This window comes from Cryptomeria japonica, chromosome 5, assembly GCF_030272615.1.
Source record: "Cryptomeria japonica chromosome 5, Sugi_1.0, whole genome shotgun sequence".
Taxonomy (NCBI): domain Eukaryota; kingdom Viridiplantae; phylum Streptophyta; class Pinopsida; order Cupressales; family Cupressaceae; genus Cryptomeria; species Cryptomeria japonica.
The window spans coordinates 27,753,244-27,825,332 of record NC_081409.1 but is presented as its reverse complement, the minus strand read 5'-3'; the positions used below and the strand labels follow the sequence as shown (position 1 = coordinate 27,825,332).

The 72,089-nt window shown below is 36.9% G+C and overlaps 1 protein-coding gene and 1 long non-coding RNA gene across 2 annotated transcripts; one reads left to right on the top strand and one right to left on the bottom strand.

Annotated features, from left to right (window-relative positions):
- Positions 1-43,213: 43,213 nt before the first annotated feature.
- On the bottom strand, positions 43,214-44,395 carry LOC131033686 (uncharacterized). Its single transcript, XR_009103649.2, has 3 exons — positions 44,263-44,395; positions 44,074-44,149; positions 43,214-43,365 (listed from the first exon to the last, which is right to left on the bottom strand). It is a non-coding gene; the product is annotated as an uncharacterized LOC131033686 (long non-coding RNA).
- A 20,411-nt stretch (positions 44,396-64,806) lies between these two features.
- On the top strand, positions 64,807-66,243 carry LOC131033702 (cysteine-rich receptor-like protein kinase 43). Its single transcript, XM_059220312.1, has 4 exons — positions 64,807-64,981; positions 65,358-65,491; positions 65,712-65,922; positions 66,008-66,243. The coding sequence occupies exons 1-4, from the start codon at positions 64,807-64,809 to the stop codon at positions 66,241-66,243; spliced, it is 756 nt and encodes a 251-aa protein (XP_059076295.1).
- Positions 66,244-72,089: the final 5,846 nt, after the last annotated feature.

Genomic DNA, 72,089 nt, shown 5'->3' with positions numbered 1-72,089 from the left:
GATATAGAAAGGGAGAGAGGAAGAAAGGGAGGGAGAGACCTAGAGAGTGGAAAGAGAGGTGAGAGAGAGAGAGAGAGAGGTATCAATACAAGCAATACCCTAAACCCTATGTACCCTAAATCTTGTACCATCAGTTTTGTACCCTAAACCCTATATCCTACACCCTAACACCTAAACGCTTCTAAAGGGATGGAGAGGTGATGATCTAGAGAGAGAGAGAGAGAGATGGGGGGGAAGAGGGGTAAGGAGGCATGGAGAGGTGGAGAGGGTACCTGAAAGAACTAGAGAGGGGAAACATATAGAGGTGAGAGATGTAGAGACTAGGGAGAAAGGGGTGATAGACCTAGGGGAGAGATAAAGGCAAGAGAGATAGAGGGGCAGAGAGAGGTGGGTAATGAATCGGGGAGGGAGAGGTAGAGAGAGAGAGAGGGGGGGTAAGGAGGCAAGCAGAGAGGTGGATAGGATGGAAAAGACTAGAGAGGGGATAGATATATAGGTGAGAAACCGAGAGCCTAAGGAAAGAGGGGTGAGAGGCATGTGGGAGAGATAGAAGTGAGAGAGATAGAGGGGGAGAGAGAGGTGGGTAATTGAGACAAGGAGGGAGAGGCAGCGAGGTAAAGATGGAGGGAGGGAGAGACCTAGGAACAGGGGAAACAAAGGGTGGGAGGAAGAGCTAGTGATCAAGAGAATCAAGATAGAGGGGAGAAAAACAATAAGGGAAGGAGAGAGAAGAAGAGAGATGGAATGAGGTAGGGATAGAGATGGGGTGGGGAGGGAAAGCATGGTAGAGAAGGAGAGAAGGTGCGAGAGACCTAGAGATATAGAGGTAGCAAAAGATTGAGGGGGAGGTGTGTAAAGAGAGAGAGGAGACATATAGTAGAGAGAGAGAGAGAGAGAGAGAGAGAAGGATATAGTTCGGGGGAGATAATGAGAGTGAGATAGAGAGAGCAAGAGAATGTTGATAGAAGTTTGTTGATTACTGAAATTTGATTGTTTGAAAAATCATAAGATTCTCTAAAACCTAGAATCTACATTATAACTCCTAGAGATCTGAAACCACTCTCATACATCCTACCAATATACACATGAAATATAACTTAAAGTATTTAAGAATTCTCCTTTCTTATACTTAAATTGTATATTTCATGTATATGTTCTTGTTGGGAGATTGAGATTGACTTGAGTTCAAAACATTTAATCAAAGTTGGAGAGAGAGAGAGAGAGAGAGAGAGAGAGAGAGAGAGAGAGAGAGAGAGAGAGAGAAAAATTTCTAATGGAAAAAATTTGTTGAGCACCAAATGTAATATATGCATTTTCATTTGGTGAATGCTGATTTGGTGCTTGCCAAATGTGTTGAATGGACAAGCCTAAGGTTTGGTCATTCTGAGCCACTTGGCAAGCGCCACATTTGGTGTGTACCAAATGCTCATTTCAAGACAAAAATAAAAAATGGCATTCTAATTGTGTTGCATCTTTGTGCACTTACCCTAAATAAAAGATCAATTTGCTTCTCTAAACAAGAAGATAAAATATTTTGGACTGCATCCAAATCTAGTAAATACTCAATAAAAGAAGGATATTTATCTTTAGTAAAGGAAAGCAACTAGTGTTGTTGACCATAAAAAAAATTTAGAGTGTCTTCTTAAGGTCAAATTTTTGTACGGCTGACCCTAAATGATATAATCTTAACATGAGATTAGACAAACATAGCATCAATCATGTCTTCTCTTGAGTCCTTTGTGTTATGGCTTATAACCTGATCTATAACTCAGTCAAAGATGTTGGAAATGGCTCCAAGATAAATTGGACTAGTATGGCTCCTTTCACAGCTCTCTTCTTCAATGTTTTGAAAATAGGCCCTCTTTGTGCATGTATTTGTGAAATGAGCCCCTCTATTTTAATCTAGCAAATAGGATTGAAGTAAAACAAAACATTTTTTAGAAAGGAAATTTCTAGGGTTAGGTTGGTGATATTGAACATTGAGATATCCATTTTGAAAACTACAATCGCTCACTTGTTTAAGAAAAAAATTCTCCTTCTCAGACAAATTAATAAAGAAAATGACAATTTACAAACCCCCTCCTAATGGCTATGCTTCTAAGGAAAGAATTAAAGTGAATAGAAACATAGTCAAATAGCTTGTCCCTCCAAATTTGATAAAAATTAATTTTCATGGGACTTCAAAAATGAATCTTGATAAGTTTCAAGCTGTACTTTTGAGGGATCATAATGGTCAGATTCTGCTACTTGTAAAAAGGTTCTAAATAGATCAAACAATGTGGCTGAAGCTAATGGTCTGCTATTAGGTCTAGAAATAGCTCTTCAAAGGAACATTCATAAACTACAAATGGTAGGAGGTTCTATGATAGTAATAAATGATCTATCCCACAACTTCTCTACAAGTTGGAGATTAAGTTATATTTTTTATCAAATCTGGCAAATTCTTCAGAATTTCAAATATTATGAAGCTTTCCAATGTTACAGAGAAGCAAAACATTTAATAGATGCTCTAGCCAATTCGGCAGGTGAAAGGAACATTTAATCATCTGGAGTATGATAGTCTGAATATTGTGCAACTGCAAGAGATTTTGAATTGGGATTGTGAAAAAGCAAATTGATTTATCTTTATTACAAAATTCTTTCAGACCCACATTTGGATCACCTTTAGAAGGCGTTATTTTGGAAGGGATTTAAATCAGATCTTTGACATTAGATTTTTCTCCCCTTTAAATCACTGTCATTTATTAGTCACCCCTCCTTCCTCCACCAACGGTCCTCTTCATTCATGGCTTTTTAGTGCTGAAATCATTTGTGTGATCTTCGAAGTAAATCTATGATGTGTTTCCAGATTGGAAGCCTCTATCCAGTACTTCTTCTATCTCTCTCCTCATGAGCGTAGTACTAGTGGTGTAGATGCACCAGCTCATCAAGCTAAACTCTCGTATTTCCATTCACATCAATGCATGGGTTCCATTCACATGATATTTTACATTTCAAGAAGGTTTTTAAATTTGATTCTGATACTGTTTGAGAATGCCATTTGTGTAGTCTCTGGTGTAGATGCTCTTGTCGATCCCCTCTGCTGCTTCTCTTTCTTAGATGTGGTGTCAAATTTTCTCTCAAATGTGATGGACCTGGTTCAATCTCAAAATCTTTTCAGATTGGTATGTAGGGAATATAGTCATGAGCATGTTATTTATGCTTCAATAAGAGCTCGTTGAGTATATCCCATTCGATGGTAAACCTTTGTTTGGAGGTGTTTTCTCAAGGTTTCTTATTGAAACTTCATCAGAAACCAACTTAATCTTCAATGCCATATTTGCTAGTCTACAAAATGACTATCGTTCAAGAACGCTCTCTTCTCTCATGGTGAGTTGCTTGATCAAGATCATCTTCACACGGTTAAAAATGTGTTCAAAATAGATCCATCATTAGTTCCAATAAATCTCATACATTAAGTTTTGATTTCTAAATTTAAAAATGTTAATTAAAGATGTTCTTACTTGTGACAAAAACAACAATTCAATTTTTATGTTCCTATGTTCCTGATGGTTGGCTTTTGTTCCTCAGATGTTGATAATTTTAAGACCCCAGATGTTTTTGTCTTGCTGCTATATCTACCGTAGCCTTTCCATGTTTTGGATTCTGTCTCGTTGCCTCGCTGTTGTGCTCTACAACTTCTATCTACTCTCTCATCCTGCTACTTTTCCTATCATTTAAAGAATTGTAGGTTTTACACTTTCTATTAAGAAAAAGTTTATCCCTTCTAACTCCCAACTCTAAGATAAACTTAGCTAACCCTAAATCTTTTATATCAAACCATAAATATATCCTCTACTCTTTCTATCATCCTTTCTAGATCAAACTATAAATAAATCTTATATTTTGTTACTGACCCTTATTTTTGTTCACGTATTAGTTAGTTCTTTGGATGAGTATGTTTTGTAAGTTATTCAGGAAAAAATATACATAAGAAACTTGGTTTTATCTTTAGCAAGACTTTATATTGTAATAACTTTCTAAGTGGAAGGTATCTTCGATTTTATCTTTAGCAAGACTTTATATTGTAATAACTTTCTAAGTGGAAGGTATCTTGGATGCTTGTAATTGATATCAATGTTTAGTGTGATGTTCACTTGCAACCCTATGTATAATGTCATTGTTGTCTTCAAACATCTTGGAATAAGGTACTTGGATGTTCATGAGGCTTGAGAAGGTATTAATATAATTATATAATTCTCCAAGATAGTTAGGATGATATTTTAATGGCATTGAATAACAATGTAATGGAAAAGGTCAATAGTGGGAGTTATAGTAATCTTCTTGAATGTTACTCTCTTTCCCTCTCCTTTGGGCATTGGGAAGTTCTATTACTAAGAGCAAAGGACCTTGTCATAATTAATGGGGCCCTCATTAGTTTTCATATTCATCATGGAGTGAAAGATGGGAAATTGTAACACCGAATTTTATGGGTCAAAGATGTAATAATTGATATCTATCTTGGGTGCTTGAGTAATTGCATAATGGGGCATGGTTTTGGTGGCAACTAGTTTTTGAAAAGTTACTTGTGATTTTTTATTTCCCTTTGCTCTATAAATTAGAGGCATGGGATAGAGCTTTCATACTCTTGTGCAAACAAAGTGCTATATGCTATTAAATTGTTATCAAAGAAAAGAGTTGATGTTGGTTGCATTGATATACTTAATTTGTTAAGAATAATGCGAGCTCAATGTTTCTTTGGTGGTGTACTTTCTACAAGAAGGGTTCTCCATGTACATATAACCCTAGCACTTGCACCAAAAGAAGGTGTAATGAGTATGACAATTATAATTTACATATACTATCCTTTAAATTTTAAAAGAGGCTTATAGTTGAATTTATTAGTACTTTATTTAATAATTGACAGAACATAAAAAGAGTGTACTAATTATCAATAATAACTTACATTTATTTATAGAATTTAGGTATTGTGACTTGACATGAGTGATATCATTTACAAGGCTCAATACAACATTTGGTGGTGAGCCTTGACATGAGTCATTGTCTAAATCTTTAGCGTTGTGCCCATCAACATTTTCAACATTGATTTTCGTTGAACATAGAATTGAGGACATTGAACATCACCTAGATGGTTCTACAAAAACAATTAATATAAATTTAGAGCAAAGAAGGAAGACATAATCCATATATTTGTGCTTTGGAATTCATGTAGTTGACAAATATTTTGATACATGTCAAGTATATTTATTTTTGTTATGCATAAAGCAACATCTAAAATTTTTGTTGATCACAAACATAGCCTTGACATAAAAAAATAAATTTATAAAATATTGTGTTATATATCTCATCATGACAATTGACATTTATTATTTGCAGTTGATGTTGACCTTTTGTAGACAATTATGTGATGCATTAGAGTAGGATTCAACTCAAAAAAATTAGAATTGATGCAGCCATGATCCGGTGGGTCCTCAATGAGAACAAACCAGGTCATGCAGCAAGAGTAACACAACGGAAGCAGCCATAGAACATAGATAAATTGCAAAATCAGATCATATTATTGTCCAGTAATCATCATATATTCATCACAAAACATCTGGTACACAACCGGTTACATGTAGACTAACATGCCAGAATAGAATCCATCTATATACCCTCTGGAACATATATGGGTCAGCCACAAAAGATTACATTTACCAAGACAGAAAAATGAAACGTGTAAATAGGCCGACCCCATGACTAAAAGGGAATTCTCTGGAAAAGAACCACCAAGAAGTGCGGATCAACAAGAAGGTCGGCCAAGGAATTAGGAACATCTAGCAAGACCCAAAATAGATCCACACGCCAAGAAACTGCTCTGGAAAAGAAGAAATCTCCAACCGGTAAGCCCAAAACTACTCCAAAACCCAGAAATAGTCAAACCAGAAGCAATATCTTGCTGGAAAAGAATTCAAATGGATTGAGAATTTGGAATTAAGCACAAGAACCAGCCTAAAAACCAAAAATATGATCTGCAACGAAAAGCAAGTGTAAAGCGAAAAATCGAACCCTAGGTGTTCCCCCACTCCATGGAGAGAGAAAGGAGGTCACTAGGATTGACGGTTTTCACTTAGGAGAGACTTTACATTCAAAAGAGGGGTTGAAACTCACAAGATCCAATCCCACACAATGCAAGATTGAATTCTAAGTGAGTTTCAAGGGTTGAGACATCAAGGATACCCTCTTTTGTAAAGAATGTAGATAGAAGGATTGAACTAGGAGTGTATGTAAAAGTAAGAAAGATTCGCTTGTAGACGGAGATAGGGACACAGGATGAAGCTACAGACCTGAAATTAGCAGTAAAATGTCGAGACGATGCTGTCCTGCAAGTTTGAGCGAAAGTTGACGGGACGATGGCACTCGGAGTGCACACGGTCCTCCAAAAAATCTGCGAAACGAAGGGGGATCTGTTCGTCTCTGCACAAGGATTCCAGATCTTCAATTACAACTACATACCTACAACCTACACACAGAAAAGAGAGGACGATTGGGGGGTTAGGGTTTAGGGGTTTGCCTTCAAGTCAAACCCCGGTTTTGGAATTAACCAAGAAATGAGAATGCTGTAAATGTAAGTGTTTGTAATGTAATCAAGTACTGATACCTTGTTGTAAGAATGTTTGTATTCTTACATGCAAAGGTGTAATGATGTTGTATGTTGTATGTTGTAGGTGATCTCCTCTTCAATGGTTGAATCCTTGTCTTGAATGCAACACCTAGCCTTGAATGGAGACCTAGAATGCTCAATTGCTTGAAGGAATGCTTGAATGCTTGAATGTTTGAATATCGCTTCTGCCTCTTGCACGCCTATCTTTTTCTTCCTCTTTTTGGGAGGGGAAATGTAGTTTATATACTTGTCAATTAGGGTTAGGAGACTGATTTTTCCGACCTTAGGCCGACCTAGGAGCATTATTTTCCAAATTGCAAACTTGAAGACCCGATGCCCAACAAGAGACCGGGCCCAAAATAGGGCCAGGGACCAGGGCGCTGGGCGCCATGGTCCCACCTCCTGGGACAACAGGGTGCAAGGAGGATCAGGCCAAGGTTCAGAAAGATGCAGTTTTTGATGTCATAAACAAGTTTCGGGGTCTCCATTCAGGTTCAACGTTGTGCCACCATCATGAAGACCCAAATGCAGTCGAAATTGCAAGTGTCGCAATTTTACGACGCTACATTTAGCCCCCACTTTAGCGGGAGTATAAGCGTACGCCCATACTTTCGGTAAAGTACAATGAAACAACATTAAAAAAAACTTTCACCATGTCAAGGAGGCAAGATACACCAAGCCCCCAATGGACTAAGGATCTTACGACTTCAATTGACAAAGTAAAAGGGAAGATCACGAGGGAGAACCATGACTGTCAGTAGTAAGGTTCCCTCACTATGAGTCATGCAAGAAAAATACCAAAAATTTTCAAGGCAAAGCTAAGTTCGCCAAGAAATTTTCAAGTATCTTAGAGAGATATGAACGGAGTGTATGCCCCCTACGTTAAAGCGATCACACAAGCCTCATCGGGGGTGATTGCTTTAAGGTAGTGATACACATAAGAAATGAGAAGGGAAAGGAGCATGTTATCACAAAGATTTAGCCCCCAAGTGTGAGATAAACCCAAGGATAATAGACACAAAACACAAAGCACGAGGTGACTTCGCTTTCCTTGGGGTCAGTATGCTGTATGATAATTCATTTATATCATATGTATGTATGCATAATTGTTCTTCATTCCCTAATCAAGGAAGGTCACCTAGAAGAAGGGAACACATGTGTCTTTTGAGTCAACATGAGAGAGACCAAAAGAGATCTCAATGCTTTGCATCATCCTCAAGTAGACAACACTAAGGACAACAAATAGAAGAATGAGAATAACACATAGAAGAAGTAACAAAAGAGATCAAGAGAGGAGGAGAGAGTCTGCTATGCTAATGAACTAGTCTAGCACGTCATCCACCCCCCGATCTTGCTGATCAATATTTCTGGAAGGCGGTAAACACGCTAGAGGAGGAACATCCAACACAGCAGATGGAGCTATCACAAGATCCAAACAAGGGCTATGTTCATGTTCCAAGCCACGTTGTTCTTGTCTAGGAGCTAGGATAAGTGCTTTAGAAAATTCGTTAGATAAATGGTTATCAATATCAACATATTCATATTCACTATCAGAAGAAAGAGGAGTAACATTTTCATCATGAATAACATTTTCATCTATATCATCATCAAGATTTATAAAAATAGGATCTTTAACTCGCATAGGATCAAAACCATCATGCATCTTATGTTTAGGAGATTTTGGCTCAATTTTCGGCTGAGGAGAAAATGGAATAATAATAGCTGAAGGTGTTTTTGGGGATTGCAAAGTTTGGGAAACAGTTGCACGAGCTCTAAGACGATGCTTTCGTCGGCGTTCACGCGCAGAACGATTTCATCTAGTCTTAGTAGGAAGTTGAGAAGATTGAGGAGGAGGAATGTTCTCATCCTTATCACTTGGGTGTTTAGGTTGTGGTCTCTTAGGTTGAATAATAGGAGAAGAGGAAGGTCTCTTCTCTCTATAAGAGGAAGGAGGAGGAACTGCTCCATATAAAGGAGGGATATCTGGTTTAGGAAGGAGGCCAAGTCCATCATGACGAGGAGGTATAGGTATACCTTTAGAAAGTTTATTAGTCATAGACATAGTCACATCCATAGGGATGGGTTGGGAATCTTCTTGAGGAAAGACATTAGTTTTATCTTTCAAAGGAAGAACTTCCTTCTCAAGAATGATAGGAATATCAAGTTTGGGTGTTCTAGGTTCACTTAGAGATAGGATCATATCTTTTTTCCACTTTTGATAAGATTTGAAAAGATGATCACTTCGCGGTGGAAGAGATTGAAATTGTTTAGGCCAAAAATAATCAATAGGAACACTAGAAGTTCTTTTAGCTGGTTTAAAGAGACTATGATTGACAGTAACAACTTCACCATTATGGGGAAATTTCAAACACTTGTGAATAGGAGAAGCAATAGCTTTCATGGAAGATAGCCAAGGAGAGCCTAGCTTCACACGAAATTGTTCGGATGATTGAATAATAGCAAAGCTCACATTAAGGGATTTGTTATGGACCTCAATAGGTAATTTAATAGAACCAATTGCAGGAGAAGAAAATGCATCAAATAATTTCACAACCACATTTATTTTGTCATAGATCACTTGATTCAATTGCAAAGTAAAAAGAAATTCTTCAGTAATGACATTAACCATACAAGAAGGATCAATAAGCACTCCACGGCAAGGTGTATTCTTGACTTTTGCAACTATATATAAAGGACCATCAGGTGCCCTGATAGTTTCACTGGAATCAAATGTGATGGAAGGTTCTTTAGGGATTTTCTGCTGCTCTACAAAGTTAATCACATTCGGAGTCATAGACACAAGACCATCAGGTGAGAAAGAGGAATCATTAGTCTCAATCACATTAGAGGTATGAGAAGGTAATGGATCAGTAAAAATCTTAAGATTTTGGTTAGGAAGAGCTACAGATGTGTTGCCTTTATCATTCACACCTAAAACAGAGATAGTATTATTATTAATCAAATCTTGAATTTTACCCTTTAAAGCAAAACATTTTTCAGTATCATGCCCAGGTTGACGATGAAATTGACAAAAAGATTTGTTATCAAAATAGGGTGAATTAATCTTTGCAGGATCTATTTTCTCTATAGGAGGGAGAGTAAGCACATTTTGTTCCAATAACTTATTCATAATACTATGCAATGATTCATTCAAAGGAGTAAACTTTCTTTCTTTCTTGAAAAACTTAGAAATAGGAGGCACACCTGATGCTGCATTCACATTGTTGTTGATGATGTTTTCATTGAACTTAATGAACTCTCTGTTTGGTTTAAACTTCCCAAATGGTTGTTGACTACTATCACCCTTATCACTCAGAGCCATAGGATTTGCTTGTTCCATTTGACTCACAGTCAGTTGATAATTGTGAAGAGTTGCACACAACTGTTGGAAAGAAGTAAACTCAGAAAATAAAAGTTTTTCTCTAATATCTTTTTGTAAATTAGAAATAAAGATTCTTTGAATATCATTGTCAGGTACTGGAAAAGAAATTTGAGCACATAAATGCTTATATCTACCAATGAAATCAGTCACTTTTTCTTTAACACCTTGTTTACAATGCATTAAATCAATCAAAGTAATTTTAGGACTTATATTGTTTTGAAATTGTTGAATAAAGGCATTTGCAAGTTGTTGGAAAGAAGTAATAGAATAAGAAGGCAACGAACAATACCAATGTAAAGCCTTATCTCTTAATGTTCTAGTAAACAGTTTTGCAAGCAACCTTTGGTCGTGAGCAAAATCGGTACATATTGTTTGAAAGGTCTTAACATGTGTTAGAGGATCACCTTTACCATTATAAAGCTCCAACTGCAAGATTTCAACATGCTTAAGGGGGATAGCTCGAACAATGTCAAGAGAAAGTGGGCTCGCAACATCAAATGTGGGCACACTAAACTTAGATTGATTCATAGAGGCAATTTGTTGCTGTAAAGAAGAGACAGTTTGTGCAAGATTGTTAATGGTCGCTTCAGTCGAAGAGTTCATATTAGACATGTTAGATTGTGATGGAGGTATTATGTTATTGAAAGAAGGTATTGATTGAGAGTAAGGTGGCGGGACACTATGATGGTTAGTCATAGGAGATGATTGGAAAGAAGGAACACTACAAGGAGGAATGGAATGGTTAAATGAATTGCCCCCTTGCGTCATGTTCATTTGTGGAGATGTAATAGGGACACTCATTGAAGGAATGAATGAGGAAGTCGGATTGAATGAAGGAAGAGGGTTGATTGAAGAAGAAGGATTGCCCCCATGATTGGTGATCATAGGTGGAATGTTTTGTATTGAAGTAGTCATTATGTTTGATGTAAAAGTAGGTATACTAGCAATAGAAGTTGTCAAAGGGGTAGAATGATTGACTTGAGTAGGAGGTTGTGTATAACCTAAAGTTTCAGCACAACTCTTCATAGGCATCACATTCAAATCCACGATGTGTGCAATACTATGCAAAATATCAATTCCATTCTTATCACTTTGAACTAGACGTTTTAGACCCTTAATTAATGAAAGAGCTTCACTATCGGGGTATTCTTGAGACATCCATTGCTGAAAATCATCAAATTGGTTATCCAATTTTGAAAGTTGTTCTACAGAAACCTCATGGAGAGCTTCTTCATCATTAAGAGGATTAGAGGAATTACCCGTGTCCTCATTAAAAAGGCCATTCAAATTAGGTTCCATCTCCTCGGTAATTAAACCTTGGAAAGACTTAATTCTAAGGCTTCGTCTAACGGGAATAGTGTAAGTAGGGCTTATTGTTGTAAAACTCATGCACAACTTCCAAGAAAGGTAGGCACAATTGAAAATTAGGGCCAAGGGGGTAGCACTTAATTGTTATCTTGAAAATTGAGATCTTGAATTTTGAATTTATTTTCAAATTTAGAGGTAGCAAATTTCAATAAAATCAGCCAATCTCCTAGATTTAAGCTGTTAAATGCAATCATGACAATCTCCCGAAGTTTTAGAAAAAATGTCGGGGACCGTGGCGAACGGAGTGCACACGGTCCTCGCAACTTTTTTCAAAATTTTCAGGGATGCAAGTTATGATGATTTTAAAGCTAATTTGAAAAAATTGAGTGATTTTACGATCTGTAGATAGGCCAAATTAAAGTTGCACTCTCAAAATTGAACCCTACCAAGATTGTTGAAAAATGCAAAATTTAAATTTTGAAAAAGAGAGGGAAACTGAAATTTTGAATTTTATGATTTTAGAGGGAATAGTAAAAGTAGTGCAAGCTTTGAAATTTAAAAATTGACTCAATTTCATGCAAAATTCAATTTTGAAAGTGGAAATCAAGGTTGTTGCAATTAAACACTTAATTTCAAAAGTCACAAATTGCAAAAAATTTGAATAAAGCACTAAAATTTCAAATGAATGCCAACACACTTTTCAGATTTAGGACTGTAAGAAACACAATTTTAACACAAAATTTCAATTTCAACAATTTTTGAATGATTATAAGCCTTAATCCAAGCAATCACTAGACCAACTTTGACTTTAATTTTGAAAGTGTTAGAATCAATGAAATCAGCCAAGATTCTGGGTTCTAGCAGAAAAATACAGTAAGATCTAGCTCCCAAAATTTCAGAGAAAATGTCGGGGACGATGGCGCTCGGGGTGCACACGGTCCTCGCAACTTTTTTCAAAATTTTCAGGGATGAGAGATATTGTGATTTTGTTGCGGAATCCAAAGTTACAGCCGATTTGGAGGTGTTTTGATCAGTAAAATCATCAGTCAAAGGTTGAATCAAGAGGGTTTTAAAAATTAGGGTTTTGACACTTAACCACTTAATTTTCAGAATTAAAGCACAAATATGATTTGATAATTTGCAATAGAAGGGTAGATCTGAAACAAGCATTAATAATTAAACATTTCAAAAGCTTAATTACTAAAAAGAAAATTTAGGGTTTTTATGCAATTAACCTCTAAAATTTGCAAAAGATCAAACATGGAAATGTAACTAAGGAAGCAAAAAAAAATTCAGATCTAACCATGAATAATCAGAATTAGGATGTTCACGTCGGGTTCACCAAAATGTAAAGCAAAAAATCGAACCCTAGGTGTTCCCCCACTCCATGGAGAGAGAAAGGAGGTCACTAGGATTGACGGTTTTCACTTAGGAGAGACTTTACATTCAAAAGAGGGGTTGAAACTCACAAGATCCAATCCCACGAAATGTAAGATTGAATTCTAAATGAGTTTCAAGGGTTGAGACATCAAGGATACCCTCTTTTGTAAAGAATGTAGATAGAAGGATTGAACTAGGAGTGTATGTAAAAGTAAGAAAGATTCGCTTGTAGACGGAGATAGGGACACGGGATGAAGCTACAGACCTGAAATTAGCAGTAAAATGTCAAGACGATGTTGTCCTGCAAGTTTGAGAGAAAGTTGACGGGAAAATGGCGCCGGAGTGCACACGGTCCTTCGAAAAATCCGCAAAACGAAGGGGGATTTGTTCGTCTCTGCACAAGGATTCTAGATCTTCAATTATAGCCGCATACCTGCAACCTACACACAGAAAAGAGAGGATGATTGGGGGGTTAGGGTTTAGGGGTTTGCCTTCAGGTCAAACCCCGGTTTTGGAATTAACCAAGAAATGAGAATGCTGTAAATGTAAGTGTTTGTAATGTAATCAAGTACTGATACCTTGTTGTAAGAATGTTTGTATTCTTACATGCGAAGGTGTAATGATGTTGTATGTTGTATGTTGTAGGTGATCTCCTCTTCAATGGTTGAATCCTTGTCTTGAATGCAACACCTATCCTTGAATGGAGACCTAGAATGCTCAATTGCTTGAAGGAATGCTTGAATGCTTGAATGTTTGAATATCGCTTCCGCCTCTTGCACGCCTATCTTTTTCCTCCTCTTTTTGGGAGGGGAAATGTAGTTTATATACTTGTCAATTAGGGTTAGGAGACTGATTTTTCCAACCTTAGGCCGACCTAGGAGCATTATTTTCCAAATTGCAAACTTGAAGACCCGATGCCCAACAAGAGACCGGGCCCAAAATAGGGCCAGGGACCAGGGCGCTGGGCGCCATGGTCCCACCTCCTGGGACAATAGGGTGCAAGGAGGATCAGGCCAAGGTGCAGAAAGATGCACTTTTTGATGTCGTAAACAGGTTTCGGGGTCTCCATTCAGGTTCAACGTTGCGCCGCCATCGTGAAGACCCAAATGTAGTCAAAATTGCAAGTGTCGCAATTTTATGACGCTACAGCAAGCAACTACCAGAACGTACTGGTAGGAACACAAAAAACTGCACACTGAACTGAACAAGAACTAAACAAAAAGGAAATATTTTTTTGGTTGATGCAAGATTTCTCATAGACCAGGGATGCTCCTGCATCAGACACCCCAAGTAGAAAGAGATGCTCCATAAGAGGCAACTCATGAACATCTAGAAGGATTCGAGATATAGATCACATGCTCATTCTTGATCCAAACATCTTCCTTATCTGCAAATCTCTTCCCTTGCTTCAGACCTGCATACGGTTTCTGATTAATACTCTCTTTCTTCTATAACTCTGACTTATTTCTGGCACAAGACTTCATCCGATTCATGATATCACAACCAAACTGTCATCCAGTTCCTTCTGGTTATTGGAATTTTCTACCAGATCCTTCTGCAAACTCATGCCACCTTCTGGTATACCTTTTGCAATCGGTTTCTTAGCACTACAACTGCTCTCAAGACTTAGATTCTTCACCTCCTTCAAAGAACTCAATGTGAACTTCTGCCCATCCTTCTCAATAGTGATTAGGTTTCTTCTACATTCATAAATAGCTCCCCTATCAAACTGCAAAGATCTTCCCAACAAAACATGACAAGTAGTCATAGATAAAATATCACACAAGACCTCATCCCTAAAAGGCCCAATGTTAAAACTCACCAAATACTGCTCTCTCACCTCCAACTTCCAATCATCTTGTAACCAACACCTTGTAAGGATTGGATTCTCAAGCCTCTTCAATCCAAGCTTCACAACCATCTCCTCAGATACCAAATTATCAGTACAAGTCCACTATCCACAATAACCTTGCAACACTTACCACCTGATTTGCACACAGTCTAGAAAAGACTCCTTCTTTGAATAGGTCTGGTATTCTCACTACTCTGCTCCATCATGACTCTTCTGAACATAAGAGACTCTCCTTGCTCCAGTGCACATTCAGTTTCGGTAACTCCACCTTTTGGTTCCTCATTTTCCACACAGCTTCTTGCCATTCCCTGGTTACATTTATAAGCTCCGTGTCTGGTTTCTCCACACTTGAAATAGCTGCCGAGAAATCCTCTACTTCTACTGCTACTCCCTTTCCTCTGTGTCTTCTGATCTGGTTCTCTATTCATCTTAGGTTTTGATTCTGGTTCTTCAGCAGTCTGCTTCTCTATACTACCACTCATCTGTCTTTTGCACCCCTCCTTCTCTCTAGGGTTATTCTATTGTCTTCTTCTCACCTTCTCTTCAACCTTCAAAGCATATTGGTAAGCTTCCTCAACTATGCTAATCCTCCATATACTCATCTCATCCTGAATGTTAAATGCAAGTCCATTTACATACCTCGCCATCTTTTCTCTATCCATCTCTCTATGTCTAGATCTGATAATCACCTTGAAGAATTCCTCACTATACTCTTTCACACTCAAGTTTCTTTGCTTCAGGTTCTGTAACTTCTTGAACAATTCCAACTCATAGTCTCCCAGTATGAACTTGGCCTTCAATCTTGCAACCATCTGTCTCCACTAGGTGATCTTCATTTCACCATTCTCCACTTTGTCTCTTTGCAATTCCTTCCACCATAAGGCAACATGCCCTTTCAACTTAGTATGTGCCAATCAGACTCTCTACGGGTCCTTGATATCCTCAAACTCAAAGTAGTCCTCCAACTCTTTGATCCAATCAATCAAATCTTCCTGATTCAACATCCCAAAAAAATTTGAAACTTCCACCTTATGAACTTTACTCTCTTGTGCCACTGCTCTCAGAAATATTTCCTCTCTTTCATCTTCCGGTCTTTTAGCTTCTTCAGCCTCAAGCTCCTCTCCAACTTCTTCATACTCATCCTCAGATTTTGGATTCCTCCACAAACCAGCCAATGCATTTAGGATCTCATTCCTCATCTCATTCTTGAATTCCTCCATCATCTGCTCCACCCTTCGGGGGTTCATCCTTCTAGGTGGCATCTCCTCCCTTGCTCCGGTGAACTGCCTCAACTTGGTGATTTCACTGTGTGTTTCAATTGCCTCACACTCAACGATCTATTAAACACACTCGCATCTTGCCTCCACTCGGTGATCTATTCACCCAAAGGAATGCCTCAAGGTTTGTAACTAGCTCTTCCACCAATCGGTTCATAACCCACTCTGATACCACTTCATGTAGCCATGATCCAGTGGGTCCTCAATGAGAACAAACCAATTCATGCAGCAAGACTAACACAATGGAAGAAACCATAGAACATAGATAAATTGCAAAATCAGATCATATTATCATCCGATAATCATCATATATTCATCACAGAACATCCGGTCCGCAACCAGTTACATGCAGGCTAACATGCCAGAATACAATCCATCTGGAACTCTCAGAGTCATCCGGATCTCTAATCACAAATCTAGAATCACATACCCTATCAGATTTATTATAAATGATCACATAAAACCATATATATACCCTCAAGAACATATCTGGGTCGAGCACAAAAGATTACATTTACCAAGATAGGAAAATGAAATGTGTAAATAGGTCGGCCCCAAGAATGAAAGGGAATTCTTTGGAAAAGAACCACCAAGAAGTGCGGATCAATAGGAAGGTCGGCCAAGGACCTAGGAACATCTAGCAAGACCCAAAATAGATCCACACGCCAAGAAACCGCTCTGGAAAAGAAGAAATCTCCAACCGGTAAGCCCAAAACTGCTCCAGAACCTAGAAATAGTCAAACTGGAAGCAATATCTTTCCGGAAAAGAATCTAAATGGACTGAAAATATGGAATTAAGCACAAGAACCAGCCTGAAAATCAAAAATATGATCTGCAATGGAAAGTAAGCAACTATCGGAACATACCGGCAGGAGCACAAAAAACTGCACACTAAACTGAACAAGAACTAAACAAAAAGGAAATATTTTTTTGGTTGATGCAAGATTGCTCATAGATCGGGGATGCTCCTGCATCAAGAACAAAATATTTTTCACACATTTTAGCAGGAAGCCATATAATGTGAACAAGAATAAGTTATGGAATTCATGTAAATCAACTAAAAAAAATATGATTTGGATGATAAAATTATAAAATATGATATTTACACTAAAACTCTTCATAATTACCCCAAAATAATAATAATTGTAATATAATATCAACATCTTGAACATCTAATTGATTAAAATCAATGATATTTCTTATGAATCTTCTCTATATTGCTTGCGAGGCCCCATTGCCATTTTCAATCTCCTCAAACATCCATTTGAAATTATAATGGCCTCTTCACTCAAGTAACAAGAGATTCAGATAGTTGCAGCCAATTTTGCCCAGTTAAATATGGGGGAAGAGGAAGAGATGTTAAGGTGCACTTCAAAATTTAAATCTCCATTCACCCAAGAAATATGAAATGGGTTTTTGGGAGTTTGAATTAAATGAAAATTGCTTAATTCAAATATTTTTAAATTGATAAATTTGCTCTTTCCATCTTCTCTACAACAACATGGTGTAATCATATCAAGTTTTCGGTGGTAGGAATTTTTAAGAATTATCTTTATTGCAATATAAAACATCTAAATTTGTCTTTCAATTTTTTCTCCTTTATTCTAGAGCATTGGATCATTGTTATGTTTTTCGTTAGAAAATTATCTAAAATATTTATTAATTTAAATGTTAAAAATATATAATGCAGATATTTAAATCTACATTCACCCAAGAAATTCTCATTGAGAATGAAATAGGTTTTTGGAAGTTTGAACTAAATGAAAATTGCTTAACTCAAATATTCTAAAATTGACAAATTTTCCCTTTCCATCCTCTAGATACAACAACATGGTGTAATTATATTATATCAAGTTTTAAGTGGTGGGAATTTTCAAGAATTGTCTTTATATTGTAATACATCTATTTTTTTCTTTTAATATTTTCTCCTTCTATTCTAGAGTGTTGAGATCTTTGTTATGTTTTTCATTAGACAATCATCTAGAATATTTATTAATTTAAATGTTAAAAACATATAATGTAGATAGGTAGGCATATGTATGTTGAGGACCATTCTTTGAAAGGACATAGAGCAACCTGGAAGGATTTTTTGAGAGGGTACCTCATGCCTACCACTAATTCAAGGTGAAAGGATAAACAAAATCCAACTTGGAATAGTAAGACCCCACCCAAATAGATGGACATAGAGATAAAAACCCACCATCTTATTATTAGGTGGGGTCCATTAAAGATGCCTAAATAAAATAAAACTAGTTAATAAAAAGCATACAATCAAGGCAAATGACTAAGATTAGTGTTACATGTGGAAGGAAAGGGTATGATCAATTTGACATGTTGATTGGAAATGGCAAGAGTATGGCATACCTTAACAATGTGTATGGTTGCATTGTTTGAAACAAAAATTGTTGGAGCACCTAGCAGAACAACCTACAAACCAAAGAAACATTCACAATGCAAAGAGAAGCAAAACAAAGAGATGTTATTTCACCAAATGTGAGCAACTATATTGCGATAATTACAAATGTACAAACACCTCATATATATATAAGGTGTGATGAGGTAATGATAGCCTCCAGTTGACTACCTAGCTAAAAATATTGAATGCACTAAAATATCATTAAATACTATGCAACTAATAACTAATAATGTATAATGTTGACCACCTAAGTAAACTTAAGTGTATTTGAGTGGAATAAAAGAACATTCACACCAACACCCCCCTTAAGTGCAATTTAGGGATTTGAATTATTATGCAATATGCCTATGCAAAATGGGTCTCGAAAACTAGGTCATGTCAGGTACTTATGTACAACTACAATGCAATGCAATCTCTCACAAATAGAGAAAGGGAGAAAAACCATGTGCGAGAGAGTTCCTCTCCAAATGAGAAAAAATGGACTATGAAGCCTCCAAAATAATGTCCCAAAAACAAGAGCATGAAGAAGTTGTAGAAAACTATCAAAAGAAGACAGATATGGTGTCATAACTAAAGAACCTCCTTTGGAACAAGATGATGATTAGGATCAAGAAGACACAAATTTGTATGAGTGCCCCAAATGACACTACTCAAACAATGATCCATTGGCAACAATGACAAAACATTTGTCAATAAAAAATAAAGATGACACATGAATTTGTAAAAGTGACACCAACAACACTACTCATGAAAATAGAAGTGCAATAGTTTGAAGAACCATAATTAACTGAGGATAGAAGGTTGTCTCCACAAAATAGGAATGCAAGAGTGTCTCAACTCACTCCAAGTGAAATCAAGGAAGCATTAGCATGAATAGTATATTACCCCCCATAATGCTAACTAGGGAGAGTCATGATAGATCCACTGAAACTATGTCACCAAGCAATGCATGAAGGAGATGATACAACATCTCAAGTGGCCAAAATAAAGAATTTGTAACTGAAAAAGGTTGTGTATCAGGACTACACACATGCATGAAGCAAGAATCCTAGAGATTCATTTGTTGTTGTGGAGGGATGCTCACTTGACAACATTGTGACTTGTAAACAACAAAGGCACTACACAACCCCTCATGGAACTTTATAATATAGTACAATAATATGACACAACTTTTATGTGAAATCCCCAAAATACATGAACAAGATGTGGTACTTTATCTTGATGTGTCTACAAAAGAAAGTGCTTGCAATAGATAGTCAAATGATCCATAAGGACAAAACTGCCACATATACATATTACATAGCCAACAAGAAGCCAAACCATGCAACTAAAACATTTCCAAATGTTAAAAACAACCAAGCAATGAACTAGAGTGTCAAAACACAAAATCTTGAATAAATTATACCTAGAGCAAAAGCTATAAAAAGTGCATGGACATGTTGAAAGTGCTTTTAAATGCCTTTCCAATGCCACAAGAATCATAAGAAAGGAAAAATTGGACAAAGTAATGAGTTCAGGAGCCCAAAATACACTACCGATTGCAATAGGCTGCAAAGTGCACCAACAATGGAATCTAACACCATTCTCACAAGATCTTGGAGGACAGGAAAACAATGGACAAAAGCAAATCATGTGTGTGAAGTTATATCTTTGTTTATTTTATTTGTTTGTAAAATGAAACTTGTAGCCTCATATAGACAATTTCCACATTACCCAAATGAGAAATAAAAGTAAATAAGCACTTAGAATCCATATGCAAAGAATAGACAACATACCCATAAAGAGTGACACAAGATATACCCTAGGAACTCTTATGAGAGAAAAAATAGCCTCCAAAAGCATCCATCCACCATGTGTTAATCAACAATGCATTATTTACAATACATTCATGGAAGCATTTGAACCACAAGCCACCATCAAGAAATCCATGTGAATAGGCATATAACCACTCATCCCATGCCACACTTGCAACCTCCACAAATGCTAACCTAATAACTGTACGGAAGTTAAGTAGCGGAAACAACTTCCTACACTAACCTTGAGAGGAGGGTAATGCAAAACTTTTTCAGATCGTTACAACAGTTACAGAAAAATAGAAATAGATATAATAGCATTCATACCACAACACAGTGATTTACGTGGGGAAAACCCTTTCGGGAGAAAAACCCCACACTCCAAAAGCAGCTCAATATTTTATTCAGCAATCAAAAACAGATTACAACATACTTGCAGAGCAAGCTCTTCACAGGAGTACCACTAATCAGAGATTCAGAGGCAACTCAATAGCTATAAGACTCTCTTACACCCAACCTCTATCTCACACACCTCATAAATAGGAGATACAATACAAGAAACCGTCAAACGGTATTACAAAACCATGGGCTAAAACCACCCAATAAGGTGTAGCTGACCTTATCTCCCTTCTAGATGCCCTATGACATGTTAAAGCACACATCAACACGTGTTGCTCTCTTTTACAGCTCATTTATGTATCCGATACAAATTATTTTTCCTATTTCAGGAGTACAAACTTCTGGAGGCCATAACTTGAGAACCGGGTGTCCGATTGACGAACCGTTTGAAGCGTCGGAAAGCTCGCGAAGTGCTCTATCACCTCATAACTCGCTGCGCCAGTTACGGCCACTTTTCAGGGCGTTTTGGAGCCTCTAAAGCCCCCAAAATTAAGTTTAAACATTTTATCGCACCCCTCCAAGATGAAAACTTTAATATCTTCAAAACTAGCTGTGACCTTGCGACGCAACTTTACCGAAATGCTTATCTAGCCAACCAGAAGCTTCAGGGAGAGTTTCGCACCATTTCGTGCTCAAATGAAAACTTACTATAAATAGTAACCTCGCATAAATGCAAGGTTGAGACACCATTTTCCCAACAAATCTCCCACTTGTCGAACACCTTGCAGGAGCGGAAGGGAATGTCAACACAATGAATCAATTGCTAGGGGCCATAAGGCCCATAGACTCTGAACACCATCTGAACTTCTCTGTGCTCACAGCCTTAGTTAAAGCATCTGCAACATTCATCAAAGTTTCCACCTTAACCAGCTTCACCCTACCATCTTCGACCATATCTCTAACAAAATGATACTGAACATCAATATGTTTGGTCCGGGCATGAAATGTCGGGTTCTTAGCTAGGCTAATTGCACTCTGACTGTCACAGTAAACTGTCACTGTACCTTGTTTTATTCCAATATCCGAACACAGTCTCTTAAGCCAAATGGCCTCTTTACAAGCATGAGTAGCTGCCATATACTCTGCTTCAGTAGTGGATAAAGCAACCACAGCCTGTCGCTTACTCATCCAACTAATTGCACCACCAAACAAAGTAAACACATAAGCACTGGTGGATCTTCTGCTATCAATATCACCTACCCAATCTGAATCCACATAACCATGGATATCAAGGGAAGTCATGTCTCCAACTGAATTACCATGATAACACAAAGAATACTCTGAAGTACCCTTCAAATATCTGAAGACTCTTTTGACTGCATCCCAATGAACTCTACCAGGATTAGACATATATCTAGAAAGTACTCCCACTGCTTGGGCAATGTCTGGTCTAGTACAGACCATAGCATACATCAAGCTTCCAACCGCACTCTGGTAAGGCAATCTGCTCATGTCTTCCATCTCCAATGGGGATGTAGGACAATCTGAAACAGATAGTTTCATTCCAACTGTAAAAGGAACACTCAATGGTCTACAATTCTGCATGTTGAACCTCTGTAACACTGAATTCACATACTTACTCTGGCCTAGCCATAGCTTTCTGTTCACCCTATCTCTTCTAATTTCCATCCCAAGAATGTGCTTTGCTGCACCAAGATCTTTCATTTCAAATTTAGCAGCGAGCTGAGACTTCAGTTCTGAAATCATACCTTTCCCTTTACCAATGAATAACATATCATCAACATACAATGCAATGAATAAGAAATGATCACCATCAGATTTATAATAAACACAGTGATCTGATTTAGAATGTTCAAATCCCAAACTCAACACATATGTATCAAATTTCTGGTACCACATCCTAGGACTTTGTTTGAGGCCATACAAAGCTTTCTTCAACTTACAGACCAAATTACCTTTGCCTTTCACCACATAGTGCTCCGGCTGTGTCATATAAATATCTTCCTCCAAATCACCATGAAGGAAAGCAGTTTTCACATCCATTTGCTCAACCTCTAAATCATAAGCAGTAGCAATAGAAAGCAAAAATCTAATGGACGTCATTTTTACAACAGGAGAAAATATCTCACCCTAATCAACACCCTCAACCTGAGAGTAGCCTTTTGCAACCAACCTTGCTTTATACTTCTCAATGCTTCCATTTGAACCAATCTTTTTCTTGAACACCCATTTACAACCAACAGGTTTTCATCCTTCAGGCAATGGTACAAGATCCCATGTATCATTCTTTTTCAAAGCTGCCATTTCTTCCTCCATAGCAATCTTCCAGGATTCTGCATCATTCATACCTAATGCCTCTTCTACAGATTTCGGTTCATCCACACTAGTATTCAGAGAAAAAATACATCTCCAATCATTAGGTGAATACCTTTCAGGTGGTTGTCTATGTCTTGTAGACCTTCGAACAAGCTGAGTTGGAGGTTCTTCCTCCTCTTCTGAAGATTCAGAGCTAGACGAGCTCTCCTCAACTTCTTGCCTATCTAGGGGTCTCGATTCAACTCTTTCAGGTGTAGAAGGAAGTTGAATCACATCTTCTTTTTTAGTCTGTTCTGGCTGCAATGTAACAGAAGGAGACTTAATTTCTCTAAAAATAACACTTCTACTGTGAATTACCTTTTGTGCAACAGGGTCCCAAAGCTTGTATCCTTTCACACCATAACTATACCCGATGAAGATACATTTCACAGCCTTGTTCTCCAACTTTGTTCGCTTCTCCTTTGGCACATGTGCATATGCCTTGCAACCAAAAACTCTAAGATGTCTCAATGAAGGCTTGTGACCTGACCATGCTTCCATAGGCGTTTTATCAACAAGAGCTGATGTAGGAGACCTGTTAATCAGGTAGCAAGCAGTGGCAACAGCTTCAGCCCAAAACTTTTGTTCGAGACCAGCACCACTCAACATACTCCTAGCCTTCTCCATCAGTGTCCTGTTCATTCTTTCTGCAACTCCATTCTGCTGTGGAGAATACGGAGTTGTCTTCTGCCTGTTAATTCCACAGTCTTTACAGAATCTATCAAAATCATTAGAGCAAAACTCACCGCCATTATCAGTTCTCAAACATTTTATTTTCTTTCCAGTCTGCAACTCAACCATTGCTTTAAATTCTTTAAAATGACTAAAAACTTTAGATTTACTCTTTAGAAAATAAACCCATGTCCTTCTACTAAAATCATCAATAAATGAAACATAATATGTGGATTTTCCAATCGAAGAGACATCTACTGGACCAAACACATCAGAATGGAAAAGATCTAAAACACCACAAGTTTTATGAGAACTCGAGTAAAACTAAACGCGGTTTTGTTTTCCATAAATGCATTGCTCACAGAAATCAAAGTCAAGATTACAGTCATTCAAACCTTCAACAAGGTTTTTATTTTTCAAGGTCCTTAGACCCTTTTCTCCAATGTGGCCAAGTCTCTGGTGCCATAACATAGTCTTCTCTGCAGGTAACTTTGCTTCAGACAAAAGAGCACCCTTAGGTACCCAAAAACCATTTCCATCTGCTGAAGGTGAAACCTTCAAATCTTCCAGTGAAGTATCCGTAGATTTACTTTTTACAGAAGTGCTATTACACTCAACAGTGTATGCTTCAAGCTTATACAAAGTGCCAAACCTGACACCTCTAGCAACTACCATAGCACCCTTAATCATCTTACATCCTGCTTCATAAAAGACTACCTGCACACCTACATCTATCAGTTTGCTCACAGATAACAGGTTTCGTTTTAATCCAGGGATATGCAGCACACCATTAATCCTTTTTATTCTACCATCAGAAAACCTGATTCTAACTTTACCTCGACCAACAATGTCTAGAGGTGAATCATCACCCAAGTACACCTTACCTCAATTAAATCCTTCATATTTAGAAAACCAATCTCTATTGGAAGTCATATGAAAAGATGCACCTGAGTCAATTAGCCAGGCATCATTACCTGCATGAGTCGCCAAAGCCACAATAAATGCATCGCCATCTTCCTTGTCGGACTCAGAATCAGAATCGAACTTTTTCTTTTTCTTCTTCTTCTTTTCTTCTTTGCAGTCCTTACGGATGTGACCCGGTTTACCGCAGTTCCAGCAAATGACTTTGGACTTTCTAGGAGATTTCGATCTCCCTTTGGATTTGGACTTGTCGCGCTTCTCATTCTTCTTGCCTTTCTCCTTAGGGGTCTTCCACGAACGGTTAGGGCTTCCTTTGAGCTGATGGATACCTTCCTTCGCATCTCTTCACCGAGTAGGGCACCCACCATGTCTTCAGATTTCAAAACAACAGAAGTACTACCGATAGCCATAACAAGAGAATCCCACGAATCAGGCAAAGAACAAAGCAAGATCTGACATTTCTCCTCCTCGTCCATCTTAACACCGACGGATACTAATTGAGCCACCAACATATTGAATGCTTCCAGGTGGTCTGCAATTCGTCCACCCTCTTCCATCTTCAAGGAATACAATTTCTTTCTTAAGAAAATTTGATTTAATAAAGATTTCGCTTGATACATCTCACCAAGCTTAGTCCATAGCTTCTTTGCAGAGTTTTCTTCATGGACATTGATTAGTGTTAAATTCTATGAGAAGCAAGAATTGAGCCAGGATCTGATGTCGGTCATAGATCACATGCAACTCCAAGCAACGGATGATCGAAGATCAAAATAGCTGAATGAAGATAAATCTGATATGAGAGAAAAATAGAGATAAAGAAGAGAATTTAGAGAAGACTCTCACCGAGCTATCACTTAACTAGTGAAGGTGAGAGTATATTGCTTATTATATAGAAAAATAATAGCATATACAACCAAGAGGTGCATTAACTCCCACCTCCATAAAAAGTGGGAGGTTTTACCTACTACCCCATAAAAGGTGGGAGGTTTTTACCTACTTGGTAAATGTCAAAATATGTGGCATAACCTCCTTACATGAAAACAAAAAAGGAGTTATAAGAGGTGGCACATAAGGCCAAAAGAGGGTGAGAAACCCAACTACCCCATAACCCACTTAGGAAATGACAAAATAGTGGTTATGAGAGGTGGCACAACAAGCCAAAAGAGGGTGTGTAACTCAACTACCCATGTGAGGTGGAGAGTTACACATGTAGCTAATGTATTCCGCCACGTGTCCTCATATTAACCACACCTAATAACCTAAGCAAGCTTAATAATATATGTGTAGGAAAAATAAATACCCCCTAACATAAGGAAAATAAAAAAACCCACACTAACAATTAGAACAGAGTCTGCCAGGCACAGTCTGATTAGACCCTTGGCTTTTCGGTCTATAACATCATACTGAGCTGCCGCAGTAGGATCTGAGGGCCTTTGGACATTCGCATCAACAACATCCCAAAGATCTCGATCTATTAGCAGATCTTCCATCTTCAACTTCCACATCTCAAAATTACTTCCATTAAATTTCTCCACCTCTATTCTCCCTGACGAACTCGCCATCTGAATATTCCTACAACAAGATCAAAAAGTGTCTTCTGCACAAGCTCCCACTCAAATCTGGATTAGTTCAAAAAACCCAACTGCCCACAATTGAAACCAAAGGTGATCAGGCTCTGATACCACTTGTAAGGAATTTAAGTAGCGGAAACAACTTCCTACACTAACCTTGAGAGGAGGGTAATGCAAAACTTTTTCAGATCGTTACAACAGTTACAGAAAAATAGAAATAGATATAATAGCATTCATACCACAACACAGTGATTTACGTGGGGAAAACCCTTTCGGGAGAAAAACCCCACACTCTAAAAGCAGCTCAATATTTTATTCAGCAATCAAAAACAGATTACAACATACTTGCAGAGCAAGCTCTTCACAGGAGTACCACTAATCAGAGATTCAGAGGCAACTCAATAGCCATAAGACTCTCTTACACCCAACCTCTATCTCACACACCTCATAAATAGGAGATACAATACAAGAAACCGTCAAACGGTATTACAAAACCATGGGCTAAAACCACCCAATAAGGTGTAGCCAACCTTATCTCCCTTCTAGATGCCCTATGACATGTTAAAGCACACATCAACACGTGTCGCTCCCTTTTACAGCTCATTTATGTATCCGATACAAATTATTTTTCCTATTTCAGGAGTACAAACTTCTGGAGGCCATAACTTGAGAACCGGGTGTCTGATTGACGAACCGTTTGAAGCGTCGGAAAGATCGCGAAGTGCTCTATCACCTCGTAACCCACTACGCCGGTTACGACCACTTTTCAGGGCATTTTGGAGCCTCTAAAGCCCCCAAAATTAAGTTTAAACATTTTATCGCACCCCTCCAAGACGAAAACTTTAATATCTTCAAAACTAGCTGTGACCTTGCGACGCAACTTTACCGGAATGCTTATCTAGCCAACCAGAAGCTTCAGGGAGAGTTTCGCACCATTTCGTGCTCAAATGAAAACTTACTATAAATAGTAACCTCGCATAAATGCAAGGTTGAGACACCATTTTTCCCAACAATAACCTTAAACAACTACCTTGTGATTACTTTTATAGAGGTAAGCTCCGATAAAACCACCAAGTAGTATTACATCAAAACCATGTGCTAAAACCATGGGCTACCTAACCTTTGACCCCACATTTAATATTGGGTAAAAAAAATACTTTTAAATATCTTTCCTCAATATTAAATAAATACAATATATATTACAATGTTACAATACAACATCAAGTGTCCTCGAGAATATTCCAAAAGAATCTCTACACATTATATGTCCATGTGCAACTCATGTAATAAATAAAATATTACAATTATAAACATTATTATGTAAGATGTACAATATCTCATTTGCCAAAAACTAATGTTATATGCCCAATTTATGGTCAGTTGAAAAAGATGCCTATATAAAACCCCAAAGTGGTAAAAAAAGGGCTTAACCCCATTTAGCACTTGGGGGCTAGGGTTTGGTCACCCTATGACTACAACTCAACTAGTTAGAAAGATGGTTTGTCAAGCGTAATGGCACCACCAAAATGGTAGAGAATGTTGGAGGCATTGAGATGGTGTGGGTTGATGGTAGCTCTGCATGCCACCTCCTAGATGCACATATCTAAAGGACCACATTCTCATAGCCACCATAAGGACACACACTACAAGACCACATAATTGAATATAAGAAACATGAGGACATATAAAAAGGCCAAAAGAACCTACCTACAACCAATGTGGGATATATCCCCATGAGTAATGCTCACATCCTTGCTTCATGGAACCACCATGATGAACATAGGCATGAGGCTTGAAAACCTAAAGCCAAATACTTGTAGTAAAACTTTAGCCAAGTATAAAGTTCACTGCAAATGCAAACCACGGATCACAAGCTTATAAAAAGCCACAACTTCAAACTTCATTGTGAAGACTTCGGTAAATGATAAAAGCGTCATGTGAATAAGATTTAACCTTCACAATGTAGAACAGATTGGAGATACAATGCTTGAATATGCTAACAAAAATATTTAAAGGCTGCAGATGGAAAAATCATTGTCCAAACATATAAAAGCCATTAGGAGGTGAAAAACCTCCAGGCACATTAAAAAAAACCTGCCACACAATATACCCATCACACAGGCCTTGCAAATAGAAGTTGGGCCAATCAAATTAGTGATCACTCGATCACAAAATAAAGTTCACTAGGACATGGCTTAAGGGAAAATTAACTAATTAGGACATGAGGCTTAAGGGGAAATTAACTGATTAGGACATGGGGCTTAAGGGGGTCAAACTGATAAGGACATTGGTTAAGGGGACATATAAAATTAGAATCTAGATGGAAGTACAAAATGGTTGAACATTTTAAATGAATTGTGAAAACCTATATTAAAATCGACTTATCAATTTATCATTGAAAGACATGTAATTTTAAAAACAAGTATACGTACCTCTAGATATTAAATACATATTCCATTACATGTACCACAATTGTGTAAGCTCAATAAGGGGATGGACCTATATATCAAACAATAATATTTAAACCATAGATCAAATGGTACAATAAAAAGAAATTATATATAATATACATATACATGCATACATACCTCTTGAAATACTTATTCCATTGTACCATCTGCATCCTCTCTTATTTCCAAAGCATCTATAATTGTCTCGTGATCTTCCATAGAAATTGTCCACATCTTTTTATTACTAGGTCTCCCACGATATATCACTAGTTGTATATTTGTTGCAACAATCAAATATGAGTAGTGTATTGTCTTCTTTTGTCTTTCATAGTCTTCAAAAGTAGGCAAACCATTCTTCCTTGACAAATATTTCCTTAGCCAAGTTCCCACAACTACCATTGAACCAGTCGGATAATGAAAACCATCATCATCTTCTCAAGGATTAATTAATTGGTGTTTAGTCTCAACACATCGAGACAACCATTATTTTGTTTCCTCATCATTTTCCTCATGTGCAACAACAGCATACACATGTCCTACAAACAAAATTAATTTTATCAAAAAATTTAATAAAATTGACACCATTTAATTTACATTATATAAAAAAGTTTGAAACTAATTATTAATCATGAATTAGAAACATATATTTAGTCAAATAAAACAAAATGATTAAATAAATTTTACCGTTTTTACAAGGTCTGAAACACGGTCATAATCATCTGATGCAAACAGTTAATCATTATCTTCAATTGTGTCAATCTGATCTTGTGCTTGAGTAGGAGTCAACGATCTTTGATTCCAATCTTCAGCCCATTTAGTATTCTCACTACATCGGAATCACCTGAAATACAAAACTGACAAAAACATGCAAGTTCCCTTGTTCATATAGTCCATGTGCTTACATTTGAACTCTTAAATGAATGCCATTTTGCTAATCCGCTAATTGTCTCACAATCAAGTCTAGGCACAATGTTCTCTTCTTCAAATAACCAAAAGAATCGTTGAATTGTAGAGTTCACACTTGATCAAGTAGATAATGTTGTATTGCACCAATCCACAATTGCACATGCATCTTTAAATTTTACATTATCTTCAAATTTTAATTTCTCTCTAGCAAGAATTCTCTTAAAACATGCAATGGCTCCATCATGTTCTCCTTTACCATGTCTAGCTTCAAAAAAACTCCATTTGTGTTGGATGTTGTATTCCTTGTGAGCCCTGCTTAACCAATAAAACATTCGAGCATTCTTGAATTGTCTTGTACAATTATCTAACCATATAAGATGTTATGTCATCAGGATTCCTCTTTCTCTTAGATTTTTGTAAAAATATGTTGAAACAATATTGAACAAACTCTAACGAGTGCATCAAATTATCACTCACATAGAAATGTTACTCAAGATTTTTCTATCATCCTTTGTGCTATAATCTGCATGTCGATAAACAATATGAACAAAAATAGCAACTTGAGTGTAATTTTAATACTGAGATTGAGTTTCCTCTTGTGGCTTAAGAGTATAGTTTTTCGCAAAGTACACCACTGATAGTATACTTCCATCTGGAAATGAATTTCTACATGTGTGAAATTGAGCATCAAGCCATCTGGCATGTTGAGAGTATCTCACATATTTTTGGTGCAATCTTACTTTTAAATTATGACATGAATGCATGTACACTAACCTTTTATGTGATTAAATCGACACACTTTCCTATTTTCCCATCTTTTAAGGGATACTCAACATTCTTAAATCTTCTAACATCCGCTAGTTGTTGTCCAAAATCAGTTTCACTACTTTGATGCATATATTCTACTAGTGATGAAAAATTACCACAACTAGAACATTGTCTAGAGATACATGAACGTAAATAAAATAATTGCCCATCAATTCTTTCACAAAATAAACTTGCTACAAATTCCTTGATTGATTTAGGTGGCATATCAATACCACATTCCGAGATAAGCATGTTACTATGCAAAACACAACATGTGTATCGAAAAACATCATAATAGTAACAAAATTGCACATACGTTTTACAACAACAAGAGATTCTTTGCTTATTAATTTTCACATAACAGGGCTTGCATTTTTCAAATGATCTTTGACTTATGGTAATATTTCCAGGTAACACAACTTCATCCAAAAAAATTCTATAAAATTCAGTTTGAGTTGTGTCTAATAGGTGTTTTGGATGAGGGTCACGAATGTTCGACCCCACTCTCAACTTTAAAACATCTCTAGCATTAGATGATACCCTTGTATTGTCATGCCAAAAATTTTCAACCAAAGATTTCACTTCAATATTCAATTTCATATCCGACCTTCGAAGTCATCCACTAAAACTCCAACTTTGATTGATTGGATCATTTTTAATATCACTTTCTCTTCTCTTAGCTACTCTAACCAATGTTTTAGGATGCATCTTTAAAATTCCACTAATGTTGCTTACCATCCTTTTATTCAAGGTTGATTTATTCACTATAGAAGTTGTTATAGCTCGTCATGCCGCATTCTTATCTTTAGATTGACTCATTGTTCCAATAGATTCAATGACACTTGCAATAGTAGACATAGCATGCTTAACTAATTCATCTTTTTTTGTAGGTTTCACAAAGATGCCCATTTTTTTCATCACTTTCCTCATTCACATTCTCATCAATTGCATCATCAATTGAAATTGAATTGCAAGTTTTTTCAGATAAAAAAAATCTTTGTATATTCTATTGGGATAATTTTTTATCTGTCTCCAAGAAATCTTACTAGAAAGATTATCCAAAACATTTTTTTAAATTTTTATAAAAAAGTTTTCCTAGCATTCAAAAATAGGAGGATTTTCATTTTCACCATGTTCATAAGGATTTCCACTTTCAACATTCAAAGGAATTTCATCTTTACCAATATGAGGGTTTTCATTTTCAATGTCTCTAATTTTCTTCATTTTAGAGTCATGGACAATTCTATCAATCTCACCATTGGTATATCCAGCTTCTACTAAATCATCAACAAGAATATCATCTATAATCATATTATCCATGTCTTTCTGAGAAGGATTTGAAGATGTACCTAGATTTGAGGATGTAGTACTTGGAATATTCTCAATAATTGTATCACCCACATCAACATCATCCATAATTGCATCATCTACATCCATCTTATCCCCCAAGGCATCATCTTGAATGTTTGTTTCTTCCATTGTTGTGGATTGAGAAGCAATATTCATTTGTCAAATCCTCATTCTTTTATCTCTTTGACGTTTGGTCTCCTCTCTTTCTTCTTGAATTTCCTCGGCGGTCATTTCCCTCCTCTGTTTCTTCTTTCGATGTTGTTTAGACCCCATGACTAAAAAATTATGCAATGATTGCCACCTTCAATGGATCTAAAATTGCAACAAAACATCATTGAAAGGACAACTAGATCATAAAATATTGTATAAAAAAGACATATTTTATCATCTTGAATAATGCCTTTTTATACATATTTAAAAAAATAATAATGAAAAATGAAACGAGATCCCGTTTTAATTTGAAACGGGATCCCGTTTCATTTTGCTTTTTTAAATTAATTAAAAAAGGAAACGGGATCCCATATCTAAAAAAATTGACTGTGGGCCCAGATCTAACTTCGTAATTTGGCTTCAAAAATGGTTTGGAGACTCGAACCTGAGGCTCGGACCTAGTTTGACCTGCATCTTGAAGGCCAAATCAATCTACATACAAAAAAATGACTTCAAAAATATATCTGAACAACTAATTTTCAGATTTTTTTAAACCATGAAAACCCATGACAGTACAGATTGTCTAGATTCCAAATATGTAATTTTTTAAAAGAATGGATCAATATTTTTATTTTTTAAATAATTTCTAATGAAAGAGGTCCACAAACTTGAAATAGTACGGTTTTTTAGTTTTTTAATAACTTTTTTGTATTTAAATTTTTCGGGAAAAAAATTATATGGCATCAAACTAGAGACAATTCTATACAGTTTTAAAAAAAAGTGTTAAAGTTTAGGTCAAATTATGCTTGTCATACACGGGGATTTTTTAAAACAGCCATCATGCCCAATAAAAAATTAACAAATATATATATATATATATAGAAAAAAATTACAAAAAAAATATCCTCATCAAAGGTGAGTGAGTTAAAAATCTTTTCCCAAAAGGATTAAGAAAAATACTTTCATTTAGGTCAAATTATGCTTGTCGTACACGAGCATGGTATGGTTCTGAAAAGTGATTTTTAAACTATAGGTTTTAGTAATGCCTATTCAAAATTAATTTTTAAGATCTAAGTATTAAAATAAATTACATATTTGGAAAGTAGACTTCAAGAACTATATTTTCTATTACTGACTTTTTTCAAGATTCATTCTTTAAGTGCTACAAATTTTTAGGTCAAACAAGGCGAAAAACAGGAAAAACACTTCCACTTTTTGGCCAAAGAGTGGACACAACTTCTTGCAGGCACCCGATGTACATATTATATTTTAGGACAGGATTTGACTTTTGTAATGGAACAAGTATATTATAAAATTTTAATTTATGTCAAATTGTAGATGTGATTATCTTCCGATTATGGTATATCACAAGATCACATTTCTTTGAGACATTTTATTAAACAATTCACACCCCTTATCTATGCTTTTGTATTTTGGTCTTTAAAGTATGAGAGCCAATATTAACAGACAAAACTATTAAGAGGAAGTTAGGAGAGTGCACCCAACTCATACCTTGATGGAATAGGAAACTATAAGAAAATTCAAATCTATTGAGGTTCATAATCATTGATCATTGATTAAAAAATTCTTAGATTCATATTCATTGATCTATTCAAATTTATGAATGCTTCATATTTTGAAATTCGATATCTCTCGGTGGAGCTTACATATATTTTTTTAAATATAGGTATACTAGTAAATTATATCGCCGAGAGGCGATCTACAAAGGGATCAATGTTGTCCGTAAACAAAAATCCATTTCAAGATAAAATTGATTGTTGCATGCATATTTAAAGAATTTACACATATCTCACCAGCCTAGCATGGTCAACACAACAACACTTGCAACACCCAACGCTTTTCTAAACGCAACTATAAAATAATTATAGTTGAAACAACTCCTAAATATAGCCAGTGTCAAAGGAAAAGAAATCAACCCTCTGATAGAAACATGGAAGTTGATAAAGATAGAGACATAGAAAAAAAAAAAGAAATTTATATTCATAAATTATATTAACCATCATAAATCATTGCATTGGTAAACTTAGTTGTTGCTCTAATAACTTTTAGACATGATCACATTAACAAACTCGGACGCATGACTTCATATAAATTGATTTTCTTATATCTATGTTTCTAACAGCTCTTGATACATTTTATTTATCTGCTCTGCTTCTAAAAACTTCAAGATACAAAGTTAAGAATTATGTAGAAAAATCTAGAACCTGAAGAGATAGAACAACATCAATATAATTTATTTATTTTTTGCCCACAAAATGTGTGGAACTCGCATATTGTATGGTGGCAGGTAAAATGAATTGATATAAAATCCATTCGAATCTATGATAAAATCTGCCTTGAGTCCTTTGTCTTTAATGTTAGGAGATCTTCCTGCAATCTTCTATGTGTCTGCAATCTCTTCTTTTCTTTTTTTTGCTAACTAGTTGTTGCTATAGTTGTTGCACTTTTCAGCATTCACAATGTTTTCTCTTTATCTACTATCAACTCTACTGATATCCTCCTCTAATTTTTTTCTTTCTTTCATCAACTCCTCTTTCTTTCTTGTGGTCCAATTTTCTTCAATTGTTGTGGTAGTTTCTTCAAACACTTGTTTTCAAGTCTTCAAAACATTCTTTCACAATCTATAAATTTCTTGCTAGACAATGATTTCTTTTGACTCAAAAAAAATTTCATTCCTTTTGAACATGCAAACCTTGTATGACTTTTATTAGTCTTCACATATGAACATTTGTACAACCTTTTGAACATACTTGTAAGTTTTTTCCAACTAGGTCCTTAGGCCCATCCACAATCCATTTTTATACAACCTATCATAGATTCATTCTTCCATTCTTTCTTCCAACACATTTTTTCAGAATGATTTCTTAAACCACAAATACTACAGGGATGTAGATCCCAACACGTCTTTTGTGTGTCATCCTCTATTACAATGGGAACACCTAATATAATGCCTTCCTTGGGCTATTTTGTTCGGACTAATACTACATTTTGTATGTGAATGTAGTATCATGCTATGATCAGTAGATGGTTTGTAAAGCATTCTTGGAGGAAAGGAGATATTGGTAGAAGGATTCAGGGTTTATGAACCGGTACAGAACCGAGCTTTAACCGGAACTCTTTTTGACATTGCAGATGCATTTTGTGAGTTCACCAGTACTATTTTATCTCAGCAGAAGCTTGTAGTCAATGAGACTCTTTTGTGTTGAGAAGTGTGCTCTAGGCAGTGTACCTTCCTGCATGTGCAAGCCCCCATGCTATGTAATATCTTTCATATGGCCAATGAATTGATATTGTGGGTCACAAATCCCACCGTGGTTTTTCCTCTTTGAGGTTTTCCACGTATAAATTTAGTGTGTTATGATGTTCAATCATGTGGCTGGTTTATTTACTTTGTGTTATATGTTTCTTCATTTACCCGTTTATATGTGTATGTTATAAAAGGTTAAAATTTTGGGATACTGGCCGAACACTGATTCACACCCCCCTCTCAGTGTTCTTGGATTCATTGTATTCCAACAACCATATGACCCCTTAGGACACCATATGGCCCCTCAGGACACGATATGATCCCTTAGGGCCATATGATGTCCATATGGTGTCCAAGGGATCATATGATGTTTCAAGACATGTGTTGCCCCTTATGACCCCATATGACACCTAACGACACCATGTGACCCTTAATAAAACCATATGACCCTTAACAACAATATGATGTCCTAATGGGTCATATGGTGTCCTAAGGGGTCATATGGTGTTCTAACACGTGTGGCCCCTTATGACCCCATATGACCCCTAACAACACCATATGTCTCCTTAGGAAACCTATAATCTCACTCTCCCCAAGACTCTTGCTCTCTCCCTCCCCCTAATTACTCTCTCTCTCTCCCTATCTCCCTCCCCCTAATTACTCTCTCTCTCCCTCTCTACCTATCCCCTTATCTCCCTAGCCCTATCTCTCTCCTTATCTTAAACAAGATATAGATATTTCTCTCCCTCTCCCCCCATTTCTCTTTAAAACCCTTTAACCTTCTCTCTCTTTCTCTCCCTTTGCCTTACCCTTCTCTCTCTATCTCTCTCCCATTCCCCATCTCTCCTTATCTAGATCGCATTTCCCTTATCCCTTTCCAACCATCTCTCTCTCTCTCTCTCTCTCTCTCTCTCTCTCTCTCTCTCTCTCTCTCTCTCTCTCTCTCTCTCTCTCTCTCTCTCTCTCTCTCTCTCTCTCTCTTCTTATTGATAAAGAGGGAGAAATTGATAGAGGTGGAGTGGTGAGAGATCGGGTGGAAGAGATCGAGGTGAGATGTACAGTGAGGAGTGATAAATGTGTGTAATGAGGTAGGGAGGGAGAGGTAAAGAATTGAGAGATCTAGAGGAGGATAGAGTGATGAGAGTCCTAGAGAGAGAGAGAGAGAGAGAGAGAGAGGGATGTGTGTGATGAGACATGGAGGGAGAGGTAAAGAGGGAGGGAGAGAGAAAGAGGGGAGATAAAAGTAGATAGAGTAGGACACATAAAAAATCTACTTAAATTATGAAGGGCAATCCAATGACTTTTTATGTGGGAAGAAATGTATAAATACTCATTGGATTTCCCTTCATAATTCAAGTATGTCCTAGTATTTATCCATTTATTCTCACAAATATAGATATTGGATTGCTCTTCATAATTAAGTAGATTTTTTATGTGTCTTACTCTATCTATTTTTATCTCCCCTCTTTCTCCCTCCCTCGCGCTTTAGCTCTCTACCTCTCCTCTAAGTCTCTTACCTCTCTACCTCTCTCCATCCATCCCTCTCTATCAATCCTCCCTTTCCCCTCCCTCTCTTCTCTCTCACTTCTCTATCTATCCCCTCTCCAAGTCTCTCCCTCCCTATCTCCTTACAAAAATCTCTATCTCTTCCACTAGGTCTCTCACCTCTCTACCTTTCTCCCTTTGTCCCTCTTTATCTGCGAGAGAGAGAGAGAGAGAGAGAGAGAGAGAGAGAGAGAGAGAGAGAGAGAGAAGGATCGAGGGAGAGATATGTAGATAGATTTAGTATCAGGGGAGTGAGGGAGAGGTAGGTAGATATAGATAAATAGAGAGAAAAGGGAAGAGAGAGAGTTAGAGAAATAGGTAGGGAGGGAGAGAGATATAAATTGAGAAAGAAGTAGTAGGGAGAGAGTGGGGAGAGAGGGATAGAAATAAAGGTCTTGTAGGAAGGGAGATTATATAGAGAAAGAGAGATGGAGAGGGGAGATATAGATAAGTTGAGAGGAGGGAATTAGATAACAGATAGGTGGAGATGGAAGGAGAGAGATAGAGAGGTGATATAGACAAAAGTGGAGGGGAGAGTTGGAGTGAGGGAGGGAGAGAGAGGTATGTAGAGCAGTAGAGGGAGGGAGGGGAGGTATGAGGGTAGAGGGAGGGAGGAGATGAAGATAAGTAGAGACAGAGGGGTGGGAGGGGGAAGGGGGATAGAGAATGAGATAGAGAGGAGAAAATGTGTGTGAGGTAGGTAGAGAAGAGAGGGGAGATACAGAGTAGAAGGGTGAGAGAGTTAGGTTTACAACTTTGAGAGAGAGGAGAGAGAGATAAAGATATGAGAGAGAGATAGGGGGGAAGGGAGAGTGATAAGAAGAAACATAGGTATAGAGATTAAGGGAGACGAAGAGAGTGAAATAGAGATAGAGAGAGCATGATAATAGGAGCTTACGATTATTGAAATTTGACGAAGCCTGAGAAATTCTAAGATCTAGAGCTTCAGGGGAGAGGATACGATGAGAAATAAATAAAAGAGAATGAGAGAGATCACAGGACTAGCACTTGCATCCTAACAAGGTGCAAGGATTACATCGATAGCAAGATATACTTTGGATACTATATCGGAGGGCAAAAATAAATGATATGACAAAAATTTCCCTATGTTGCTATGGGGTAGGTTATTCTTGGGATATTTGATTGTCCAAGTTTCTAATGTGCTTTCTTGCAAGAGTTTATTACCTATATCTTGAAAATATAAGTTTTAAGTACTAATAGCTAGGAGAGTAAAGTGTTGAGATGGTTGTAAATTACATCATTGGAAAATAAGTGAGACGTTGATACAACCGAACAAACTAAACCATCTAAATAAGAAAAATGAGTAAGTGATGGCCAAAATGATTAAAAGATGGGATGAAGGTGATGAAGCTCCAGGCAAAGTCTAGAAGAAAATTTTTAGTTTTGTATGATTTATTTGTGGACAAATCAAATTATTTCCTATATGAATTATGTAAGAGAGCAACACAGTGCTACACAGGAAGTCTTGTAATTCTATAATATAAAAGCTATAGCTTGGTCATAGTTTTGTAACACTCAAATTAGATAGTTTTTTTTCTCTATCTTCAAAGCCAACATTTGGCTACCTTGAGTTATTTATTTTGACATACAATTTGACATAGATTGAGCATGACTCGGTGACTAAAGTGGCACTTGACATTATTTGATTTGTTCAAAAAGATATTATCTATATAATGTTAAATATATAAAAATTTAATTCAGAAATAAGATGGCTGATGTGTTTAATCAAACCATAAAAATAATGAAAAATGTATGTGTTCATGAAGGAATGTAATGCTCAATTGGTTTTGAAGTGCCAAAGTTTAGTGAAATCTTCTTTTTGAACCCATAAATTTTACTTCTAAAGAACAACAAAAAACCAATTAAACAATTCAAGAAACTCTATGTAATACATCTCAATATTTTGGGCATCTGGTAGAAACAAAGATATCATAGAATATGAGTTCCTATTTAAATGGGGAGTTCATGTACTAGTACTTACTAATATTTTGCCATGAAATGAGGTGCAATGATTAGCCGATAGAAAGATATACTTCGGTAATATATGGAGGGCATGGGAAAAATTGCATGAAATGTAAATTGCTTTTCTTAAAAATAATTATTTACAATATAATTCAATGATGATGGGAACAAACTAAGATCAAATGAAACTTAATTTAAACAAGTATGTTATGATAAATTATGGTTTTACAACAACAACAAAAAAATTACAATACAAGAAGAAAATTAACTTAAAAGATTAATTGGATGTAACTTAGTTTAAAGCAATATAAAAAAACTAAAATATTCATACAATCAAATTCAAAACCACCATGTCACACCATATAACTTCAATCTATTTTTAAAAGCTCGATTGAATTGAGTACACTTTTTTTATCTCTTTTTTTTCATTTATTATAACAAATCATAATATCTAATATAAAAAATTTAAAAATCATACAATCTAATTCAAAAGCACCATCGAATACCAAATAGATTTAATCTTCCATGAAAATTTTACAGTACCTTTTTCCTTGGAATACAAGAACCAGATTAGTATGCTTTTCTTCCATCATTAAGAGAAACATACATAACTTATACGTAAAAATTGGGAAAATTTGCAAAACAAATTCTCTTGTCAAAATTTGGAGCAATTGTCTAAAGGTAATAATTTTATCTATTTAAATTCTATAATTGCATAAAAAATAAAATTTATAATTTCAATTGATTTAAGGCTTTTACAATCTACATAGTATTGATAAGATAATTTCCAAATTCTATATACACGAGTATATTGGTTTTTGAAATATACTTGGAGAAGCTTAGTATTTAAGATTGGATGGATTTAAAAATGAATTGGATGATTTAGGATACCCCTCAAAATTTAAGCAAGTTTGAAAACATAAATGTGCTCTCAAAATGGAGAAATATAATGAGTATGAGGATTCATATCTATGGTTTAATATTATGGAGTTATCACAAATTATGATGTTAGAAATAGAGATCATGGAGTGAGAGGTCTTATTAGAGTAATTTGAGCACATGTAGTAATTAAGAGTATACAAAAGGTTTACGATATGCTCAAAAATAAAATTAAAGAATAAAATAAAATAAATACATGAAAAGAAATATAAAAGTTAAACACACTAATACATGAAAAACAATTATAGAGAGCAATAACAAATATTTAACATGAAAAACAATTATAGAGAGCAATAACAAATATTTTGTTTAATATTTGGAGGAGTAGATGTTCAGCCATGTTTTCTAATCATATTTTACATCATGATATCTTCAGTTATACTGACATCATTCTTCAGTTTGTCTCTGTGTTCGCAATTGAAGCACAAGGTTCATTATCATAGGCATCCAGTACTAGTTTATTAAGCTTCATGATAGAGATATTCTTTGTGCAAAACAACTCAATTATCTCTTCAAGTTCATATTGTATTTGTTTTGTTGTTAAGCATATATGTCCTGAATGGGTTGTTATCTTTGTATTTCTGCAACTTTTTGGTATTGGTCTTCTAGTTCTTAGTGTTGTAGTTTTGTCACTGTTATTGCCTTGGTTGGGCAGGTAACATTTCTTTTGTGTTAAGGTTGTTCTTCCTTTGGAGTTCCATTTTTTGGACTGCTTTTTTTTTTTAATATTTTCAACTTATTTCAATAAAATAATTAAAGTAAAGACATAACTCATGTCCCAATGATCATATCCTCAAGACAGAACATAGTATAAAGAATCATGGTGTCCTTGGGAAAATATGTCATGCAAATTCTTTTTAATTTTTGAATTTTATTGTAATATAAAGTAAGAAGACTCACACAAAAGAAAGCATTCATAAAAATATAAAAGGAAAAAAGAGTAACAATATTGGGTGTTTAAACAATCAAGTTGAACAAAAATAATTTAGTGTTTGATGATGATGATGATAACATCGTTGATGTGAGAATGATATATCTTGATTAGGAGAATACAAGGATTACATATATCTTTAATAGGGTTTATATTTAAAAATAAAAAACTGATAAAGCTTATATATATTTTACCTCATAGCTGTACGACAAGAAGTTTTCATTGGGAAGATAATCATGCACCCCATTTCATCCAGCCCATAACATACCTAACTATGATCTACTATTGTTATCTCTTGGTCCTTTTTCTTGACCTGTGTGTATTTTACAAATGATTCTTTGAGACTGTCCCTTTTTTGGTGCTAAAAGTGCTCACGGTGTTGGCTCCCATATTAGCTCTATCCATTTTGTGATTTGTGGCAAGTTGTCTTATACCCTTTTAAGTTTTTTGTCATATATGATAAATAACAAAAAAATGTAAATGTATATGGTATCATAGGTATGAGACATATTCATACAGACCCTTATGTGAAAGAGTAAGTCTTTGTTACTTCTACTTCAAAATATGTTTATATGCATTTGAATAAGAGAGATTCATATTTTTATTTCACTGATACAATGAAGTATTATTTTGATACAAAAAAATAACATGGAAAAAGAAGAAGAATATATATATTATGGATAGTGATCTTTAATATGTTTTCAAATTTCCTCATGAGACACAACATTGATCTAGAAGCCAATTAAAACCTAATAATTTTATAAGCAGATTTCTGATTAAAATAATCCATGTAATCAGTTTCAGTATTAAATTCAAGCTGCTAGTATTAATATAACTTCAATTTCTCAGACCTAAATTCAAATATCTATGAAATGGAGATTTCCAAAGATAAGTTCTATTAAATAAAACTAAACTGCTTCCAAAAGAAAATTGGTCATTTTACGCTGAAGACAGGCTTCAGATACAAGCTGAACTTTTAACTTTTAGTTCAATGACATGTAAATTGCCTTCACTTTCTATATTGATAGTCCCCGGGACTGCACAATATAATGATTGCATAATGATAGCATACACAATTTGCAAAAACTCCTCAAAATGTATAATAGAAATATTATTACCAAAAAGGATGATTTCCCCAATTTAGTACATACTACATACAATGTTGTGCACTCTGCAAGTTTGAACAAACAAACCAAGAAATCAAGTTGCAGGGTGTCCCATAGTTATGATCAATCTTATGGTAACATCAAACATTACGCAAAATCCTTTCCAGTCATAACTATATTTTCCCTTAAGACTGCCAATTCAAAGTACATCAATCAATACACTTTGCAGCATATGGATAATTTAACGAAGTAATCAGCAACCACAAAAAAATTTAAAATGAAGATTGGAATTTGGAATGTGACAAGCTAACCTCAACTTTTAACCCATTGAATCGGGCCATTGAAAGTTTCTCTATCCAGCCCAGAGCCTTATTGTCCAAGGATGTGGTGGAGGATGTCCAAGGACGTGCTTGCTGTAGAAAGGAGTAGCTCACGAATCGCCATAGCTCATTTGACTGAACCGCCGACGTCAAGAATGCAGCAGGATAATGCCCGCACTCTTTACATCCTTAATAGCCATTTTGTGCATATCATGCAAGCCTAGCATTCCATGAAATCACATTTTTTTTGAGAGATTTTGATGCTGGCAAAGGTTGTGGAGTCTGACTTTACTGCCTGCGCATTCTTTTAAAAGTTTCTAAAGTCTTTTCAACAAAACCATTCTGTGCATAGTGGCAGTCCATGAGAGCAAAACGTTTTGTGGCACTTGGTTAAACAGTTCACATGGCTTGTCTCTGTTTCTGCATTTTGCATACATGTCCACCAGGGCACTTGCAACTACAACATCCGAGAAAAAATATCGAACTATACCTTGTTTTAAAGCTCCCATTTTGGCACAGGATGGGAGCACAGTGACAAAATCTGAAGAACCTGGCCATACACCTGCCAATTGCATTTGCTTACAATATTCAAGGCATTTCTAAAGAATCTGTTTTGTCCATACTCTGGAATCATCGCATTCCATGATACCGCATCTTTTTGAGACGTTTTATCGAACAGTTCAAGCACGCTTCCACATTTTGCATGCATATCTACCAGGGCATTTGCAAGGATGACATCTTGCATTCATGTCTGCTAGGGCATTTGCAAGGATGGCATCTGATGAAAGTGAACATTGGATTATGTTTTTATGGATATCCATACCTAGCTCTAAAGCACCCATTTTTGCATAGGGTGGAAGGATGCTGGAAAAGTTGGGGTGACTGGTCTTACACCTGTCAATTTCATTTGTTTAAAAATTTCTAAGGCCTTTCGAAATAGTCATTTTTTGCGTATCGTACAATCATTTCTCTTTTAGACATTTTGTCAAACAACCCACATTAAATTATGCTCTGGCGGATAGTAGAGATGGCGGAGTCTGACTTTGCACCTGTCAATTTTGAAGGCTTTCTCACCAAAACCATTTTGTGTACACCCTACAATCATTGCAATCCAAGACACAACATTTCTTTGAGGCATTTCTTCAAAAAGATTATAAGCCTCCCCAAGAACACAGTTTTGTGCATATCCGGCAACCGTTGCAGTACATGTGTTGAAAATTTTGTGAGGCACTTTGTCAAACAATTCAGGTGCCTGGGCACTTGCAACTACGATTGATTCAATCACGAATCTCAAGTGGATTGAACACAAAAACTTTGTAAGGAGACCATACCATGGGGTATGTTTAACCAATCCAGAACTATCTGTCTTGCAATGAAGTTGGGTTTTTTGAGGGCTATGCTTGTATGCTCCACCTACAGTGAGAAAATAAGCATAAAGCCAAACAATTGCAACAACGAATATGACAGTAAAGCGCTCAAAAATAGGTTTCTTTCCAGGCTTGATGTGTATCTCCCTAAAGAGAGTAAGAATGTAAACAGTAACCCAGCCAACATAAATGCTCATTTTCTAAATTTTAAAATCACATGTTAATAGTCTCATTCAAAATTCTAATGCTTTACCTGTGAAAAAAAGACCAATGCAATAAGTTGTGGAAGTCCTATCTCTATGCATTTGGCTACCTTCAAAATAACATTACAAAAGGAACAGAAAACTTAAATGACTTCATCATATGGAAGTTTGTTTATTTAAGTAAAATCATGCAATTGAACACTGGTTGTATTGAATTAGAGAGTTTAGCATTCATGCCCCTACTTTTACCAACGAAAGACCGAGGATGCAAAACTCAAAAACCGTAAAACCAGTAAAATTCATCTAGTGAAAAATCCCTACTCACTTGAATAAGAAAATTCACAAATTCAATAGCCCAATTATTAATTGGCCTAAAAGTTTTCTAAATCTTCTACTGGTAAACCATTTCAATGAGATGCTCTCTCCATTCAAACTTAATTAATATCTCTCAAAGCAAAAGCATGCATTTAAGTCTTGCTCCACCCAGTTTCATTGCATCCAAATTATTTACCAATGGCTCTACTGCCTCAAAATTTAAATTACGAACTTGAAAGGTGTGCACAACCTCCAACTTAGATTACTCTCTAAGTGACCAAATCAAATAGCAATAAGCCACACAAGCTCTCCTAGATTTGGGAGTTCCACAACCATGTAACCCATCAATGATCCTGAATTAAGGATTATATGAAACAAAATGACATTCTGCTCAAGTAGTATTCATTCAAGTTGAATATTATAAGAAAGTTGCCATTAATCCAGGCTAAATAGACATTTGTTTAAGCAAGTGGTGTCTAGGGAAATGATTCCTATATACATACCCCAGGGAAGCCAAGTTCATAGAGCCCAAGCCCCACAAGAGTTATTAGAGGAACTGCAGAAAGTGGACTTAAAAACCTGAGGAGAGCAATATCAACTCAATAATGTCAGGGCTTATAGACTGTAAAGTGATGAAACCCGAAACAATTCTGTAACCTATGGATCAGATAAGATGCAGAAATTAAACAGACCTAGCAACAATAGCCCAGAGACCACTGAATCCAACAATAATTTGCAAACTGGACGCAACAATGGGAGCTACCTGCACTCCTCACATCGAATGCAAAAATCTCTACAACCAGATTAAGAAAACAAGGATTCCTGTGTTAGCAAAGAGTAATAAACCATACATGTTTCCAAATCAAGTTCGAAGAATACTCAAATGCACCAATTTCTTCACCCACATCGTGATCATTCAGGTTTTGAAATTTGCTGTAAAAAGTAAAAAAAATAGATATATATTCGTGAGACAAACATAAGTGCACACATGCACACACACACAGTAAATTACATTTTCACTCTGTTTACAACTGTACACTGATTCTCATTGTCTGTATTTACAACTGTCTGTATTTACAAGTGGGTGTATTTACAACTATGTGTCGCCCTTAACACTAGAGGCTTGTATCAATACACATTTCTTTTATTTTTTCCAGAAGTATACTGCTCTCTAATGCAAAATCTAGCTGCTTTGTATTGATGATGGCAATCTTCAGCCGTTCTTCATTATTGTATGTTTCATTTCTGCATGTTAGGTTCAAGAGGAACTGATTATACGTTACATTTTTTATGACATATGCGGTGCTTTTCTCAGCATCGTCATCAGATTGAAGCATGTATAATGTTTCTGCAGGCATGGCCATGAGTTCTATCGCCCCTTCATCAAATGCAATTGCCCATATTGTATCTGTGTGATCCTACAAGTTTGTCTGGAGGATGTATCTGTAGTTACATTCAGACAAGTTTATATTACATTTCGAACAATACCAGGTTCCTTCTTCGGTCTCATCTGATCGTTTCTTACATGGTTTTCCATTTACTTGGGTGGGACATGCTTGGTAGAAAAATGACTTAGATTTTATTTGTTGTATTGTTGCCTTTAGAATGCAATAGAACGGTTGCTCTGAATTTGATGCATGTGCCCGAATTTCACTAATCGTCATTCTTTGAGAGGTGGGAGCTGGTGCAGCAAGTTGATGGAAAATTCCTTGTTCAGTGTGAACATTTTGGTTGTACCAATCTTTTAGCTGCTCCAATTCCTCGATCAAAGGGTCTATAGTGAGGCTTGTATTAAATGTTGTACCTATTACCTTTCCATTGAATTCACATACACGACCATTCTTGATAGCAAGAGTAGTTGTTTCTTGTAAATAATGCCTTCGCTCAAGTTCAGTACCTTCCTTTTCTGCCATTGCGCCCCATAGTGTAACATCGATGGTTGTTCAAGTCATGTCGACTAACTTAATGGTACGCCTAGGAACCTCTGTACCGTCTCTTTTACGTATTGTTAAGATCAGATCAACACTAATGACAATTCCACTAACATCAATGGTTGAGTTGTTATTTATGGTAGCCACTTGATCAAGAGCTATGAAGGCGTATCTATGCTTGGGTATAGAAGAGTCATCATTGCAGGCAGTAACCTTTGAATCATCTACCAAGGTTATTTCTAGTCCACTGTTGAGTTTGTTGTAAATTTTATTGGCTGGCTTGATTGCTCCCCCAGCTAATGTGTATGTCACTCCAACTTGGATGTTACCATAATGGGTTTTTGCAAGTTCATTGAAACACGTAACACGTGTGTAGACACTTAAAAATAATTATTTTAATTATTTTTAATTCCTCACATAATTAATTAATTAATTATGTTAATTAAAATTCTTCTCAATATTAATTAAATATAGTTAATATTGTCACTATAGCATATGATTTATTTAATAAATCAATCCCTTTCTTTATTCTTCTAAAAAATCAAATCCTCACAAATCTTCCTCCTAGCTAATTAATTTCAATTAATTAGTTAACCTACATGATTCCTACAAATCATCTTCTTAATTCATCAACTTAATAAATTCTTCTAGAAACTCCCTAAACTCACTTAACATTATTCTTCTAATTTTTTATTCCCTCCACTCATTCTCTCTCCTAGTCAAATTCTCCTACAAATATAAATCCCACCTAACATTTCCTCTAATCCCCCTCCTAATGAGTCGTTAATGGCTAATCATCGTGATTAGCCACAAAGTCAACTCTTTGTCCTTTCATCCAGCCACTAGCTTTAAATGCTCTTTTTCTAGATGAATGTAAGATTTTCGAAATCTCACATTCCTCTAGGCATTTCCCTCTCCCAAGGAATGTTTAATTCCTTTTTATTCTTCTAATCCCCATAATATCCGTTTTTGGAGAATTTTTAATTCCTCCAATGCATCTTGTAGAGTGTGGAGATACGAAATGCCTTTAAGGCATATTTCTTGGTCTCCACACCCTCTCTTGGACCTTGTGTGACCTCACAAGTAAATCTTAGCCCTTCATCTTGAATTCATCCTAGCCATCCATTTTCCTCTCCTCTTCCTATAAAATAGGGTTCCATTCCTTCATTTGAACATCTTGAAATCCAGTAAGCTTATGCTGCCCTTTTGAGCCTAGGAAATCATCTTGGCAACTTGATCATCTCATCCTTATCATTTGTGCACAATATTGGAGAGCCATCCACATCCAGCAATCAAAGGAGCACATCAAGTGGAGCATTATCAAGGGGCGCTTTCACTTCATCAAGCTCAATCCGAAGGAGAAGGTAAAATAGCAAGGTGAAATGGTCTTTTTATGATATGATATTTTAGCATTCTGCATGTTTATTTCATTATGTTTTAATCAGTTTACCTTTCAAATCTATTTTCCCCTCTTCATTTTGGCACGCCCGGTGGGACTCATGTCTCTGAGAACTAATGTTGTTGTTTTTTTTAGGTTTTTGTGAGTTGTGAGACGCAGGTTCCAGAATAGCACGACTGCAGAAAATATATATATATATATATCTTTTTCGCAGGTTCCAAAATCGCGGCTCTGCATTTCTGCGCGACAGCTCCTCCTTATTCTGTTATGTTTTTGTTTGTTTTTTTATGTTTTTGTTTCTGTTGCAGCATGACAGTTCTGTTATCTAATTTGTTATTTGATTTGTTGTCTGTTCTATTTTAGTATAATCTGTGTGAAAGTAGGAGAGTATGCTCTTATCTATATAGACAATCAGAAATCTAGACCTTTCACTTTTCTATTCTGTTTAGCACAACTGTATGCTCTGACCAGAGGAAAGTGTGAAAATAGGAGAGTATGCTCTTGTCTATCTAGATAATCAGAAATCTGAACCTTTCATACTTTTCTATCTGTGTAGTGCTATTGTCTGCTCTGTTAATCTGTCTGAAAATTTTAGGCGCTAAGTGTAGTCTGCATTTAATTTATTTATTTCCTGTTATCTGCTCTGTTTAAATATAATCTATCCACCCGCAGGAAAGTGTGAAAGTAGGAGAGTATGCTCTTTTCTATCTAGACAATCAAAAATTCGGACCTTTGACATTTTTATTTTATTCTATTTAGTGCGACAATTTGCTATGTTAAATCTAGGGTTTCTATCTGCTCTGTTAAATCTAGGGTTTCTGTTTTGTTAAATTTAGGGTTTCTGTTCTGTTAAATTTAGGGTTTCTGTTTGGTTAAATCTAGGGTTAATTAAAGTTAAATTTTTTCTATTTTTTCGCCATATCTTCTTTATCTTGACTCCATTTTCCTCCAAACTTCACCAGATTCTCCACATTGCCATTTTCCACATTTTCTTCCTTGGAGGCCTTATCTCAAAAATCCACTTTTTGAAGCCCAAAATCCCATATTTCTCAATTTTTAGGGTTTGCCATAACTTCTTCCCTTTTCATCCAATCACCTCCAAATTTTTCCCATATTATCCATCTTCAACTTTTGCTTCTTTGTCCCTCTTGGACAAATTTTCCCATTCTTTCATCTCTCCTCCAAAATCCCCATTTTCCGCTTACCTATCCCTTGAAAAGTGGTAAAAACTTAGTCAAACCCCATTTACCAATCAAAGCTTTCTTCAAATCCACATTTGTCATTAGTAAAAAAGTTTTTATTCATGTTTTTCTATTCATTCCCAAAAAATAAAAAAAATTAATATTTTTGTCATTTTGTTGATTTTTGCAGGACGCTTGTTGAAGACTATTTGTCCAAACTACTAATCAAGTTGTTTTGCAGGAGGCTTTTTGAAGACTCCATTTTTCAAACTACTAATCAAGTGGTTTTGCAGGTTGCCTAGCTGATTCAGCCAAATATTGTGCATTTATTTAAATTAGGCACCTAGATATTAATTAAAATGGAATGAACCATTGCCTTATGTGTCTTTAAAAAAAGCGTAAAGGTAGGAAAGTATGCTCTCGTCTTACTAGACGATCAGAAATCCAGACCCTCCAACCTTTTCTTGTTTGATTGTGTGTTTACCTCTAACGGGCCTGCCCTCCCAACTTGCTCTTTGAGAAGGTAAGAGGGGAACGACCCAAGTGAGTACACCCGGACCTGGGGTTCCCAACTCACTATAATAAATAGGCCATTGACTACAAAAGGGTTTATGGTCGGGGCTGTATGAGAGTTCCCTCTCACATTGGGTGCTTAGTAGGATCCTAGAGATCTCAATCATGCTTGCGTGACTACTAAGTTCTTGGTGCTTCATTGGGCTATAGGCCTCAATTGCACTTGCGCAACTTCGAAGGGTAGCTCCTAATGGGAAGACTTACTAAACACCTTTTTCATAGTGGCCAAAAACCCTCTAGTCATTGGTGCAGGAAGTCGGACCTCTGAAGTGGCCCATATTCTAATAGCCCTTAGTAGAGACACAAAGTTCGCCATGAGAAGTTTTCATGGGAATTGATGCTTGGCTACCCCGAGAAGTGAGTGTCGTGGAGGGGAGCCAGTGGGGTCAAGCATCTAAGTGTCCGCTCTGGGTAAACGTAGATGGGAAACCAATTGGGATTCAATGACTATTGTCCTTGCCAGCCTTAAGAATGTTATATATGAGCATGAGTGTCTTTGAGATAATATGCATTTAATCATTATGTTTGCTTTGTTTGATACATACTTGCCAAGAGTAGACTAAAAACACATCACTATCCCCAAAAAATTTGCAAAAATATTTGTCAAGACACAAACAAATTGTCCAAGTCATTACCCACACCAAGTCTAAAATTGCGTCAAAACTCCATCCGTCCCATTTTTCATAACCTAAGAGAGAAGCTAAGAGTTTATCCTCTACGTCAACATTCAAGTTTGTCCTTTGAAACACCTACTATCGTCCAAATCAGGGTGGTCATATTCCTTCATACAACTTGTCATTTAAATAGATCCTTCATGTTCATGCCAAAGACAACTTAGTCATCAAGTTTTCTTCTAAACCATCACTACCATACCTTCTTCATCAATCATCCTCAAATTTCTGAAGTCCTTTCATCCACAAATTTCTTAAGTCCTTTCATCACAAATTTCTTAAGTCCTTTCATCCTCAAATTTCTTAAGTCCTTTCATCACAAGTTTCTAAAATCCTTCCATCACAAATTTTCTAAGTCATTTCATCACATTTTTCCTAAGTCTTTTAATCACAAATATCGTGTATGGTCGCAACTCAATCCCAAAAGAAAAAGATGGCTGATCAACAATATGGCATGCCAGACATTGGTGTCCTATATGAAGATCCCACGCAAGATCATACACAAAGTGGGCAACCAAGCGATCAAGATCAAAGCCAAAATCTTGACATGGTTAACCAAGATGAACTTTGTCTGAAAGTGCAAACTTTCCTAGCAGATTCTTATAACCAAGAGATGATAGAAAATTTTATTAAACACAATCCTACTGCACTTCTGAAAACTCTTCTTGAACATGGAGCTCAACTTCCACCTGAATTTAATAGATCCGCTCTCGTCCAACAACCACAAGGAGACCTCGCTCCCACACAAAGTGTTGCACCTACTATTCAAACTCAATCAATTGCAGCCCCATCAATCATCCAAGCCCAATCAATGCCACCCGCGACACCTCCCACCACAGTCTACATCTCGCCTTCTTCCTTCTTACCATCCATACCACTATCAAATCCAATCTCATCCATTCTCCAACAAACTTCTATACCACCTCCTTCTATTCAACCACATTTCTATTCCACAAACTTCCCTTTCTCCCAACAATGTCACAAATTTTATCCAGACCGCATTCAATCTCGTCACAACAGTTGGCAGACCACAACCAACTATCACACGAACCCCAGTGACATCGGTCATCACATCCCACGTTCCCACCTCCTCATCATATCAATATATTGGTGGTGGTGCACCTTCTTTAGTTCATCCAATTCTTGGGGCAAATACAATTCATCAATACCACGAGGTTTCATTGTCTCTTTTCCAGACTTGGCAAAAAAATTTGTGGCCCATTATGCATACAACATGGGTAATGATGTTTCTATGATGGACCTATGTAATACAAAACAAAGGCCTGGAGAAACCTTCGCCAATTTCCTACAAAGATGGCGACATCTTATCAAAAAATTCTAGTGGGACATGCCAGAACAACATCAAATTGAACTATTTCAAAAAAACTTGGTGCCTGAACTTTCAAGACCGATAAGGGCCTCGCCCTCGAACGTGTCTTGTTGGAGGAAGGAACCTTGAAACATTACCAGAAGTCATCACAAAATTCTTCCTCTTATCATAACGACAAGCCAAAATTCTGGGCTAAAAACAAAAACGTGGTCAATGATGGTGTAACTGATGCAAAGCGAGTCCAAACCGTGGCCACTCCCCCAAAATCCACCACCAATATTCATCAATTCAACAATCAAAACAATTCAAATCAATCTCAAAAACCTCACAACAATGTCTCAATCCAAGGACGACCACCCCGATCGAGTAACAGGACTCCAAGAGATTTCACTCCTCTTGCTAAGCCTATTGAAGTGGTGTTTCAAAAACTTGTCCAAGCAGGTATAGTGGTTTTTCCAATCACTCGCCCATTTGATCCCAATCAACCTAAACCAAGATGGTATAATGAAAATGAGTATTGTGAATACCATCGTATCAAGGGACATGATACACGAAAGTGTATGAAACTGAAGATCTACGTACAAGATCTCATTGATAGAGGTGAGATTGAGGTAGCAAATGCAAAACCTGGTAATAACAATGACAAACTCAAAATGTACTAGGAACCCTTCCCAAAGCATGATAAAGGAAAAGGCTCATCATCTAACACAATGGATTATGACTACACTAATCACGTAACTGGTTTTGATTTTTTAGTAAGTCGCATTGAACCTACAGACAATCATGTCAATGTCATAACCATCCAAGGAGTTAATCCTCCTTCTTCCCAAAGCAGACCAAACCCGGCTAGAATAGTCATTCAAGGTGCCACGCCTTCCACCTCCCATTTCCAAAATGACTGCAATGCAACTACATGCTGAGGAAGAGTCACCATCCAAGGAGTTCCTCCCCCACCAAACCCCCCACCCATGTCTTCCACCCGCCGATATGACCTCCTTGATCAACTTGGGAAGACACCCGCGCAGATCTCCATTTTGGAACTTCTCAAGACTTCTTCAGTCCATAAATAAATTTTGGAACAAGCCCTTCTCCAATCACGCATGCCTAATAACATCAATGCCACCCAATTTCAAATCCTCATTGGAAACCTTGCTGCCCAGCAGCGCATTGTATTTAACTCCAAAGATGCTCCCGCAGATGAGGACCATAACAAACCTTTGCACATCGAAGCTCTCATCCACAAGCATAAGGTCAAACGTATCTTGATAGACAGTGGATCCGGGCTTAATCTGTGTACATACAAATTGATAAAACAATTGGGGCTTTCTGAGGATCTGATAGACACATCAGGAAGGATCACAATAAAGGCATATGATGATGCGGAAAGGATTTCAAAGGGCGTGATCACCTTACCTCTTCAAGTGGGCCCCATTACAATTGAAACCCCTTGCCAAGTACTTGATCTTGATCTCCCCTACAACATTCTCCTCGGGAGGCCATGGATTCATTCCTTGCAGACCGTACCCTCCACCTATCACCAATGAATCAAATTCCCCTATAAAGGAAAAGTGATCATTGTCAAAGGTGATCCCCAACCTTTTCAATATTGCAAACTATTAGAGGAGAAGCATCTATATCATTTCCCACTAAATAGACCTTCTCCAACGCCTCCATCTGACACATCGAATGTTGCCTCCACATCATCCCAACCAAATAATCAAATCAAGATCTTGGACAATGGCTGGGGAGAATACAAATTGGAGGACGTCTTATTAATAGGCAACCTCCCTCTCTCTCCTAAGTCATTTGGCAAACCAAAAGAGCTAAAAAAGGACCTGCAACCAGTCATGCAATGCCAAAACACCACCTTCCAGCAATGGGGCCCACTTGATAACAAGAACCTCGAAGCAGATATCTCTTCATGGCTGTACCCGAAAGAGGACAATGATCCAACAAGAATATCCAAAGAAATGTACCCAAAAGCATTCGCCATAGTTGAAAAAATGGGTTACAAAGGACACGGTCTAGGACCAGAGGAGAAAGGAAGAAAAGCACCCATAAATCCTATCTCCTACAAATACAACAGAGGCTTGGGGTACACCCCAATGCCTAAGATTACTATCACCGGTGCCCCTTCTAGTCCTCCTTCGGATATCGAAAACACTGACGAAGAGGAATTCCACGAAATGTCTTATGAATACAAGAAAGATACCTTCTTCGACGCTTACATCAATACCATCACCCCCATAACCCCTCCCACTTCACATGAGCTACATCTTGTCCATCCTGAACTCATTGACTGGGGCCAATGAGACAAACCCAATTTAGATATCTGCGTCGACGATAATGCTCTCATTACTCTCCTAACAACGCAAAATATGGAAGACTGTAATAGAATTGAGCGTATTCAACTACACGAAAAGGGATACTTTGGTATTCAAGTCAATGCCCTTATCCACAAAAAAGACAATAAAAGAAAAAGATATGATTTCCTAGGTGAAAACCTCCCTAAGGCGCCTTTGGATGAACAAGAAATAAAAACAAAGGGCGTATCTGAAAGTGAAAACCTGGAAAAGGCACTTGACAAGGAGGGATTTGACCTCCCTACCATTGGTTACCTTCCACAGGACAAATCAAATTTGTTGATAGAAGAAACAGATAGCATCAACATGGGCACTGAAGTCATTCCGAAAAATGTGCTCATTGCCAAATCCCTCACCAAAATTGAAAAATAAGACTTTATCAACTTCCTTACAGAGGTTAAAATCAATTTTGCATGGTCCTATTCCGATATGCTAGGGTTGGATCCTGCCTTGGTGGTTCACAATCTCGCCGTCCACCCAGATGCAAAACCTATAAAACAAAAATTCCGCAAAATGCACCCACATATTGCTCTCTCTTGGTCAAGGCAGAACTTCAAAAGTTGTTAGACGCAGAATTTATCAAACCCATAGACTATGCTGAATGGGTCTCCAACATTGTACCTGTCGGCAAGCCTGCTAGGGGCATCTACATCTGCACAGATTTCTGAGATCTAAATATAGCTTGTCCTAAAGATGATTTCCCGCTCCCAAACATAGATATGATTGTGGATCTTACAGTAGGATATGAAATGTTATCGCTAATGGATGGGTTTTCTGGATACAACCAAATCAGGATAGCAGATGAGGATCAACATAAAACTGCATTCATGACAACATGGGGTACTTTCTGTTACTGGGTCATGCCTTTTGGCCTTAAAAATGTTGGAGCTACATATCAACGAGCAATGACAACAATTTTTCATGACCTCTTGCACAAAATTATGGAGGACTATGTGGATGATCTGCTAGGCAATTCCAAGACAAGACAAGAGCACATCCCTATTCTAAAACAGATCTTCGAAAGATTGGAAAAATACAAACTACGGTTGAATCCAAAAAAGTGTGTTTGGAGTCACATCGGGAAAACTATTAGGATTCATTGTTTCCCGCAGAGGCATCGAGGTTGATCCTGCAAAGGTAAAAGCTATTATGGAAATGCCTCCGCCAAAAACTCTCAGACAACTATGCAGTCTCCAAGGAAAACTCCAATCTGTCAGGCATTTCATTTCACAGCTAGCGGACAAGTGCCATCCATTTGTACACCTGTTACGTAAAGACACAAAATTCAAATGGGATTGCCTCTGTCAAAAGGCCTTTGAAAAATTAAAAGAATATCTAGCATCACCTCCAGTTTTGATGCCACCTACCCCTGGAAAACCCCTCATTTTGTATATATGTGCTACTACAGTGGCATTGGGGGCATTACTAGCGCAAACAGATGATCAAGGGAAGGAACACACCATTTACTACATTAGTCGGATGTTGGTAGGATATGAACTCAATTACACCCCCATTGAAAGAGCATGTTTGGCATTAGTGTTCAACACACAGAAACTACGACACTATATGCTAAATAATAAGACAAAATTAATTGTTAAAATTGATCCACTTAAATATCTCTTGTCCAAAGCTGCTCTCACTGACAGAACTGCCAAATGGGTCATGCTTCTAAGTGAGTTTGACATCAAATATGTGGACAGAAAGGCAATCAAGGGACAAGTTATTGCAGATCAGTTGGCTGAAGCTTCACTTCCAGGTGGTCACCCTCTTCTCACAGAATTACCAGATGAGTTCATTATGACTGTTACCACATCCTCCACATGGAAATTGTATTTTGATGGCTCCTACACTCAAAATGGATCGAGGGCAGGAATATTATTGGTCACACCTCAAGAAGATGGCATCCCCAAATCATACAAGATAGCCTTTGCATGTACTAATAACATAGCAGAATACGAGGCCCTCATCACAGGTTTACGCTTGGCTATCCACTAGAAAATAAAAGAATTACAAGTCTATGGCGATTCCCAGCTTGTCATAAAAAAATTCAATGATGAATACCAGACAAAAGATGATAAACTCCTTCCCTACCGTACCATGGTTGAAGATCTCAAGCAACATTTCACGGCAATCAAGTTTGATCAAATCCCATGAACAAACAACAGGGCTGCAGATGCAATGGCCACCATTGGCTCCCTCCTTCAAATGCCAGCACACAGTCAAAAGTGCGAGTTCTTGGTCGAGAAATTGTTTAGACCGGCATACGACCTACCAGAATCTGAAATGGTGTGTGTTCTCGTTGGTCCAGAGTCCCCTTGGTACCAAGAAACCTTCGCTTTCCTCAAAGACAACACCATTCCCCCACATCTCACCAAAACCCAACAACAAACTTTCATCCGCCGATGTGCCCGTTACACCATCCTTGCAAACACCTTGTTCAGAAGGCATTTTGATGGTTCCCTCCTAAGGTGTTTAGATAAACAAGAAGCCGAATGGGCATTACGTGAAGTACATGAGGGCATTTGTGGGGCACACTCAAGTGGACTCACATTGGCTAAAAAAATTTTGAGAACGGGATACTATTGGCCTAAAATGGAAGAAGATGCATACAACTATGTGAAGAAATGCATCCCTTGCCAGTAGCATGGCGACAAGATTCATGCACCATCACAAGAATTGTAGTCATTCATTACACCATGGCCCTTCTCGCAGTGGGGGCTTGATCTCATTGGGAAAATCCACCCTTCATCTTCCAACAGACATAAATTCATTATCACCGCCACCGAATACTTCACCAAGTGGGTAGAGGCTATCCCTCTTACTTTCACCATCGGCAAGAAAATATCCAAATTCATCTTGAACTACCTAATCTGCCAATATGGCATCCCAAAAGTTATCATCACAGATAATGGTAAACAATTTAAAAACCAGGATGTCAAAGAACTCTGCCAAAAATTCAACATCCAACACCGCTTCTCCACTCCATATTATCTCCAAGGCAATGGCCAAGCTGAGGCTTCTAATAAAACCCTAATAAAAATCCTCAAAAAGACAGTCAATGAAGCGGGTCGTGATTGGCACCTCCAAATCCATCCTGCATTGTGGGCCTACCGCACCTCCATCCACACCCCCACAGGTGCCACTCCTTATTCCCTAGTATTTGGTTCCGAAGCTATCCTTCCCCTTGAGATCGAGATCCCCTCTCTAAGGGTATCGCTACAAAACATCCTACCAAAGGAAGAATATAGAATTGCCCGCTTACAAGAGCTAGAATTGTTAGATGAAAGGCACCTCAAGGCCTTGAATCATCTTCGGGTATATCAAAACCGTCTACGCATGAGTTATCATAAAAAAGTCAGAACCTGAGAATTCCAAGTTGGTGATCTTGTCTTCATGGAGAATCAGAGAAATCTACAAGAAAGAGAAAAGAAAGGCAAGTTCGAGCCTGATTGGCTTGGACCATATGTAATCACAGCGAAATATGGATCAGGAGCTTATCAGTTGGCTACTCCTGAAGGCGATCCTTTGGATGATCCAATGAATATCATGCACCTCAAAAGGTTTTATGCTTAGTCCTCAGAAAGTTTTAAATTGTCAAAAAAATAAAAAAATGAAAAAAAAAGATCCTGAAAAAATTGTCACTTTGGTGCAAACCTGGCAAACAGGCACCTTATGATACAAAAAAATTAAGAAAAAAAGAAAAAATTAGAAAAAGAAAGAAAAACAATTCATGGCGCTATGGGCAAGTATCTTGGTGAAAACCTCTGTGCAGGCGCTAAGGTAAATAACCGGATCCACTGTCTATAATGTTGATACTACAAATCATCTGCCATCCAGCACACCCATGCACAACATTCCTTCTTTTGTGCCTCCCAATAAAACATGCATATGATGATGAGTCTTCGCCTAAGTCATGAACAAGAAATGTCCCAGTGAAACTGAGCTTTTATGCCTCTGTATAAGCTTCAAGAAGTCTTGAGAAAAAATCCCAAGTCCATCCTAGTTCTACTCTTGGCAAGAGGTATCATTTGGTCGCAAGGAAGAGACTTGTTAGATTTTGTTAGATCTTTTCATATAGGCTTGCATCTTTTGCCCTACGACTGCCACTATTTACGACTGCCTGGGTTCTTCCATATCTAGGTATGTTATGATAGGTGCATACTGGGGCATATTTCATAGTATGGCATGTTTTGGATCCTTCTTGTATAAACCGGTGACCTGGTACTAGTGTTTATCAACACTTACCTTCTCCTGTACAAAAGGTATCGATGTGTTTGAGGGTCTCCTTGCATGAACCCACAACTTTGTATTAGTGTTTCTTAACACTTGCATTGTTGTGTGCAAGAAATTCCCGTTTGTCTGCAGAGTCAGTCCACGCCCTGGGTTTCTCGTGGCATCCTGATTTCTATAATCAGTGGTGCAAGTCACTCAAGGAAACATCAAACTAGGTTGGCTCTCCACATTTATTGTGCACAATATCTCACCATCATTCCATCAAATCCTAAACTCAATAATCCCATGGAGTTCTCAATTGGCCCCATTTTCCTCTGCGGTCTCGCATCTCTTATTCTTCTTTCCAAAAACCTCACGACTACTTCATATATCTTCCTCATTTATCCCTTCCACCCTAATTTTTCTTCCTCTTTTTTTTTTCTTTTTTTTTCCTCACATAATCAATTCTGATTCTGATTCATGTCTTATACAGGATGAATCCTTCCTGAAATCAGACGTTGTGATCTGATCATGTCTTATACAGGATGAATCCTTCCTAAAACCAGACGTTGTGATCGATCATGTCTTATACAAGATGTATCCTTCCTAAAACCAGACGTTGTGATTGATCATGTCTTATACAGGATGAATCCTTCCTGAAACCAGACGTTGTGATTTGATCATGTCTTATACAGGATGAATCCTTCCTGAAACCAGATGATCTGATCATGTCTTATACAGGATGAATCCTTCCTGAAACTAGACGCTCTGATCATGTCTTATACAGGATGAATCCTTCCTGAAACCAGACGTTCGTTGTGATCGATCATGTCTTATACAGGATGAATCCTTCCTAAAACCAAAAGTTGTGATCAATCATGTCTTATATAGGATGAATCCTTCCTGAAACCAGATGTTGTTATCATGTCTTATACAGGATGAATCCTCCCTGAAACCAGACATTGTGATCAATCATGTCTTATACAGGATGAATCCTTCCTAAAACTAGACACTTTGATCATCTTTGTCTTATACAGGATGAATTCTTCTTGAAACCAGATTGAATCTAGATCTTATCAATCAAAACAAATCAAATCTATCGAGATATCAATTTCGCAAAACTCCAAAAATCAAATACCTCAATTGATCTCCCGAGGGGGCATCACCATACTGTAATCTATAAATCAAGAGCTAGGGCATCCTATCAAACCAATATCAGCATCAAAACAAGATTATTCTTTGAATCAATGTGTCATCACACCTCGCTTCAAAGAGGGGCAAAATGTAGACACTTAAAAATAATTATTTTAATTATTTTTAATTCCTCACATAATTAATTAATTAATTATGTTAATTAAAATTCTTCTCAATATTAATTAAATATAGTTAATATTGTCACTATAGCATATGATTTATTTAATAAATCAATCCCTTTCTTTATTCTTCTAAAAAATCAAATCCTCACAAATCTTCCTCCTAGCTAATTAATTTCAATTAATTAGTTAACCTACATGATTCCTACAAATCATCTTCTTAATTCATCATTAACCTAATAAATTCTTCTAGAAACTCCCTAAACTCACTTAACATTATTCTTCTAATTTTTTATTCCCTCCACTCATTCTCTCTCCTAGTCAAATTCTCCTACAAATATAAATCCCACCTAACATTTCCTCTAATCCCCCTCCTAATGAGTCGTTAATGGCTAATCATCGTGATTAGCCACAAAGTCAACTCTTTGTCCTTTCATCCAACCACTAGCTTTAAATGCTCTTTTTCTAGATGAATGTAAGATTTTCGAAATCTCACATTTCTCTAGGCATTTCCCTCTCCCAAGGAATGTTTAATTCTTTTTTATTCTTCTAATCCCCATAATATCCATTTTTGGAGAATTTTTAATTCCTCCAATGCATCTTGTAGAGTGTGGAGATACGAAATGCCTTTAAGGCATATTTCTTGGTCTCCACACCCTCTCTTGGACCTTGTGTGACCTCACAAGTAAATCTTAGCCCTTCATCTTGAATTCATCCTAGCCATCCATTTTCCTCTCCTCTTCCTATAAAATAGGGTTCCATTCCTTCATTTGAACATCTTGAAATCTAGTAAGCTTATGCTGCCCTTTTGAGCCTAGGAAATCATCTTGGCAACTTGATCATCTCATCCTTATCATTTGTGCACAATATTGGAGAGCCATCCACATCCAGCAATCAAAGGAGCACATCAAGTGGAGCATTATCAAGGGGCGCTTTCACTTCATCAAGCTCAATCCGAAGGAGAAGGTAAAATAGCAAGGTGAAATGGTCTTTTTATGATTTTTAGCATTATGCATGTTTATTTCGTTATGTTTTGATCAGTTTACCTTTCAAATCTGTTTTCCCCTCTTCAACGTGTTTCAGTACCTTCTCTGTCTACAATGTCAAAGCTAAAAACATCACCACTTGCTTTTGCTGTATTATAGTGATAGATGTCCTTCTTCACTAGGACACGGCCCTTGATGGACAAGTTTGGTTGGTAGGGATTCAAATGTTTTATGGGAGTTATCGTCGTAGGTGCGGTACCCACGTTTTGAGGTGTCCTGATCCCAAACAATGATCTTTGTTGCCCGGAACCCTAACATTTTGTGGATGTGCTTGGCTCAGTTCTTGCATCACATAAAGGAGGCGTAGTTTGTAATACATCGTCTTCCTGTTTTACACAAAGGAAAATTGGTTCTCCAACTATAGCATGTGTTGTACATTAAATCTCTAATTCCAGAATAACAATCCACCTACACAATTAAACAATCAAAAATGAAATATTTTAAGCAATGCATTTTGTAAAATGTAACGGTTATATAAACTTTGTTGGAGAAATAGTAGGCTTATTGACTCACCGGGAGCCATGCGAATTTGGGAAGATGTATTTTGATAGCTATAGAATGGAGCCAATCATGAGTCGTTTGGAATCTATGTCATTGTTATATTTTTTTGGCAATGATGCCTTTTGTTTGTGAACGCCATATGAAAGATCAACTCTATAGTGATTGCCATGCTCAGGGCCATCCCCAAAGTTTGATATAGCAAAGATTTGGAGACATGGAGCCACAAGGATGGGCTCATCGTACATAAGTTGGATAGCATTTCGAGTGAGTACATCCATGAGATAGAGTGAGTACATCCATGAGACAGAGGATTAGGATGTTGCCGGCAAAACCAAGAGCAAACTACTTCATTGCACTATATGACGGCTCAATAAAAGATTGGATCCATTAATGTGAATGCACATAATATACGATGTGTATATATCAAGCCTTCAATAACAACATTATACATCACCGAGTAGAAGCAACAACAGTGTCATCAACTTTGATCCTTGAATTTTATTCAGGTTACTATGACTATAACTATGTCTTAGTTGCAAAATAAATAGAATGATATATTTATGCTTGTGCTTGTCTATACGGTAATGCTCCAATAGCCCATAATAGGGTAGACCAGAGAGGGTGTAGATTGTAGGACAGATTTAAAGTTTTGTGGTAGCTTGAAAGGGCAGCAGAGTCGACAACATCAATATAGCATAATACACAATCAGAAGCAGTTTAAGGATTGTACCAAAAACAAGTATCGCATGTTTCACTTGGAAGGAGCAATTTATATAGGTTGTTGTTCTAACATGATCTTTGACATCGTAGTTCATCAATGCTCTTTAGTTTGCACTATGTGGAGCCTCCTCTTGCGCAAGGTGCAATCAAAATTCTGGGTTACAAAGTGTAGAAAACTGCATCTAACAAGTGAAACATGGGCACCTATTCATGGGTTTGTTTTTGCATTTACTGTTTGCATTTACTGTTTACTGACAATAACCTTGTTGCATATTGTGTTTGATCTATTTGTTCTGTTGTATCGCGAATAAAAGTTTATAATAGGAGATAGAACATGGCCATTGTGTTATTTGATTTTAGTTGGCTCAAATTTTTCCTATAGAGTTTGGGGGCATTTTTAAAGTAGCTAATATTCCCTACGTAAATTGGTATGTAACTCACCCCTGATTTTAGGAATGTGTTCTACATTGTGCTCATCCTCTGTCAGAATGAATAATGCATTGTGGGTTTCTGCATAAACAATACTTGAATGCAATTGGTTACCTCCCTTATCCTCTGTTAATTTGATATGAAGATATGTTCAATTTATTGTTCTTGAAGCCCAATCTATCATTGCAAATCCATAAACATGGTGAATGATCATATATCTCAATTGGGTTACAATTCAGCCAAATGATCACATCCATAGAAAGAGTGTTGTACATACAAATTTTAATGATTAACTATTTAGCTTACACAACAGAGCTAAAACAAGGGCATTCAATAGAACTGAAAATTTTCCTCATAAACAATTGGAATGTGCAGCAAATATACAAATTTTATTTGCCACTATTTTTCTGACACAGAGTAATCGGCTAGGAAATTGAATTTAGCAGGCATTTCCAGATTCAAGACATTTAGTTGTTGTCGTGCAAGATAAGAACATGTTCCATAGCAAAAAATAATGAGGGATGCAAAATCAATTTACAGGTCCACCATAAGCATAAAATAGAATCTGCATTTTAAAATTAACTACAAAATTCAACAGAACATGATCCATACCAAAAATATAATAAAGAACGCAACATCAACTTATAGACTCACCAAGGGATAACAACTAAACTTTAAACCATTACTGTCAAACAACAAGCATACACATATCAAGCAGAACACGTTCCATACCAAAAAGTAATGAGGGATGCAAAATCAATTTACAGGTACACCATAAGCATAAAATAGAATCTGCATTTTAAAATTAACTGCAAAATTCAACAGAACACGATCCATACAAAAAATATAATAAAGAATGCAACATCAACTTACAGACTCACCATGGGATAACAATTAAACTGTAAACCATTACTGTCAAACATCAAGCATACACATATCAAGTGAAAACTGAAACCAACCTGATCATTATTGATGGTTTGGGAAATGGCGAGTGTTATCTTGGATGTGATATCACTATGTGTTAGTGTGTATACCTTGAGCTTCGAAACTTGAAATATTGGAGGCCCAATTAATCTGGACACCTGATAAACCAGAAAGAAAAACCCAAATCATATAAAGAAATATTAGCACATGAGATTCAGAGACAAAAGAGATTGATGATATAGCACATGAGATTCAGAGAAAAGATAAGATTAACAATAAAATTTTCCAATCCAACACAAAAAATCTTAATTTCTAAAGTTAAAAAAAGCACAGCGATGAGAGATTTTTACAAAATACACCAAGGTTCATATTGAATTGGTCAATGGAAGTTGCAGGCTTGGAAAACTTTAGAAGTCTTTATGGTATGAATTGAAACAACGTGGACCAAGCTTCTCTTCTTCTTTATGGGCAAAAGCCCGAGGTACCCATTTCCTCTAATTGCTCTCAACTGAAATGAGATGAAGATGCTTATACTAATTCAGAAAATCCCACCAATTCCATCCTAACATATTTTATTAGTCCCTACTAGGGGTGGAGGATAGATCTTCCCTCCCCTCTGGCCAGCTTCATTGCCGCCCTTTACACCCCCCCCCCCTGTTCGATTCCCTCTCTCTTTCTCGAAGGATGTTGGATTGTTCTATCCGGCTACCCAACCGGTTAAATCAGCAGGAAGGAAGGCAAGCCTAGAGAACAAAAAGGTACGAGGACAGACAAGATAAAAAGAAGTTAGATAATTGAAATTCGCCTACCATAGTTGTTAGATTGTTCGGAAGGGAGATATTAATTAGTTGGAGGCTTGGAAAACTTTAGAAATTTTTATGGTATGAATTGCAGCAACGTGTACCAAGCTTCTCTTCTTCTTTATGGGCAAAAGCCCGGGGTACCCATTTCCTCTAATTTCTCTCAACTGAAATGAGACGAACACGCTTATACTGATTCAGAAAATTCCACCATGGAAACTGCAACAAGTAGTGTGATAATTGATGGAATGGAGCCCCAGATGCTTGATGAAGAAGAATTTTTTCATCATCATCCTGCTTATGCAAGTACACAGATATGGACAGAGAAGACAGAAATTGATTGAGTCCCTCTATAAATTGCGATCTGTTGTTCCCAAAATCAGTAAGGTATGTGCCATGTATAAATCTACTTGTAGCTATTGTGGATTTCTCCTTCCTTAAACATAGGACAATGAATAGGATATATTGAAGTTTTAGGAACAATAACGAGTCCCTCTATAAATTGCGCTCTGTTGTTCCCAAAATCAGAAAGGTATGTGCCATGTATAAATCTACTTGTAGCTGTTGTAGATTTATCCTTCCTTAAACACAGGACAATGAATAGGATATATTGAATTTTTAAGAACAATAACGAGTCCCTCTATAAATTGCGCTCTGTTGTTCCCAAAATCAGTAAGGTATGTGCCATGTATAAATCTACTTGGAGTTGTTGTGGATTTCTCCTTCCTTAAACATAGGACAATGAATAGGATATATTGAAGTTTTAGGAACAATAACGAGTCCCTCTATAAATTGCGCTCTGTTGTTCCCAAAATCAGTAAGGTGTGTGCCATGTATAAATCTACTTGTAGTTGTTGTGGATTTCTCCTTCATTAAACACAGGACAATGAATAGGATATATTGAAGTTTTAGGAACAAAAAATTATTGACTTGGAGAGTAAACTGAATTGTTGTTTTAATCCAACTGAATTGTTGTTTTAAAAATATTTTACAGATGGACAAACAGTCAATCATAGGCGACGCAGTCAGCTATTTAATGGAGTTGCAGAAGAAAGTAGCAGAGATTGAAAGTGAAATTAATGGGGCATTGTGTCGTAAAATTACTGATACAAATACCATTGTCACTAAGATTAATCTGTTGGAAATACAGTCGCCTAAATCGGAGGAAACGACCTCGCAAGCACCCAACATATTGTAGGGTGGAAAAATCTTAGGGGGGTTTGTGTATTCTCTATTACAGAGTTTCAGTGAAGATACCACCAATTGTTAAAGCCTCTCACCGTTGCTTCAAGATCATTCAATGTACAATGAATTCTTAAATGTGGATCATTCAGTCTTTTTTTTCTCAAATAATTGGTTTTGGTGGGAAAGGAACGAAGAAAGGGGAGATAACATTCAATTCTATTAAAAGATGGATAAAATTACAACCATAGAGACATCAGCAAATTGGTAGGATTGTTCAAAACCATCGTATGATAAAACACACTTTCAACAACTCCAACATAAAAAACCACTAATTAAAGTAAGTAGAAGAACAGGAGTACGAGTGTCTGTTTCAGACAAGGGAGTATCAAAAAGATCTTCCTTTCCCAAGATTTGCAGAGATATGTTGCTCCTTTTGCTTTTTCTAATGATTTTGCCTTCAGTCATATGTGATTACCAATGGTCTGTCTATAGAAATTCCTCAACTTACACAAAGGGGAGTACATACTCCACAAACTTGGATTGAGTTATCAATGATCTGTCTCGTAATGCACCTCTTAGTTTTGGTTGTAGATCATGTTTGTTTCAAGCAAGGCAAGCGTTGGAACAGTGTTGTTCTTCAAGACAAGGAGCCCAGGCAATGTCAGCAAGTTGCACAGTTAGATTTGAGATATACCCATTTGTTGAATCCGGAAATCTATCATCCTCACCCTCACCTTCCCCTGAGGCATCATCACCACCTTCGACAACATCCCACACCAGTTCTCCGCCGGTAGCCCTCGGTCCTTCTGAGCCAACTTCTCAGGGGAAATCAAGTATTATCTCTACTCACCTAATTTAATGTTTTCTTCAATTATTCTCTTGAATATGGTTGTTAGATGGGTTTGCCTTGGGTATCTGATCTCTTCGCTTTTAGTAAATAACAATAAAGATTTTGTCCTGCAAAGAAATCCTCAAAGACATTACCTATAGTATTGGGGCTTGTGATAGGCGTGGTTCTGGTGTTACTCATTTGTTTAATTGCTATGAGAAAAAGAGTGAAATCTGGCATTTTCGGGAGGCCAATAACTACTGCTACCCATAACGAAGGTGTTGCTTTTGATTTTAATCCGTGTTTCTTACTTTTGTCTTTGGTTGGCTTTAATGTAACTTTTGATTCTGTGAACTTAATCTGTTTTTCTGATCCTACAGACAGGCATGCATTTTCTCCTCAATCCGAGTTACGTCAACAGGAACAATGTTTTATCTTCATCTTGGAAGAACTTGCAGGATCTACCAAAAATTTTCATGATAATAATAAACTTGGAGAGGGGGGTTTCGGTTCAGTATACGTCAATAGGAACAACATTTTATCTTCAGCTTGGAAGAACTTGCAGAAGCCACCAAAAATTTTCATGATAATAATAAACTTGGAGAGGGGGGTTTCGGTTTGGTATACAAGGTTGGACTATACTCTAACCTTCACCTGAAGAAATACTGCTTAGGTAGACCAGAAAGTCTGTTAAAATAGACATGTAGGGATCTAATTTTGTTTTAATCTTTCAGGGAACAACCAAGGACGGTAAGCAAATAGCAGTGAAAAAATTGTCTGCAAAGTCTAGGCAAGGTAAAGAAGAATTTATGAATGAAGTGAAGCTTATGGCCAATGTTCAACACCTAAACCTTGTGAAGCTATTTGGATGTTACGTTGAGGGAGATGAAAGGTTGATTGTCTATGAGTATCTACCCAACAAGAGCCTTGACACCTTTCTTTTTGGTAATTTACATCTGGACCTTTATTTAATCTTTAGTATTGCAGCTCTTGTTTGAAAGATGACAGAGTTTTAGATTTGGGGTTACAGATCCAAAAAAGCGTAGACTGTTAGATTTGAAAAAGCGGTATAACATTATCATTGGAGTGGCTTGTGGCCTTCTCTATCTGCATGAAGATACACAGATGAAAATCATTCACAAAGACATTAAAGCAAATAATATTTTGCTTGACGACAAACTTCATCCAAAGATAGCTGACTTTGGCCTCGCTAAGCTTTTTGGGGATGATGAGTCGTATGCACAAACCAGAGTTGCAGACACATAGTAAGGATAATACCAAAGCTCCATGGAGACAAAAGATCGGATAATACCTTAAGCTTAAACAACGAACCCTAACACTAAAAGCTTTATTTTAGCACTGTGATTTACAAACGAAATGATCAGTTATAAATTTTGTTCTAAAAGCACAGAAAAATGAATACAGTAAAAACGAGAAAAATCATCCAAATTGTCAGCCTGTTAAAAATTAAGGACCCTGTTTAGAAGTATTTACCGTCTCTTCATGAACAAATCGCAGTCTCCGTGAGCATTCACAACAAATTTGAGTTACTTGATCCTCTTTTGCAAGGTCCTACCTTCTTTTGCCCTGCAATTGCAATTAGTGGGGGAGCTGAATCCAAATGATTGATGAAAACACAACCGCATGCAGGCAGCCACACCAATCTACACCACAGGTGGAATGTAAACCCCAACCACGCGTTGCATGAGCTGTCACTAAAATCCTGTCGGAAAAAAATGGCGGCAATGGGAAATCCGCATTTTCGCTGCGTGAGACAATTCCGGTGGGGGTCAAACCCCACAAGGAATTGCCTATCGGCAAATTAAACTTTACGTTGTGCAAAATCAATGCTATGTACAGGTTGGTACTATGGTAGCATTTCCCAGAAACGGTCCACCGCTAAATTTTCCTAGCCTAGCTATAAATTTTTCCACGCGTCCAACATGAGGAGAAATCGGTGCAGTTTCACCCCATATATAGCCTATTGGCTTGTAATGTTCCCTTGCAACTGAAGCCTCTAATAATCACTTTGCTAAGTCTGATTCTAGTTGTGCGTGTCCCAGACTTGGCCAATTTTATGAAATAAAAGGAGATGGATATGTGGGACCATTTTCACTTAAGTGATTCCTATTTTTTAGTCATCAATTGGGGGAACTTCAAAGATTATTAATTAATCCTAATACTTTATGAAGGGGAGCATTGAATGCTTTAATAATGAATTTATTAATGGCAATGCATTTAATTACATCACCTGATTTATTATGGAAATCGCCTAATTTGTAGGGGTTAGGGTGAAAGAGGATTTTAGGGTTATTCACCATCCAAAGTTGACAAGCAAGAGGGAGGTTGGATTCATTGTTATGTCTAATTTTATCTCTCTACTCATTGGGATGAAAACCCCCATGAAGAGGCAGCTTGGACGACCATCCAAGATCTGCATGCCTGCTCACCTGCATCAAACCAGCATTGATTCTATGCTCAGAAGACAAGGAAGCATCGCTTATCTCCATACCTAAGGTCTATGCGCAGATTTACATGGTCTCCAATTCCATCACTAAATCCAAGAAATTGACAAGATTGCAAAACTTCTAGAAAGGCATTCTAATCCAATCTACTGAGTATGGACATTTTCCTTTGATTAAATATTGTTTGTTAACCCTTGTGGGTGTGAACTAAGGAGAAATAGCTATCACAGACAATAAACTTCATTAATGGTTTAGTTTATTCTTGTTAGATTAATTTCTAGTATCTGAAAAATAAATAAAATTGTACTGCATGCATCTAGAGTAGGGTTTAGATTGTTTATGATTGGCAAAGGATATTTTAGTGGTATTAGAGCCACAAACCCTACCAACCTGTGGGGTTTTAGTTTGTTTTTTTGTGTTTTTTCATTGCATGTTCTTGTAATAGGATTCTATGCACTCCAAAGCATCTGAATCACATAGATACAATATGAGGAGTAGGTCAAGGCAACAGGAAGAAGCAAAAATTAACCCAATTGAATCTGAGATGGGTGACAGAAGAGATGCAAGTCTGCCTAGAGATTTGAATAATTCGTTGGATAATTTTTTGACAGGATTTGCCCACCAACAACAACAAATGATGCAACAGTTCTAGGACAAAATAATTGCAGCCATGGGACAACTGAGAACTAATCGTACACGACCAAGGATGTCTAGCAGTTGTCATAGCAGGGATAGTAGTCGGCATAGCCGAGGTGAGTCAAGACCTGGAAACCAAGATAGAGTTGCTTCCAATGTCATAAGGACAATAGATACAAGGTCTGATCGACCATTGCGTCCCAACTTCTTACCTCACCAAATGAAAGGGAACCCATTCCTAAAGAAGAAGAGGAAGAAACTCATATCACAGTAGACGTCTTAGTGGCACATAATGAGTATATGCAACTGCCAGCTGATGTAAGGTAGCTAATGAACTTAAATTAGTTCATGAACCATCATAAGGACAAGGTAAGGAATCATCTGGAAAGACAAGACAGGAGGCCTAGAGGTCCGGTGAGGTAAGCTTTCTAGCCATTGGAATATAAAGATGCCTTAAATAAGATAAATATTCCTACTTTTGATGGAACTGGAGAATTATCAGCAACATCATGGGTTCATAAGTTGGATACCTTCTTGGCACTCAAATCTATGGAAGAGGAAAAGGAAATACAATTTTCTACCATGCATTTGGAAGGGGTAGCTTATGACTGGTGGCATCACAGTCTTATTTCCTAGGATCACGCTATGATTCATTCATATGAATAATTTGTCAATAGGCTGATTACTAGTTTTGACCAGAAGGACATAGAGGTATATTACAGGGAATTAGCTTAGTTGAAGCAAGTAGGACAACTTGAATCATACATCAACGAATTCCAAAAAATTGTTGTAATGGTTCCTGATATGCCTCAGAAAAGAGTCGCAGTGCTCTTTGTTGAAGGCCTACGTGAAAAACTAAAAGGTTTAGTTAAAAACCATAGGACTAGTTTTCTTGATGATGTTATCTGATTAGCAATGGAATTAGAAATTACGACACCTTATCAGCCTCAGAAGAAAGAATACAACCCTTGGAAATCTGATAAAAAAGGGGCAAATCAGTAGAGAAACACAAGTTTCAATCAGCCAAGAAGTGCACCATCAAAAGCCGATCAAGAATCACGTAATGAACTACGGAGGAAAAAACTATGCTTTTCCTATAAAGAGCCTTGGGAACCAAGACATCACTGCCTTGGAATAGGCAAACTTCATTTCATTGAGGTACATTCGGAGGAGGAAGGTCGGGATGAGGTAGAGGATAGTTTTTAAGGCAAATAACCCTAAAATCCTCTTTCACCCTAACCCCTACAAATCAAGCGATGTCATTGAATGCTTTACCATTAATAAATTCATTATTAAAGCATTCAACACCCCCCTTCATAAAGTATCAAGATTAATTAATAATGTTTGAAGTGGCCCCAACTGATGACTAAAAATTAGGAATCACTTAAGTGAAAATGGCCCCATATATCCATCTCTTTTTATTTCATAAAACTCGCTAAGTCTACGAGATGCACAACTAGAATCAGACTTAGCAAAGTGAATACAGATTACTCAGCTTCACAGGTTTCTGATTTATTTATTTGAGAAGTGTTATAGTTGCACAGTCTTCCTAAGACCATTGTCAGCAATAGGGACAGTAGATTTATCAACATATTTTGGCAGGAATTGTTCTGTTTGGCAGGGACAAAACTAACACCCAGTACCAATTACTATCCTCAGACGGATGGGCAAACTGAAATTGTGAACGAGTGGATTGAAGCATACCTCAGAAACTATGTTTCACGGCAACAACGTGCTTGGGTCAAATGGTTGCATTTAGGTGAGTATTGTTACAATACTACCTATCATATGACTATTGGGATGTCTTTGTTTTTAGGCATTGTATAGATATGAAGCTTTGTCATTTGTAGATAGCCTTTGATGATAGCAAGGTTCCCCATGCAAAAGAAACCATACAGAGTTACCAAGATATTCCCAGAGCTTTAAAAAATAATATTTCACAAGCACAAAACCAACAAAAAATGTATGCAAACAAACATAAAGTCGAGAGGACATTTTAGGTGGGAGACTTGGTTTTCCTACACTTGAAGCCATATAGGAAATTTTCATTAAAGAGCAGTGAAGCAGAAAAGTTAAAACCAAGGTTATATTTGCCTTACAAAGTACTTAGGAAGATTTGAGAAGTTGCATATGAACTTGAACTACCAGCAGGAAGTAGGATTCATAATATTTTACATGTTTCATGCCTAAAGAAGGCATTGGGACAACAAACAGTTGCCTCACCTGAGTTGCCACCATGGGATGAAGAGGGAAAATTGATTCTAGAACCTGAAGGTATTGCATATTGGAGGGAAAAGAAGTTGAGGAATAAGATTGTGTTAGAGTATCTAACAAATTGGAAGGGATTACCTATTGATGATGCTTCATGGGAAGGTGATGAGATACTAAAGCATCCTAATTTATGATTTCTAGTGGACCAAAAATCTTGGGAAGGGAGGACTGTAATGTCCCCTCGCAACTGAAGCCTCTAATAATCACTTTGCTAAGTCTGATTCTAGTTGTGCGTCTCCCACACTTAGACAATATTATGAAATAAATGGAGATGGATATGTGGGACCATTTTAACTTAAGTGATTCCTTTTTTTTAGTCATCAATTGGGGCCACTTCAAACATTATTAATTAATCCTAATACTTTATGAAGGGGGGCGTTGAATACTTTAATAATGAATTTATTAATGGTAATGCATTTAATGACATCGCCTGATTTATTAAGGAGTTGCCTGATTTGTAGGGGTTAGGGTGAAAGAGGATTTTAGGGTTATTTTCCTTCAAAAGTCGACAAGCAAGAGGTAGGTGGCATTCATTGTTATGTCTGATTTTATATTTTTATCTCTCTACTCATTGGAATGACAAACCCCATGAAGAGGCAGCTTGGACAACCATCCAAGATCTGCATGTTTAATCATCTACATCAAACTAGCATTGATTCTCTGTTCAGAAGACAAGGAAGCAACGTTTATCTCCATACCTAAGGTATGTGCACAAACTTGCATGGTATGCAATTCCATTATTGAATCCAAGAAGCTGTCAAGATTGCAGAACTTCTAGAAAGGCATTATAATCCAATCTGCTGAGTACATGTATTTTCCTTTAATCAAATATTGTTTGTAAACCCTTGTGGGTGTGAACTAAGGAGAAATAGCTAGCACGGACAATAAACTTCATTAATGGTTCAGTTTATTCTTGTTCGATTCATTTTCAGTATCTGAAAATCAATAAAATTGTACTGCATGCATCTAGAGTAAGGTTTAGGTTGTTTATGATTGTTAAAGGATATTTCATGGCTATAAATGGATAGGTCTGGAGCTTGGGAAATAAAAATTTTGAAATAGAGAGATGGCAAGAGAGTGATAATGATCATTGAAATTTGACTAAGTCTGGAAAATTCTAAAATGTCTAAAATCTAGAATCTACATCATGACTCCTAGAAATCTGAAACCATATATCCTGATGAAAAAACTAAGGGAAGGCCAAGGGCATTACCATTAAAAACATGTTTGTGCTTTCTAGAACTAAAAACTTGAATAGGGGCATGTTCCTTTTCTACCCTTATACAAGCAAAATGCATACATGTTTTACTTCTTACAAAACACGTGTGCTTTGCTCTCATAAAAGCATATACACATTTTTATTTCAAATACTCCTTATGTATTTTTTATTAAAATAACACATACACGTTTTGGCTCAGATTTTTTAAGTTTTAACACGTACATGATCTTTGAATTTATCAAGAACACATACACACTTTCTATTTTAGGTATATTTTTTTGTCGTTGGCCACTTTTTTGTTCACCATCTTTGTGCACATACCCACTGCTACAACAATTTGAGCTTCCTCTTGTGATAGCTTGCATTCCTTCTCATTGCATTTTAATATTCAATTCCTTCCCATTGCATTTTAATCTTCAAGGTAACACAACTCAACAGCTCCATCAATCTCAACTATCTCTTCATCTTCATCTCATACAACTTTTTCTTCTCTTTATGACTCTTGGAAGATCTCATTCAAA

Bases quoted from the DNA above. Each gene is read 5' to 3' on its own strand.
- LOC131033702 (XM_059220312.1), top strand. From the start codon at position 64,807: ATGTCAGCAAGTTGCACAGTTAGATTTGAGATATACCCATTTGTTGAA. The intron at 64,982-65,357 runs GTATTATCTCTA...CTGATCCTACAG, and splicing joins AACTTCTCAGGGGAAATCAA to ACAGGCATGCATTTTCTCCT. The intron at 65,923-66,007 runs GTAATTTACATC...TTGGGGTTACAG, and splicing joins CCTTGACACCTTTCTTTTTG to ATCCAAAAAAGCGTAGACTG.